General features: G+C 43.7%; 1 protein-coding gene across 1 annotated transcript; it reads left to right on the top strand.

Moving 5' to 3' along the window:
- The first annotated feature begins 28,577 nt into the window (after nucleotides 1–28,577).
- PDGFRA (platelet derived growth factor receptor alpha) lies at nucleotides 28,578–63,203 on the top strand. Its single transcript, XM_063157265.1, has 23 exons — nucleotides 28,578–28,801; nucleotides 36,102–36,162; nucleotides 37,556–37,870; nucleotides 40,640–40,903; nucleotides 41,588–41,718; nucleotides 43,033–43,204; nucleotides 43,307–43,496; nucleotides 43,997–44,112; nucleotides 44,585–44,711; nucleotides 45,213–45,406; nucleotides 45,864–45,958; nucleotides 46,068–46,200; nucleotides 50,248–50,352; nucleotides 51,018–51,128; nucleotides 51,869–52,022; nucleotides 53,032–53,198; nucleotides 54,383–54,498; nucleotides 55,053–55,175; nucleotides 55,775–55,886; nucleotides 57,474–57,573; nucleotides 57,695–57,800; nucleotides 58,510–58,745; nucleotides 59,809–63,203. Exons 2-23 carry the CDS (start codon nucleotides 36,114–36,116, stop codon nucleotides 59,954–59,956), a joined length of 3,264 nt encoding a protein of 1,087 aa, XP_063013335.1. The 5' UTR covers nucleotides 28,578–28,801; nucleotides 36,102–36,113; the 3' UTR covers nucleotides 59,957–63,203.
- The last annotated feature ends 8,653 nt before the right edge of the window (nucleotides 63,204–71,856 follow it).

Below are 71,856 nucleotides of genomic sequence, written 5' to 3'. Positions count from 1 at the left end.
ATGAAAAGCCATAAGGAGGGGTTGTTTTCTTTTGTTTGTCAGCGTGACCTGCCAATTTCATATTACCAGTTTAAAATCATTATTGAAAGGCTGCTGCCATTAAGAAAAGATCAGAAGAGGTTTGGGGTGGTTTGGTGTTGTCTATTTTCTCTTGCTAAATCATTTATCAAGATCTGATTTGTCTTTTGTAATTAACGCAGGACAGAGCAGGTTTAGGCAATGTACAATTTAATAGATTGTGGCAATTCAATGCACTGGATTTTTAGCAAAAGTTGTTGAACTGTAGTAAAGTTGTAAATTTTTTTCTCTTTTCAAATTGCTATTAATTAAAAGTGCTTGCATGCACAGAAGGTAGCTCTCAAGCTTTTTTATTTTTTCTTTTTTACACAAAGGTGAAATGTACTGAGTTCCCAATGTATATTACTCCACACCAGTCTGCCTTAGCAATGGATTGCTTCTTGGGGCAGTCTCCCAGATAGTGATAAAATGAGCAGACCTTTTCGTCTTCAGAACTAATTATCAGAATGAGCTTAAGCTAGAAATTTGATTTAGGGATGGAATTCAGACCTTGCAGGTGAGCTGCCATTATAGATGAGCTTGAGAAGAAAGAAACTCCCAGCTAAAGATTTTTTCCAAAAGAAAAGAGGCACTGAGTCCTTCAAACACCTTGATTTGTGGAAACATTCAGGAACAAGACCCTCATACTTGGAGGGGGTCATTATTGTCTGTACTATCAGCACAGATAACAGGGCCAGCAGTTATTGGAGGTGTCTCCATGGGGTGGGAGGACGTGTCCCCTGCCACAGTGCTGACCTGAGCCATTTGATGCTGCTGAGTGGCAGTGCTGGAGCTCGCCATCCTGAGGATACAGGCATTTGCCCATCAGACAAGCAAAGGGGGTGATGCTGCTTTTGGCATTGAGGGAAATCCTGTACAAGTGAATGAAAGTGAATCCTGAGAAGTGCAGGCTGCCAGAACGATGTGTGTCAGCCTTGTTTATGCTGGAATCTCATGACAGAGGACAGTGTTGTTGCTGAAAAAATGGCCTTTTCCTCTGGTCATTCACAGTTCTCTGGACTGTCCCATATTTTGCTCTTTTTTCTTTTCTGTGAAAACTTCTGCCCTTGCCTTCATTCCATTTCTTGAGAAATATACAAAATCAGAGGATGTGATCAGGCCATCCTGTTTACAGCCCTGCACCTACATGGGAGGAGAGAGCATCAGTACATCTGTATGACATCTACACTTTTCTAATTGACATTGGCTAATAGATCCCAAAATTACAGGGGGCTGAGTGGGTGGGATGAACTTGAGAGACAGACAGATGAAGGTTCAGACAGATCACTGTCATAAATTTAGACTCTTTAGAATATGAGATTTACAGTGTCATCTGCTGCCAGAACCTGTACTCCCATAGCTGCTGGGTCAAAGTTGAGATGGTTTAAATAGAATCCTCAGTGTAAATGCAGGCTTTGAAAGAGTTTTTTCCAGAGGAAGACTTCTGCAGTGTTTGAGATACAGGAATATCAGCAGGAACCATGGTCTGCCTGAAGCCATAAAGATGACATACTTTGGTGGTCCTTTGCCTATAAGAACTAGGGAGTTTTGACTTAAAAAGAAAAGACTTGCATAAAATTACAGGAAGAGGAGAGAGTAAACATAGTGCATATTTAGAGCAAAGGACAGCACTGATCTGTTGTTGTTTTCATAACTGTTTTTTTCCTCTTGTTAGTCTTGTGTTTAATTCTTCCCATATTCTAAGGAGAAATGGAAGAGATTCACTAGTTTTCCCTTCACATTAGTGTTCTCTCCAATGCCCTTCCCACCAAACCCTGGGGCATTTAAAGAAATTTGACATTTGAAATTAAAGACTATATTTTTTGTGTAAAAGGTAAACAGGAGATAGAGATGTTTGAAAACTATTTCTGTCTTACCCTAATTTAGAAGGGCCAGCTTCAACTTCCCCAGCCTCTGAAGCAAGCTGCAGTCCCCAGCCAGAATGTCTTTCCCTGTATCTTCACCTTGGTTTTCCCATTTGATCTTATTCAGGTTTCAACTTATCTTGAGGGAACATGTGAATCTTCTAGGTCCAATTTTGCAGTAATAATGTTTTAAAAATTTTCATAGGAAAGCAGGGTGTATTATACCCCAGCCTGTCTAGTATATAATGCTGTCTTCCACAGAATTAACAACACACAAACAACTGGTTTTGCTGGATTTGTTTTTATTCCCCTCTTCTTTTTTTGAGGTTATTTAGGAATGAGATAAGGAAATGTTTCTCTTTCACCTTTTAAGATCTTTACTCTTTGGAAACCAAGGGAATAATGTTGGGCAATGGTTTATTGCTCTTTTGTTGGTTTTATACACATATGTTCTATTACACACATGCATGCACAGTTCTTTCTACATACTGAAAATACTATAGAAACTAACAGGAAATTTTGTATTTGAAAAGATTATTTATTAATCAAAATGGTATACATTTGCAAAGACATTTTTTGGCAGGGGACGCCGGCAAACCTACAGAATTAACAGCTCTACAGATGGGCAACATCCAGCTCTGAAACAAGGAGAGAAAGAAGACATGGTCCAGCCAACTCGGAGAAAGTCTTTAATGGGACCAATTTGCTCCAAGATAGAACTTGAACTAATGCCACCTAATGGAGAGTGGGAATCACTGCGGCAGAGGAAAGGGTGGAAGTTTAGGGTCGGTTCAGGGGAGCTGGGTAGTTCCCCCCTGGGCTCTCTTTGGAAGGTATGGTGAAAGCAAAAGGTGAAAGTTGAAAAAAAAGTGGAGAACAAAAGTTTTCCCAAAGAAAAGGAGTATTTTGATTCATTGGTGATTTTACTGTTCAGGCTGCCAGACTGTATAAAAGAGGGAGCAGGAATGACCATCAAATCAAAGAGGGAATGGGGATTTGAAAACTTCATTGTTATTGTAGCTAGAAGAGAAAATGGCACAACATGAATCCATTCTAGGGGCAATGATTGTAAATGAGAAAGGGAATGGCACAAAGGTAACCCTTTCCAGTCCTAACAAGGTACACTTGTGTGGTCCTAACACCCTTTGGCTCCCTATTTTGTGCAATTCGCTGGTTTCTTTGCTACAATGACTGCATGCTTGTAGTCGTGCAGCAGTGAATTAGCAAATAACATTTTCATCTTTAGAAAACAGAAGTTGCCATTGTAATTACATTAATGCTAATCAAGAAATATGTTTTAACTGTTCTACAGCATCATGAAAGAGATGATACAGGGATTAAAGCAATACTTTCAGTATCAGTCTACTCCATCCACTTAGAGCACTCCAGAAATGGGATGTTTTTGCTAAGATGAATGTATTCTCAGCAAAAAAGGTCAAGGGACAAGCACTTCAAACCCTGAGCCTGGCTCAGATATGTGCAAACACAACAGGAGTTACAAACAAACCTTGAAGTGTCCATGCAAACATAAGTTTGTGCAAGCAAAGCAGGATGCCCATGTGAATGGGACTTTGGTCACATACACTAACTAGCTGGAGCAGAAAGCAGCAGGAAAGTTTTGCTTTCATCATTTTAGAAAGTGAAGCAGGAGGGTGATATTTGCCTGGGCCACTTCACGCTGTTGGCCATTTCCCACCCTCTGGGGAAAGTGCTGAGAAGGCTTTGCTGGTTTGTAGGCACAGCTTGGTGGGTTTGTATGCAGCTGGAAGAAAAGTGGGGCAGGAATTCAGAGGTGAATTACAGTGAGGGTCAAACACATCTTTATGGAAAGTCTCCTGGGGACTGTTAGAGAGCTGTTGACTGTTAGAGGGCTGCTAAATCTTAAAGCCAGATTTGGAGCGGGACAGAGTTTGCAACAGGACAGAGTTAAGTGTGGGCCAAGGTGAAAATCAAGTCTCTCAAGTTAGGTGGTTCTCTAAATTTCATGGTGTATTTTTTATAGACCATTTGAATTTGTTAACAGAATTTGTTAAGAACTGATTAAAAGATTTTGTGGCTACTACAGATATTTATGTATCTCTCTGTGTATCTCTCTATAAACACTTTAGCATATTATCAGAACACTCAGAAATCCCAGCATTATACATCTTTTAGCAAATAAATGACAATTTTAAGGGCTACTTATGGGGGAAATATACCTGGGTTAAGTCTATAATGTAAATTGCATTTTTAAAAGAAAGATGTACTACAGATAAGGAGATGGGATGGGTCATGACTTCACTTTTAGGCCTCAGTTAGGTCTTCCATCTAACACAGAAAGTATACTTCTTTGTATATTTCTATTTTAATTATCCATGCCACAGGAATTAACTATTTTTCCTAATTTGCATTTTCCAATACTTCCTGGTACTTAATAATCTAAAAATTCTCCTTTTTAGGACCCTATTGCCCTTCTGCTTTTTTGGTGTTTGGAAGTTTCCCACCATGTGTATGTAGCCACTGATCTCATGTTAAATTGATTATCAGTATTCTGAGTCAAAGGAATAAATTTTGAAGCACAAGAAAAGACTGGAGGTGCTATGTACTGAAATAAGTGCAAGTGTTTATTTGAATGGATCACAAAGCATTTGTGCATCTCAGCAACATGAGGACAAAATAATTTTCCAGACATGCAGAATATGAAATAGCAGGAGTGGCCAATGTGTTGTCTAAGTGAAATGTATTCTCTCTGAAGGTTTATATTCAAATGCAAACCTGAAGAGATTGATGTTTGTATTGTAGGTATCCACAGGAAAAGGAACTAATGCTTTGATGCAGCAATGGCATTGTCAGCAGTGCTGTTGGCAGCCCAGAAATAACAGCAGTGCAGGATAATTTCTATCAGCTTTTTTTTCTATCAGCTTTTTTTTCTATCAGCTTCTTTTTCTATTCTTCTAAGGTTTCATTAGTCCAATATTAAGCCTCAAGGAACCAAACTACTTTGCTGCACTTGCTATGCAGAGCAAACTTTCCCTTGATTCAAAACAGATCTCTGCTAAAATTGTACGGAAATCTGTTTTTACACTGCTGTAGTTGATTTTATTTATTCATTTATTTAAGTTTCTCACTTTCTTGCAGGAAGTATTGTTTGTTGGAGCTTCCCCCACTCTGTGTCTCAGAGAACACTTGCTGACATTTCTTGTTCTTATGCTGAGTGAGGAGGATGGAAAGAAAGCATCACCAAGTACAGATGATGAGAGACAAGACCAGAGACCAATTTCTGCAAATGCTGTTGTCTGTGCTGCTCACTGCTCAAGACCAGCCCGGTATGAAGGAGTGCTGGTGGCTGCTGATGCACTTGTTTGTCCCCTTGAGCCACCCGCCCTTTTGCATTCAACAACAGATTGTCATTCCAGTATTCTATGTCTTCCTATAGGTTACTCTAAAGTTTTGGAATAAGTGTTTCACTTTGGGGAATGCCTGCTCTCCTAGAGCATGTTCCTCTGAAATCAGTGACAAAGTACTCTTTGATTTCATTGACTGCAGGGTCAGTTTCTAAGATAATACTGACTGTGTAAGAACTCTGAGAACTTTGAGCATACAAACCCCAAATTGTGATGTCACACAGGACAGCTGTTGCTATGATATTCTTCAATGCACTCTCATACACTACTCCTCCAACCCCTACATTTTCAAACAACAACAACAACAAAAAAGAATGTGCTTTACTAAATGCTCATGGACAGAATTTTTACATTGAGTTATTGTGCACACTAGATTTTACTATCATTTTTTGGGCAACACTGTTGACTTTGAGATCCAGGTATCCTACTAAGCTTTACGGCAAATTTTTGGGAGATATGTGTATTTCTGGCATTCAGTGTGAAAACTTGCAGCCTTTGCTCTGAAGCTGGTGAGACACTATAACAAGTGCCCATTCATCCAAAAACCCTCAGAAAATACAAATACAAAATCATTTTACATACAGTAACACACCTTTGGTGGAAATACAATTTTTTTCTGGTTTTGTTTTTTTCTTTCAAGTGGAAATGTGTACACAGGTTATTTTCTGTTAATACATGAATGGTAACAATTTATTGGTAACAATTTAAGTACACACCTGAAACCAATTTTCTCTTAAGCACAATAACCCAAGAAAAAATAAAATAACATGTAAAAAGCATAGGTTTGGTTCACTTCAGCATGCTTATTTTCCTTCCTGGAGTGTATTCAAGCCTGCTTGAATAAACTCTTAGACTGGATGCTTGAAGTGAGACAAAATGAACCCTCACTGGCAGGAAGAAAAAAACAAAATGCAAGAATTGGTGATTCTATATATTTTACAGGGTGTCAGAGCTGACTGTTATTCCACATTCCCCAGACTGCAAAAATGTGAGAACTGTCAAAACTAAGACAACCACCCACCCTCTGCTGTAAGTAATGATTATAAAATATTGTAACTATGCCTCAGCATTTGCACACATACTTCCTTTCCTTTTTTTTTTTAAATTGGTGAAATAGAGTATACAACATTGTCAAGGGGAATATTTTTACTTTTAACATGCCTTAAATATTCAGCAGTGCATTCAAATTCTTTGGAAAGCAGTCATTATATTGCATAGAGGATTTCAGCTTGAAATACTGAAAGAGAGACACACACACACTTCACTGTAAGCAAACATTTCTGTCACTGGGAACACAAAGGCTGTCTTGTTTATAGTGCTCCAAGTGAACCATTTTAGAGGTGCTGTAGTGGATTTACAAGATGAGTTGACAGTGCTCTTGTTAATCCCACTCATCAGTGTAAGTGCAAAGAGATTTCCCCTTGGGAACCAAGTCCAACAGGCCTTTGAATCAGAATACTTTCTCATTTGGTGATTTCTTTACTGACCTGGTCCTGCTTCTACTTCTGCAGTAGATCAGCTAAAGCATGGGCTCTAAAGAGAAATCCTGAGAGTAGTTTCTAACTAGAGGGAGCAGGGGATTGATGCTCTTATCATTTAATGTCCTTTGCATTTCTTATCACTACCGCTATACACTGGAAACATTCTCTTTTAATTAGAGAATTCAATATTGTGTGAGCACACTTCAGAGGTTAAGTATGTGATTAAGTGCTTTCCTGAATCACTCTCTGGAGACACCTCTCTCTCTCTTTCCATGAATGCAGAGGCAGCCAGCTCAGCTTGGGTACCTGCATACAGAAGGCCAGAGCTGGCTACTCTGAAGTTCCTTCTTGGTGGATATGACTGTAAAAGGAGGCCAGACAGTTTTTCATTTCCAGATCACACACAACAAGTTCCATCAGTCAGTGTCTTCCTCTCCAGGTCTATCTGGTGTCATAAAAACCTTATTCAAATTGGCTTCGCCCTCCCTTGGGCAAATTCTGCTGCTCATGATGCTATAGCTCTGAAGGCTGCAGCAGTGGGGGTCTTCTGCTCACAAGCTTGTCTGACCCTCCCACTTGCTTTCTTACTACTGAATGTTAACCCTTAATGTTTGGGAGAAAAGTAATTGTGGATGTATTCCTTGCCAGCTCAGAAATTATGATGAGATTTTCCTACATTTTTCCCATTTTTTTGGGCACAGAGTAGTGATGTTGAAAGAGCTGGATTTTTCAGGTGTGGGGTTTTTTTAGTGGGTGGGAGGTCTATTTTCCAGTCCTGCCCTGTCTGCATTCCCTATATTCATCTTCACCTCTGTGAACTTCTAATGCATCTTCCTGGGGGAGGTTTAGAGCGAGTAGTAGCATCTCAAAGGGGTTCTGTTTTGGATCAGGCAGTCTCACAGTGGAAATCTGGAATAATTTGACTTAGAATTAGCAGTTATGGGCAGATGCATAGTCAGTCTGGTGTAGTGATTAGACATTAGTCATTTGGTAGGCAAGAAATTAAACCCACTGGCCAGAAAATGTGGAATAAGGGAGGTCAAGCTGCTCACTCCTCCCAATTCCTCCCTCCCCATCCAACCTGTACAGTGACTGTCAGAGTGTGGGGTGTGCTTCAGAGGGAGCTCATCAGAGCACTACACACTTGGCTGCTGTATGGCATGCATGTCAGAAAAGAACAGGGATTGGGGTCATCGTGAAGTCAAGAGCTATTGAGCCAACGCTGCTCATACAGTCTTGGCAAAGAGGCAAAGACTGGGAAAAAGCCTGAGAGGGCTGACTGGCATCTACTGTGCTGTTTTGACAACTTCATAAGAAAAAAAAAAAAAGAGAAGGTAGTACCATATTTATCTAATACATTAACTTCTGTGAAGTTTTGGTTAGAAGCACCTTTGCACATTGTATAGAGTAGTTACAGATGGAGAGAACACATACAGGATACAATATTACATTTGCTTTTATTAATGACATTGCTTCTTCATTTTCATGTTGACCTCAGTTTCAGGTCATCTTTGTAAGGTTTTGTATTGGGCCCTAGATTTACACTGCATGCATATTGTCCAGACTGGGAGGATTTCTTGGTACTCTCTGCTTCCTTTTCTTAGACACTGCTAATTCATGAAGCACTTCTGCAATACTACAAATTGGGGAAACCCATGTTGTACACCAGTAATTGGATCTGGCATGTTGAAAGAAACTTTCTTGTGATGGGCAAGAAAGAATGACACCTTTTTAATGGAAAAAAAAAAATCTATATTTTAAAATACAAACACGCGTGTATAAAGATTTCTTTTTCAACTACACATAATACAAATAAATAAGAGTTTTAACAGGTGCTTAGTTTGGGAACTCTCTCAGGTGATTTCCCAGAGTATTTTATATAAAGTGATAGGTAATGTACACCTGCTTTATTCTCTTACCTGATTCTCCTTTCATATATCAGGGGTGCAGCAGTAGTGTTATTTCAATGGAATTCCTCCTGATTTGGACCACATAGGCAAGAGTGGGATCTTTTTATGCTGAGCTGATGAACATTTTGTTGAACTGCTCAGGAAGATATTTTGACTGATGAGAGAAAATGCCTGTAATACAGCACTCAATATGTTCAGTTGGCATTGCTGTCATTTAAAATAGTCAGCTGAGCTTTGACAACATGAATGTTTGTTATCTTTTTCCAGGAAAGTAAAATTCTTTCTTCATTTCAGTGGTGCCAAACCTGGCCTATCAAGAAAGTATTGTCATTTCCAGAAGACAATTTTCAGATTTATGGGGTTAACTCCCTTACAGTTTTATTTAAAATATAGTTATATTGAACTGTGAGAAGGTTTCAAATGATGCATTAGAGCAATATTGCTTTTTGCAGTAAATGACCAAATGTTATTTCCATTCCTCTAGAGTTCATAAATTATAGCCTCTTCCTGGAATTTGGAAAACAGTGCTGATTCACTCCACTTTAAAAGCTACTTCATAGCACAGTGGGAAAACATTGCATACCACAACTCCTTTGAGCAAAATTGCCACTGCTGCCTTTTTAATATTTAGAATGTGCAACACCAGTGAGGAACCTGCAATCATAGACTTTATTCTCACATAGAAACATAATCAACAGTCTCAGGAAGGAATATGACTTGACAAAACCAAAGTTGGGGAAGAAATATATACCCTATAAATACATAAACAATAGGAATATATGCACCCTAACATGTTGGTGTTGGTGTGTTTAAGATGGCAGGATTTTTTTCTGCTTAGAAACCCATAGCAGATGGAGCACTTTTACACTTGCCTTCTCTCCTGTAAGAATTGAAATGTGACAAAAGAAGTCAGTAAAGGCTTTTCCAAGTTTTATTTTTAATTGCTCTACTTGTATTTGATGCCTTTTTTATCAGTATGAAGTTGAATCCCAAATTCCTGACCACAAGATGAGCTACAGATTTGCTTCAGAGCAAAGCAGTTATACCAGTGCAGAAGGCTGCAAACATTGCCCGGGATAAGAAGTTTATGACTTGCTGCCCTGTTTTTAAAGGAGAAAAAGACACAAAGACTTTTATGTGACAGACCAAGGCAACATTTCTGGAGTAAACTCCTGGGTGGCAGCTGGGTGACAGATGTTCTGACACAGCCAGTTTACACTCTAAGCATCTCCACCCCACTTGCATCTGCCCATGGAGCACCTCCCATAAAGCCATTCCTTTTTTCATAGTCAACAGAGATGGACCAGGTAAACTTAATCGGCTCAAAGAGGTGATTTTGGCTAACCTGAGCCATTTTAGGAGAAACCTATCAGGGAGCAATCCCTGAGCAGCTGTGGACAGGACAGACTGGTGGAGTTTCCTGTGGGGATGGGTGCCAGGAGCAGGGAAGCTCCAAGGGCCAGGCTGCTGTGATGTTCACAAACAATGTCCCCCAGCAGGTTCCATTAGCCTGGGCACAGTGCCACGCAGCTGAGGGGACTATGTGCAGCCAGCAGAGGCTCTGGGGTCTCTGCAGAATGCCCTGCTGTGTAGCGTAGGCATCTACTTTGTGTTTCCTTCAGACCATTCATGCTACAGCTGTTTCTAAGAGGCTAAAAATACCTCAGACTTGACAAGATGCATGGAGTCGATGCCCAAAATGAGATTATTGGTTTGTCTGAAGTGGGCTCACGTATATCTCAGGTTATTAAATTTCACCTACTTTTTTTTTGGAGTCTGGAACTGATCCAAAGCCTACTGCAGCCTCTGGAATTACTCCAGAAAGTTCAATGGGTTGTGATTCAGGCTTTGAGTCAAGCCTCAACTTTATACATTTTTAATTATTGAAAGGATTCTAATCCCCTTCTGCCTTCATGTGTGCTGATACAGAGACCTCATTTTCCAATGGTTAATGCTGGAATTTGTCACTTTTTGTAGGAAACATGCAGCATTTTCATTCAATGCAATCAAACTGTGTATTTTTCTAAGAGATATTGTGGGTATGTTAATGGAGTTGTGGCACAGACTCAGGATGGGTCTGACACCAATTATTCCTGAAACTCAATGAGTTGTGAGCATAGAAACAGGAGTATTGTCCTTCAGCTTCAAATTACAGATCTCCGCTCCCTGAGCTGCAGGTGATGGTCCCCAGAGGTGAAGGGTGAGTCACACCCACAGAGGTGTATCAGCACCCCTGTTCAACTAAGTATTCCCAAAGCTTTGGAAAAAAGAAAAAAATCTGGCTGGTTTCTAGAGTAATGAAAAGCAGGTATTTGCCTCACATCAGTCACAAAAATAGCAAGTGGAATGCAGAAAATTTATTTCAAGACAAACTATTTCTGCCTCTGGAAGCAGAAGAGAAGAAAGGGAGACAGAGAAATTACAAGGAAATTCACAAAGTAAAGGTGGCATTTGCCATGTGAACCTGAGCAAGCAGAACGTGGGAAAATCTCAGTTTTCTGTCTGTCAGCAACAAAGAGGCAACAAGTGTAAGCAAATGAGAAGAGGTTGGCCCAGCACCAGCCCATATATAAAATTATTTGAAGAAACTTAGATGGTGAGTGCTGAAAAGGAGAAAGAAATCCTTGAGACCACACTGATAGCAGCTGTGTTCAGAGTTACTTAAGAAATAACCACAAACTAATTCCCTTTATCATTTCAAAAAGAAGATAGAATTGAGTGTTGAAAGAAGAGTGCAAGGGCTAATTGTTTTACAGATATAAATAACATGAGGTCCAGATCATTCTGCAAATGCAGCTTCCAGTTTTGCCTGATTTAATAGCATTCCTTTACTCATGGTGGTGTAACAAGATGATTCAGCGCATGGCTGAGGTATATTTAGTGAAATGCTGGCCCATCCACACTGCTTTTGAAGGGCTGTGTGCTGAGAAGGAGCCTCCACCAGCTGATGCACTGGCCATGTGCTGAGCTGCCCTCAGAGGAGAGCACCAGCTACCAGTGAGGTTAGCAGGTTGCAGCTTTGGTTCCATTCCTGGTCTTTTTCTTGCCTGCTGTTCCAGCAGTTTAATTCAATACTGAGCACTAACCCTAGCTAGCAGCTAATTCCTGCAAGCTTCAGAAAGGTGTAACCTTCCTGCCCAATATTCTAGGAAATCATGAGCAAATACTGAACTTCCAACAAGCCAATCAATGAACCATCAGTGCAATTAATGATTTCCTTTTTTTTTAGGACCTTTAAAAATCCTGATAAAGAGATATGTACCTCTCTGCACTGCAGGGGTTGTGAAGTGTCATAATTCAGCACTAACTCTAAGCATGAACAAATCTCTGCCTCTTTTTAAAGCTCTGGAAAAATCAGACTGCAGCTACTGCAGCCTCCAGCAAGGGATGAATTGGTGCATAAATAGCAGAGGGTATGGGTGAGGGAGATGCCTCCTCCCTGTAAGAGAAGCCATTGCTTCATAGCTTGGTTCTCCAAGCTGGGAAAGGGATACAAGAGCTTTGACGCTCACTTACCTTTGTTGTCCCTTCCTTCTGGCAAAACAGATGCTCTCCAGGATTACATGGAGTCTGAGACTTGGGCTATGAGAGATCTTCCACCTCTCAGGCTGCTGCAGTGCTCCTGGTGACCAGCCCACCACTTTAGAGGACAAAATTGAAGCACTTTATTTATTATCTTAAACATGTGCATCATCAATATTTACTTCATTACTGATGTTTTATTCACCAGTATATTTAAGCACACTTTTATTTTGCCATTTTTTTAAAAAGAGCATTCTCCCTTCTGGTATTTACTCTTGTGTTTTTCAAGACATTTATACTTCTCCATTTTTCAGTTTGACAGACTGATGTAGCCAAGCTCCCCAGGTGCCCTCCCACTTTCATGGTAGCTCTTCTCCTGTACCTAGGATTTCCCTTTCATGGGTGTTCTTGAATAAAGCTGAACAAAGTGAACTCAGTTCCTTGTAGAATAGCATTTGTTCTTCCATCTCTCCGATGATAATTTCTATCCTGATATACCTTGTTATCTGTTTTTGCTTATTTATTTTGACCATTATGTTTGTAGGAGATCAAAATGATCCCATCAGTCTACAAGCCTTTCTTATATCCACAGCAAAAGCTGCTCATATCCAATTGGTGGATGATCTTGCACGTTCTTATGCCAGATTTCATCTTTCTCTCACTTCAGTCCAGAACTTCTTTTTTGCCACTGTCCTGGTCCTTTTGCCTCCCAGTGATTCTTCCCAGCTCGATGCCAATAGACTATATTGGCTGACTTTTCCCTGCTGTACTGCACTAGAATGGCTTTTGAAGAGCAGCTGTGGCCTTTGCAGTCCTTGGCCTCCTGGAAGAGCCACCATAGATACAGCATGTTGTTACTGGCTGCTCACCAAATCCAGCCTTGAGCTTCAGCACAACCTTCACATATATACAACATCTGGGACTGGAAACTTACTGCACTGTAAATTCTGTTTCTGACTTTTCCATCTACAGGATGGCCTGATGGTTCTTAAAGGAAGTGGTCAACTTCAGTGCAGACACCTTTCCATATTCCTGATGTCTTATAGTGCAAGAGTTCAATTGTCTTTACATTATAAGGGTTCTATATTGCTGGAGCTTTGTACCTCCTTGATGTTCCCCGTAGGCAGCTCCTGTAGGCCCTGCCTCTTCCTTGTCCTCACAGCAGCCACTGACTCCTGTTCCCCTCAACTAACCAATCCACTCTTTTATAACGCTCCTCTCATTGACTGCAGCTGTGGCCTGTTAACATCAGGCCTGCCCCTAATCCTTAGGAATTGGCTCAGATGCAACTCTTTAGGGGGTAAGATTATTTTCTATACTACCTTTATTTACTTATGTTCTATCCCACTACATATTTCTGATGACAAATATAAATGAAATTAAATCACCTAGCTTCTTGACAATTGTGTCTATTTTAAGTTTTGCCTTTTATCCTTAGTGACCCAGAAAACCCCATGTTCTTTCTTCAAAATCTTCCTTCCAACACAGGTAAGGAATAGCTTACTGTTTGTTTCAAACATTTGCATGCTTTTCTTTATGAAATTTATGATGAAAATTCCTATTAATTTTCTGCCTAATATTCACTGGCTGTAATTTATGTTTTCTTTACTAGGCTCTCAAAAAACTGATTTCACATTTTGACTTTGAGTCTTTCCAACCCTGCCAATTTCTGTATTGTTGTGTGGTACTCACCTCTCCTGAGCCTCTCATGATGCTTCTTTCCAAGGAACCCCTTGATGCTGGATATGCAGGGCTAAGACTCTGAGGCGGGGGGGGGGGGGGGGGGGTAAAAAGTGCAACTGAAAAAATCGATGGACATTGGGTATTATTAAACATAAAATATTAAATGTCTCCTTTTGCATTTGCCTCTATTTCTGTGTTACTATTGACTATGGGCCTGTGGTCTGGCTCAGTATAGCTGTTCTTGTGGACAGTCTTGTCCATAAATCCTGGACTTTTCTGATTTCCTTTAAACTTTAGCAATGTGAGCAGCTTTGTGTTTAACTGAAATGTCCCCTGGTGAGCCCCAGGGTGTCTGGAGGATGCAGCACCAGCATCACCTCCTGCACAGAGCCCCGATGCCCACAGAGCAGCAGCCCCCACTGCTCCACAGCATCTCCCTCTCACCTGGGGCCAGGCCAGAGCAGCTGCAGGGCTGCACGGCTCCTCAGCTCTGCAGACTGGCACTGCCACCACTGGGACACAGGAGCTTGGGACTGTCACGCTTGGCCTCTCAGCCATGTCACTGCAGACTCCGGGACAGGGTCGTCTATATTTATATGTATCCATTTATAGATATTCATGTGTATAAGAAGCATCTTTTATGGCAGGATACTAATCTTGATTGATTACTTTCTGCAAAAAAAAACCTCCCAAACAAGCCACTGCTGGAAACAACCCAGGTGTGAAGGGAAAACATAGACAAATTAGGAAAGTTGATGGATAAAAGTATGCTTGCATATATAAGCACATGGAAGGCTACAATAATAAATTGCTTCTGTATATGGCTTATTCATATGGTTCCCTGTTGTCTTATGGTGCAAGAGCTCTTTTGTCATTACATTGCAAGGGTTCCATATTGCTAGAGTTTTGTACCTCCTTGATGTTTGTTGTAGGCAGCTCCTCCAGGCACTGACTCTTCCTTGTCCTCACAGCAGCCACTGACTCCAGTTCCCACCAATCCACTCTTTTATAACACTCTCCTTATTGGCTGCAGCTGTGGCCTGTTAACATCAGGCCTGCTCCTAATCTTTAGTAATTGGTTCAGCTGCAACTCTTTAGGGGATAAGATTACATTCTATACCACCTTTATTTACCCATCCTGTATTCCCTTACAGTTCCCTGGTTTTTTTTTTTCAGTTCTTCCCTCTACACAGTAGTGAAGCTGGTTTTGGCAGTTTCTGTGTTTGTTAGAATATCAAATAATAGATTTTTTTCTAATCTTTCTCTGGAAGAGATGACTTATGAAGTTATCTACATTGATCCAGAAATGGTGCAATATCCTGCTCTTCTGAAACTTACAGATCTGTGCTAAGAGATGAAAACACAGGAGAAGAATTGCACAACTTTGCTAGTTTATGGAAATATGTCAGGTCATGTAAATAAAACTGCATTCTTGAATTCAAAATATAAGGTAACACTACCAACTTGAAAATATGCCCATGTCTGCATATTAGGTAACTATCAAAGTGGCAAGTAATATACAATATACTTAGCAACCTTGGCATATCTTTTTCTTTTATGAGGGAGTGATTAATTTTTTTTTTGATAAAAGATTCCTTGTGAAAATATAAAATACAAATATTAGAAAAAAAAAACTAGTATGAACAAATAACGTGACAAAAATGTTTCAAAGGAATTTCAAAAGAGATGCTTGAGATAGCATTTCAAAACTGTGCTAGTGGGACTTGATTTTTTCAAAGGGTTTCTCCAATAAGAATCATAACAACCCAATAGTGATCAAAGTTTGTAATGAAGCAAATTTAATGCCACAATATCACTTTTTGATCTGTCACCACGCCCTTCAGAAAAAATGAGTGACCTTTGCACCTCAAAATCCTTTTAATATGAGTATAAGAATTGAAAAATCTTTCTAAAATGCTATTTTCTGTTCAAAGCAGTTGTCAAATAAATAATAGCTCAAATGTCATATGCAGTCATATTTCCTAATTTTTCCTTGTATTAGTATTACCTGCATTGCTGAAAATGCTGCATATCTCATACCAAACACTTATCAATATTTTCATAAAACCCTGCATTTTTTCAAAATTTCCCGTATTTTTGTGTATCATAGGAACATTTAGGATTGCAATCACCCTGCCTGTTCCCTGCCTGTTCCAGCCATAGCGAGCCACATCAACTCCAACCAGATGATACTGGAGGCAGAAGAGCCTGGAAAGGAAATGTGTGCATTTTTTTTTTGATCCTGTTCCTGTTTTTCGCCACTCTCTGTTCTCAAAATTGTTTAGAGAAGCCTTGCATCCCCAGGCTGGCCAAATCCACCAGAACCTCCTTCCCTCTCAGGTGTCTCTCTGCTGCCTCTGTCCCCAACTGCAGCAATAATCTCCTCTGCCCGTGCCTTGGCGCTGGCTTTGCCACAGGAGCCAGCACTGACCTGTCCTGCTCCTGACCCAGTTTTTCCTCTGTCCCTGGTGCAATAAGTGGGAATGTGCTACAGTCTGAAGACAGACAGATGGAGGAAGAGTCTCAGGATGTGGCTGTTGCAAGAGCTTGAAAGTGAGCCAGCAAAACTTCATCATTGCACAAAGGAGTAAACAAGCTCAACTGGAGTATGGAGCTGAGATAACCCCAATGTTCAGTGTCAGCTCTCAAGCTGGGGAGAGTCACCATGTCACAGGGATGTTTCCCATTCTTGTCTCTCTTTCTTTCTCTGTTTTTTTCTATATTCTGTGAGAGAAAAAAAAAAAGGAAACTCAAAGAAATATGGAAGATGGGAACCTGGTAGTGTTTTAAATGAGGTTGTTTTTTTTTCCCTAGGCTATGATTTGGATCTTTTTAATTTTGTCTAAAATGAAGAGATTTCTCAGAGAAAAAGAAAAAACTTCCACGAGAGTCATTTAAAAATTTCCCGCAAAAAGCAGTGATCTGCTTTGGCTTATTGAAGCTTTTTAATTTATGTTAACTGCCAGAAGCCCATTTGGAGGAGTGATTTTGCACTGTTTGCCAGAGAGGGATTTAGGATGGAAGACATCCTACTTGATGGTAGAATATCTATCCTGACCTGACAAGCTACATTCAATGTTCTGAGTTTCTTCCATACTGATGCTGAAAAAGAGTCACTGACATGAGATGTACATATTGGTACAGCTTGTTGAGATTTTTTAACCACCTTATAGTAAGTTTTAGGAACTCTGACCTTAAGTCAGGCTTCATGAAGTATGACCAAGCAGAAAGACTGTTTACATATGATATGCAGAAGTATGGGTTATGGAGTCCCTGACTGGTTCTTATGTAGTTATTATAACAATATATTTTTTATGTTAGAGAAAGAGCAATGCTTGCAAAAATATTCTGTTGTATCTAATAAATTACATTTCAAGATGAAAAGCTACTATACTACCTCTGAGTAATGTTGCTCATTACTTAAATCCCTTGGCAACTTCAGGAAGTATTTAGTAAAATATTCAGTATGCTACAGTACTTTTTTCACATTTTTTTAAACTACTTTATACCAGAGTGGGCACTACTTTGTGAGAGGAGAGGGAAGCAGGAGGGTGGTGGTTTACCTGTCTGTAGCAGGCATAGGCATCCCAACAAATTTAAGACTTTTATTGACCGTGTTTTCCTCAGGACCAGGACCTCTAAATTTTAATAGCTGTCTGGTGGCTACAGAAGCCTCTTTGTCTGCATCCTTCCTCTCCATGATAGCAGCAGATCCAGTGACTCCACCAGATGCAGTGCACAGCCTCTTTGAAGAGTGTCAGATGTTGCTAGCACAGTGCACTTCAAACCCAGAGAGCACCAGCCCAGTTGATCTGCAGGGAGTGAAGACTGGCTTGGAAATATCTGCCAGGTCAGAAGCCAGAGCCAGAGAATTTCTGCACATTTTTGGGAGTATGTGTGCAAAGCAAGTAGGATGCCTGCTGCTTGTGAACAGAAAGGAGAGTAATGAAAGATGCTATGAAAAGGAAGAAAAGAAGCAAAATCTGAAAGCAGCCCTTACAGGGCTATGGAATGATTAAAAAACCCCCTCTGAATCTGCTTCATGAAATCCACTTCCCTGCAGGGTCATGAGCTGTTTTGTTGGTCAGGCTGCAGATAGGAAAGGATCTCGTGGCCCCATCACTCTGTGCACTGCCACCAGAGGCCTTGGGGGCCCTTCTGTCCCACCAGCTCTGCACACACTGGAATCCTGTTGTGCTTCTTCCAGAGGCGCCTCCAAATCCCCAGGGGCAGGAGTCAATGTTGGATGGCATGCAGAGCGCCTGCAACGCCTGTGCACAGCCTGCTCCTCTCCTGTGCTCTGAGAGCCTGAGGAATCCAAGTGAACGGTCAGCTTCTGGAGATTTAGGAAACAGTCTGGTATTTAGGCTAGAGTAAAAACAAATGTTGCCTGCAAGAGCAGATGAGGATGCTGTGTCTCACTTCCTGGAATTTAGGGCTGGCAAAGGCAGAATCCTTTTAATTCATATCATATCAAGGTCTTCTGCACATTCCTTCTGAATGGGAGATGCTGGAAGTGGAAAGTTGGCTCTGGTTTTTATTGTTTCCAAAACAAAGTCCTTTTGGTGATATTCCTGACAGAAACACTAAAAACTTTTCTTAGGACCCCACCTCCAATATACTGATTTTTCTGAGAGACGTCTAACAGATCCCTGTAGGTACAGCCTGTTACATAAAATGTTGTCCTTACAGATTTTCTGATTTACAATTTCAGTGAAAAACATCGTGGAGGATCACTATGAATTCAAAGAAAGAAGACATCCTCTTGGTCCCATTCTTTTCTCAATGTAACTTTGGTGGATTTCAACCATTATCCCTCTGTTACATTAGTGAAGTTACTGTAATCAATGTGAAGTGATTGGTCTTTCTCCCTGTACAGCTGGCACTAACATGAGCTGATCCATTCCATTTACTTGGTTGAACCCAGTCTCTGGACCATAACTCCAAAGGGTATTTCATGTGTTGGTACACATGGGCCCAAAGTTCTCTGAGCTAATATGAACAGAAATAGTGGGTGGTCTGAACTTTCACCTTGGTAGCCTTGAACCTGCTTTAGTGCATGCTAAGTGGATAATTAACATAAATGCCAGCATGAGGGCACAAGCCTCTGCCTATGCTTTCTCCACAGGCCTAGCTGCTCTGTCTGCCCTGGATTTCCCTGCTGGAGACATACTCGTGCCACCAATGTGGACCTAATCATCCAATCATCAGCAAAACCACTCTCCATCCAAATGGAGGATTTGAGAAGTGGCAGCAACGCATTTCAATATGCCTGGAGATCACCACCTTAAAGACCAGGAGGTACCCTGCCTGTACCCTCTTGCACTGTGGTCCAGTTCTGATTCCAGGTCTCAGCAGAATCCCTGACCTCAGGAGACCACAGACTGCATCCAGGTCTTTTCCAACAGAAAGCCTGCCCTCCAATGTGTTACTCTCCTGTCCCTCTGGCCACATCTATGGGCTCAGATGTGGTGGGATGGATCCTTGGGTCTCCCCAGCAAATGCAGAGACAGGTCCACAGGAGTTACTCATTACATTGCCATACCAATGAGACACATCCAAACTGACATCAGGATGACATCCTATTTCTCAGCACTGACTCCTTACCAAAGCCACAGTGCTGCCATATTTTGGATTCATTACCTGCTCTCATAATGAAAGGGCTATTTTTTAATCCAAACAGGTTCAAAACCATCACCCCTGGCACTTTTTAACCTCTGTAGAGATCTGAAAGGTTTTCTCCTGAAAGGAACACCTCACCACAAGACTACTTTTGGGATTGACTTTTGTGGTGTGTCCTTTCTGTTGTGGTTTCTGGAGATGCTGCAGGACTTGCAGAGCTGGCGAAGCCATGGAGCTGGGTGGAGGCAGCCCATGGTGCCTGTGCTTACAGACTATGCTAATTTTATTTTTGCTTCTGGGTGGGAAGCCAGCAGTTGGTTTCAATCCCAATTTGAATGTGTCTTTCTCAGAGTCTGGCTCTCTTCTTGTGTAACACTGTGACGCTGAGATATTCTGGGACACTTTTACTAACCATGGCAGAGATGCATTCCTGGGGACTGGAGCGAGGGTGTTTTTCAGGGCAGGGCCACATGTTTGAGTGATTCCAGCTGGGAAACCCACTCTCTCTGGTGGTCTGATGGAGCAGAGTTTTACTGACCTTCATAAAACTGTGCCACCCACTGCAGCATGACTGCCTCCCCCTGTCACACACATTCACCTTCTCGCTGCACACCCCTGTGACCTGGGGCTTCAGCCTTGCTTCTCCTGGCTTGGGCAGGCAGAGCAGTTCAGAAACAATGATGGCAGAGAGAAGGGAGGAAACAAAGCTACCCAAGAATGACAGCAGGTTTTACTCAGGCTCCAGTGGATGCTTTGAGGGATCCAACGTGGTTTTTTGAAAGACGGTTTGTTACATCCCTAATTCCAAATAATCCTCACTGCTGAAATGGGAAGCAAACATCCTCCACTGTGATCCTGCTTCTCTCCTGCTCTTCAAAATAATTGAGGAGTGATACTTACACAAGGTGACTGCCTACCCTAGCTCCCCTCGTCCCTTTATCTTCATTCAGATGCTAATGATGGTTTAAACCAATGTTTGTGATTCACTGGCCTAAAGCAAAGCTAGGCAGAAGGTCTGTAGACAGTAGGGGAGCCAGCTATTTTAGCTCTCCTCCTTCTCTAAGTCAATATTAGTACAAGCAGCAATGAAAAAGGCCAACACACGGAGAAAGAATTTGAAGCCAGGAGAGCTGCAGAAGCTGTCAGAACAAGCAGCCTCACAGGGCAAAGGGCAGCAGAGGGACACTGGCAGGTGCTAAGTGGGCTGGGGGACCATTTGTCTCCCACAAAAAAAAAGCACTAGACTGCTCAGATATTTACAATGGCTTCTGTCCACTCCAACTGTCCAACTACCTATACATTTTAACCTCCCCTAAGCAGAGCTGCCTCCAGCATCCCTGTTAATGCAGAGGCTCTGGTTATGCTTCTGAGCGCTGTTCTGATCAGCCCCCAGCTGTACAGCTGCTAATGTTTCTGGAGTAAAACATTTCCTCAACCCTTCATCTTGTCAAGTTGACCAAATCCTACAATGTTTTGGAAAGGGATAATCTGAACAGGCTTCATAGATTCTTTCAGCCTACCAGAGATTCTGCTTGAAGCTTGCTTAGCAAGAGATTCCCAACCAAGTTTCATGGAGGTGTAGATTTCAATAATACCTTTTTCCTGCAGTAGTATGTGATGCATTGGGAGAAAAATAACTAAGAAAATAAAAATATAAGTTTAGTGATGGAAATGATGGAAAGGAATTGCAAGAATTTATTTGGATTTATGTTGGCTTTAAAAATGCTTTCTGCTATTGCAAAGAGAGGGAGAGAATATTCTGTACTCTCTTGACAATAAGAGGAACATGCTCATATTTCCTTTGACTGTGAAATAAAAAACAGAAATGAAGTGACCTGTGCCTATTCCTTCTTCTTGGTGTCCATGACTGATGGACAAAGAGAACTGTTCTGAACTGGGCATTGCTTTGTATCCTTACTGCTATTCCTTCAGCACTTAGCCTGTTAACAGGGGACAAAGGAAGAAAAACGTGGATGGGAATAGGGGCCAGGTTGGTGAGGGGTTACCCCACACTTCCCTTTCTCTGAAAGAAATCTCAAATGTGTAAAATCAGAATGGGCTCCATCTTCCTGGCTCTTTCAGTACATGTTCTTTCAAAGCTGCAGCCTGGTTTCTCCTCCTGTGTTTGCTCCCTGCAGCCTCCCAAGGCACCCATGCAGGGCAGAGAAAGGATGGTGGATAAGCTCACTGCCACAGGAGATTGTGTGATGTGATGTTTTAGGGTGCTTCCTAATTCTACAAACCTGCTCAACAGGGAGATTAAAAGATTGCTCTGTGAAAGAGTCAGCTTCACCATGGTGTCTTTGTTCACTGATTGAGCAAGGAGTCAAAAAAAGAAGGCTGACAAGGCCTGACACTCAGGTACTTTTGAAATAACAAAATAGATTTGACTCCTTCTACATGCCAAACCCATTTAAAAAGAGCAAAATACATTTTCCAAATACATATTCTTCATACCCCACAAGAAGGAATCAAAGATAAATTACTCTTTCCCCTTCACCCCTTCTTTTCCTACACACCCTAAAGAGAGATATGATTAATCCATGATTAAAATCTGGGGCCAGTCAAGAGAATGACAAATATCCTTGTGATTTCATTGGGGCTGAAAGGCAGACCTAACAGAAATAGATCAGCACCTTCTCACCAATTGCAATCAAATTATGGTGACATATTTTCTACGATGGGCATGGACCTAACAAATAGAGTGACAGTGGACATAGAAACTGTTAAATGTCATCTCATTTTCTTACAGAAAATTGGGTAGCAATTTATAATATTTCAGCATTCCTCTAGGAACTCCTTGCAGAGGTAGCTTTCCAAGGATACTAAGGAACTAGACAATTGCTCCTTCTCAATGTGTTGTGTTTAGCAGTCAGATAACAAGGTTTGCACCATAAAAAACCCATGTTGATTAAAGTATAAATTCAGAATTATTTCAGTGCTTGTGCTGTGGCTAGAGCAGTGAAATTCATTACTTCAGCAGCAAGCAGAAGCTTGCAACTGCCACAGCAGCATTTGTATCCTTTTAATGGAATTTGGTTTTTGTTTGGACAATATCCTGCAAAATTAAAAGTTTCTGTACATAACATTTTAAGCACAGTTGGTTGTCAAGGGTTAACTTGGTCAGTGGAACCTAAGTGAAAGTTTTAAAATACTGCTGTCATAGAGAACAAATGCCTTCAAAGTGTCTATAGCATATGTTATTTAAAAGAGTGCTGAAATAAAGTCCTGGTTTTAATTATTTTTCTTTGCAGAACTTCTCTAACTTTATTGCCAAAGAAAAGACTTCCAGAGCCAATTTTTAATCTTAATTATACCAGATTCAATCTGGAATATTTCCCTTGAAGTTAGAGTTACACCAGGTTTACACAAAGCAGAATCTGGCCCAGTTTCCACATTAGACTCTTTCTCAAAAGATAATGTAGATTAAAAAGCAAAATATCTGACTAAAAAGAAAGCCAGAAGTCTAAGGATCATAATGCAACTAAAATGCTGCTGTATCCTCTGTTCTTGAGCCACTTCAGAGCTTTCCTGTCAAAGCCTGAAGTGTACTTCTCATGCATGGTTACGGGAACCTTTAGCTGCATTTTCCTCTCATCTCACTCTCTCATTTCTCTCTCCACAACCACCTTGCTCAAGAGAAGTTTATATAACTGAGTTCTCTGGAGTATTGTCAACAACAAACAGGCAAGTGATCATGTAACTGAGGCAGAAAGTGCTCTCTGCAGAATTACATGAGGTGCAGACTAAAACAAGGGGATCTCGGAGAAAAAGGCCAAACAGTCTGTTAGAGAAGTAAAAAAAGAGAGGAACTGCTTCCCTTGACATTTCAATGTTTCAGTCTCTCCTGTGCCTGAACCTAATAAAAAAAGGAAAATGAGGACGTGGGCATTGGCCACTTCTTTGGATGGCTTGAGGTGTGATTGCTGCCTGCTTGATTTCTTCCATCACTGGTTAGGGCCGTAGAACCTTGAGTACAGGAGACATGCAGGGCTGCAAGGAGAATGAACATGATTTGTGCCTCCTGCTGGCATACCTCCAGCACGATCTCGGTAAATACGAGTAAGAGGAGTGAACTAATTCAATGACTAAGAGGAATGGCTGCTTTCATTTCCAGGTCTGGAACATTTTGCTGACTGTGACAACTCCTTGCAGCTCTTGCAACTCCTAGTGGTGGCTCCACACAAACTCCAATTCTGCAAGCTCTTAGGAAGCATTAATGCATTTCCATCTTCTCAAGTCCTTGGGATGGGGCAGATCCAAGTTCAGAAACACTCCATGCCACAGAATAAGAGGGACAATGTTTTGTTTGCAGGGGTATTTTGGAGCATGAAAGATCGGGTGAGGAGAAGGATCCTTTTAGAAACCTAATTGCAATTAATAAACCTTGGCTGTTGCTCCAGCATTTCCACAGGAAATCACCCCAAAGGTGTGTGTTAATCACTAAGTGTCAGAAGAAAATCTGTTGTGGGATGAAGCAGAAAAATGTCATCCCTTGCCTGGAGCATGGGCAACTCTGGGTACTCGATAAACAGAGACCTTTCTCTCCTGAGTCTGACTCTTTGTGATGCTCAGCCTGTCTTGGGTCTTCCATGGTAGGAATGTATGGTGGGCATGATCAGCCCAGGAGCACGTGGGGACGGACACTGACACAGATGTTGGCACATGCCCACCGTGTCACAGCGAGCACGGCAGCGACATCCAGGGTGGCCCGCACACCATCCAGCCCCCCGTGCGGAACTCAGGGCTGGGCTCCCAAGCACAGTAGCCCGAGGGGAGCAAAGCTGGTACTAATAGCGAATAGCTGCAGAACGAAAGCAGCTTGGTCTGGCTGTGGTTTTGTCCTGCTGTAATCCATTAATTGCTGCAGCTCGAAAGAACAAAGGCAGGGATAATGGTCTCGGGAGTTACGAACCGAAGGCAAACCTGGGCTGAATCAGCAGACGATCCTTTGATTTCAGAGGGAAAACTTATCATTTGCGGCACGGGAGGAATTTATCTCTCTGCTTTGCTCGCAACACTCCACATCCCCCGAGCTGCTGAGCCGGGTGCGGGCTGGACCTGCGGGGCAGGAGTCATTCGGTTCCCGGACGGCCCCTCTGGGCCGCATTCTCCGGTCTCTGGGCCCCTGCCGGGCTCGGCGGCTGCTCCCGCGGGCTGCGGTGCCCTCTAGTGTCGCGGGGCGGTGGCACTGCCCGGCGGCGGTGCCCCGGTGTGGCTGCGATGCCTCCCGCCCGTCGGTGCCGCCGTGGGGCCGGGGCTCCCCGCACGGGCCCGGAGCGCAGCGCGGAGCCAGGCGGCGGCGAGGGGCCGGGCGGGGAACAGCCCCTTCCCCCTGGCTTTGCCTCGCCCCTAAACTGCGTTCAGCCTGCTTCTGGACCAGAGCGACGTGTTTATTCTGTCGCAGTCAAAAAAGTCAGGGCGGGAGCAAAAGGAAAAACAAAGTCTGTTTTCCAAAGAGTAAGGCTTCCACGGCTGTTCTGGCATCTTGTAATGTCGAGAGCCAAACGCAACAATGAAAGCAAAACAGCTCGACGTCGTGGCAGCAGCGGCCTCGGTGGGAAAACGACGGGCATGGGGAAGGAAAACGACGGGCGCGGGGAACTACCTCAAACAGCCATGTGGCGAACAAAAATAAAGGCTAGGGAGGGCAGGCTGGGCAAAGTTAATTTCTTTTGTCTGGCTGCCTGTCCTCCCAGTGACACGGGATCCCTGCCATTCAGAGCCAAATTCTGTTGAACAAACAAAATGAGGGAATCTGTACTCGTGGAAAGATGGAAAGAAATAAAAATCTAAAAATCTGGTAGGACTGTAAATGTACACAAGACCCTGCCGCCTCCAGAACACTTTTCCAGAGGGGCTCGGGCCCTTGAGTTCCCGTGCTTAGCTCTCCTTCCAGGTGGGGCAGCCCTCGCCGTTGGATTCCCTCCCTAGGCGGTGGATGTGAGCACAGATGTGAGGCCGCTGTGTTTTCTCCGTCTCTCAGGGGTTTGAGGGGTCTCTGCTCCGGGCTGTAGCTGCTCCTCACGCAGGGGTTCCTGCTCTAAAAGGTAAAAAGGGTGACTACTGCTCCGTGCATCGCAGAACGTGGGTAACGATAATGAAACCCAGACGAGCCTTCCCATCCAGTCAGAAGGCTGCGGCCCCTCAGCGGGGCTGCCTCGGAGCCCGGGCCGGGGCACCCCCTCTCCCGGGCCTGTCCGGTCCCGCCGGTGGCCACACAAGCCACCTATTAGCTCGTTCAATAGGCTTATCCAGTTAAGCGCTCCCCGGCTCACCCTTGGGAGAGAGCCGCAGGAAAGGATTTATTACTTGAAACAAATTGTGATTTCCCCAGGGAGGGGGATGCTGAGCGGGGGAGGTTGGGGGGTGTGAAGGGGCCTCGAAGGCTCCCAGCCCCCCTGGAAGGGCCTGAGAGCCGAGAGCCCGCCCCGCAATAACGCGGGCCGTCGGTGCTCCCGCTGCCCGGGGAGGGGGACACACACACCCCGCCCGGCCCGGGGACAGGCTGGGAGCGCAAACAGCCCAGAGCGGCTCTAGCCCGGGCGCCGCGCTCTGTTTGAGACGCACAGCTTCCATCTGTTACCGCATAAACACAGCTAACGGGATGCTGTACGCTGCAGCCCTTCAGGGGAGGGGAAGGCGGGAGGACAGGGAGAGGTAAAAAATCCCCCCACCCCCAGCCTGTCCTCTCGCTAACCCCACGGCCCCCTCGCCTCCCTGGACGGGACCCCCTGCACCACTCGGGGCGGGAGGCAGAGCTCAGCAGCCGTCCTGGAGGGTTTATTTTAACTACCACCGCCTCTGCGCGGGACCAATCCATAGGCACAGCGCAGAGGGATCGGCCCAGAGCGGGCAGAGCCCAGCTCCCGCCGGCCCCGTGCTCGGGCCCTTAGTGTGGGCAAGGGAAAGCTACGTCGGGGAAAGCGCCACCATTCCCACAAGGGTCCCTGAGCCACGGAGCACCTCCGTCCCTGTCTCCACAGAGCCGTCGGGCCCCCGCCAGAAGGGCCAGACTGGCCTAGCAGGCAGCCTCGCCAGTCGCCCAGTTCACAATTTTTAGTTTTGGCTGGGTCTTGTGAGATCCCACGTGGAAGCCGTTAACGACCTCTCGATAATGATCGTGACAAAGGCATTATTCAAATAAGGCAGGTAATTGCAACCAGAAGGCACCTCCTCCCCTTTCCTTTCGCTCCTTTCTTTTGGAAAGAGTAACTCTCGCATTACATCCCATCCTGATGGTGTTTCGCCAGGAATCACCCCGCACGTCGAAGCACACACGCTCACGCCGGTACAGCGCGGCCCGAGCCCTGCAGGATCGCCCCGGCGCTCAGGCAGCTGATGCTCATCTTCGAGGGGTTTAAATTTGCCAGAGCCCGCAGCTCTGATCCAAGTAATGATAAAGCTTTTCCCTCCTCAAATTAAGGGGTTCAGGGTGCTGGGTGCGCTCGCCTTCTCAGATGGAGAGTTCCAGGGTGCGGTGTGGGGTTTTTTTCTCCTGTGTTGTTTGTTTGTTTGGTTTAGCTTTTTTCTTTTTTTCTTTTTTTTTTTCTCCATGTTTTTTTGACTCTCTGGGAGCCTGTTGTTTATTCACAAGCATTACGGTATCCTGTTAGCATTCCGACCAGGGGCTGCTCATAGATGTGACTCCGATGATTTCCTGAAGGAACATGTGGAAGCAATAGCGGGGTTGTGCTCTCGCCCGAGCCGAGGACGCGCTAGTGGAGGGCGTGCAAAGGGCCGGGAGCCCCGAGAGCCCAGGCAGGGGCACCTCAGCCCTGAGCGCGCATCCTTGGGACGTGGTTCTCGTTTCTGCCTCTGTTCTCTCCGGGGCATCTTCGTTTCAGAGGCTGAACTCTCCCTCGCTTAGGAAAGAGAGAAGCCACTGGGTCCTGGCTCTTGACTTCGAGAACAAACTTTTGTTTAATACTAAATGGGAGAAAAAGGTGCGGGTGGTGTGGTGCTGGACTGGGGAAGGAAGGAAAAGGGAGAAGCCCCGGCCCAGGGGTATCTGGGGGCCCGTGCCCTGCCCAGAAGGCAGGCGGCGGGCAGGGACCCGCTCGGCTCCGTTCCTGGGGCTGCAGTGCCCCCTCTCCCGCGGCCGCCGCATCGCCGCGCTCCGCACGAAGCCTGCAGCCAAAGGGCGGCGAGGGCAGCTCCCCGGCAGCCCCTCGGCCACCCCTTATCGCCAGCGATAGCGACGGCCAGCAAGGCAGAGATAGCCAGCGCTGCTCCCCGGCGGGGATCAAAGCTCCGTCGGGAGCTGCTCAAACGGGACGGGCTCGGACGTGCGCTGCCCGCGCCTCCGCCGGCACCTCCGGCCCCGGCCGGGTCCCTGCCTTGGTCATTACTGGGCTCTGTTCGAGCAGGGCAAAGCGAAGGCAGAGACGAAGAGAAGAGTGCTCTCGGTCCCGTCGGAGCTGAGGGTTTTGGGGATGCTCTCTCCTGGCGAAGGTTACCTTTCGTTGTGTCTTTCATTCATAAATGTTAGTGATTCGTCTCTCCCCCCGTCTCTCCGTGCCTCCTGTCCCGGCTGGCTCACGGCCGTCCGTCCAGCTTTCTAGCCTGACCCCGAGCGCAGCGGTGTACAAAGGACACGAGGAAGCCGCGAATTCGTTTCCAAATCAAACTCCCCATCCATAAACTCACACTGTAAGCGTGGACATCGAGCCCGGCGCCCGAGCCACCATCCTGGAGGGTCTGAGGAGGGAAGACTCATTCATGAAATTTGGGAGCACTCTGAGTTTTCATGAAAGTTTTTTGGGTCTTTTTTTTTTTTTCTTTCCTTTCTTTCCTTTTTTTTTTTTTTTTTTTTTTTTTTATTTTCTCCCCCTGCAGTGCAAAACTCCCCGCTTCCCCCTTTCCTCCCCCTCGCCCCTGCCATATGGCCAGCCTCCCCCTCCCCTGCGAGGCTCCTGAAATCTGGAGGCAGAGACTGGCCCCCCTGCCTGCGTAAGAGCCTCCCGCCGGCGCGCCCGCCTCCGCCCGCGGGGCTGGGGGCGCCGGGCGAGCCAGCAGCTCTTATTCTGAAGGGAACGGAGGGGGGCTTCGTTTCCTGACAGCTATTTACTTAAAGCAAATGATTAGTTTTGGAAGGATGGTCTATAACATTGAATCAATTACGGGACGCGGTTTCTGAGACCATTACAGTCGGATCGGGAGAGAGGGCGAGCGAGAGGGAAAGAGCGCGGCTGAGCAGGGAAAGTCACAAAAGACGTGGACATATTTTGGATGTTTTACAATCTGCAGGATTGGGGCTGCGGGTTGTAAAGGAGAAGGTAAGAGGTGCGGGGCATTTTCCCCACCTTTTTCTCTTTTTTTTTTTTGCATCTTTTCTCCCGCGGTTTTTTCCTCGTTTATTTTATCAGGTTTTCTTTATTTATTTGTTGGGGGTTTTCTTATGTTGATTTTTTTTCTTTTTTTTTCCCTTTTCTTTTTTTTTTTTTTCTTTTCCCCCGATGTCCTGAGCCGAGCGGAGGGGTTCCTCTCTCGGGGTGCAGGCGGCGGGCGCTGGTGACCCCGCGGAGGGAGCGGGGGAGCAGCGGCGGCCGTCGGGGTGCGGCGGCAGCAGCGCGGGCAGCGCTAATGACAAACACATTGGGACGGCGGCGGCCACCGCGCCGCATTCCTGCCGCGGGGGCGGGAGCGACCCGCCGGGGCTCCGCGGGCAGCGGCAGCGCCCGCCCCGGGGGGGAGAGCGGGGACGCGCACCGACCGAGTAAGCGGCTCCGTCTCTTCTCGCACCCCTCTCTCCCTTCACCCCGCTGCTCTCCCGTCCCTTCCCCCACCCTTTGTTTTAAACCACCTTCCCTCCTTTAGATCCCCGTTCTCACCTCGCTCCCCCTGACCCGGTAGCCTAAAATGCCCCGAGATCCCGAGCGGAGGCACGCACACAGCCCCCGAAAGGGGACCCGACCTCCATCCCTGCGCGCCCCGTCTTTTCTTTTTATTTGAGTGTCTCAGTGAAAGGGAAGATGCTGAATTTAGACAGGGCTGGTACCTGGAGCCTTTCCAGCCTGCAGCCCCTCTCTCGACGGGAATGCCAGCCCTGCCGTATGCCCTGCCGGACTGCTGGACACCACTGCCTCCTACCCCGGGAAGGGCAAAGTCTTCGCGGCCACCTTTTGGATTTTGTCAAGCGCAGAGTTGCAAACCTGCCAGCCTCTGCCAGGCTGGAGTCCCCTGGAAAAGTCCTAGGAGCAAGTAGGAAATGGCTTTTTGGCTGTCCGCGGCATTGCTCAACATTTTTGGACGCGGATCCCATAGCTCAGGAACCGTTCCAGAGAACAGGACTTGGACAGCTTTTTCTGGAGCCAGCAGCGGCAGATCTAGCAAGGCAGCAGCAGCAGTCCCAGGGCACAGCCGCCAGCCCCCGGGGCCGTCCGCACCCCGGCGGGGAGGCGGCTGCGGACCGGAGGCGGGAGCGATGCCCTGGCCCCCACCAGTGCCGGGGGCACGCTCCCAGCGCCCCTCGACGGCATTCCCGGCGCGTCTCTCGCCGGTGTTCGAGCTCCCTAGCGCTCCTGCGGGGCCCAAGTCTGCACGGCCGGAGAAGGCAGCGCATCGCCTCGCCCTGATGGGAACCCACGAGCCCGTTCCCGGGGCTGTGGGCGCGTGGCTCCCTCTTGGTCCCACAGCTCCCGGGGACACAGCCTCTGTCCCCCGCCGGGACCCCCGCCCCTCTCCAGACCCCGCGCCCCGGGGCTCCGTGCTTCGCCCGACGGAGAGGGCTGGAGGAGAAGCGTCGGGTCGTAGCACCAGCTCCGCAGGGAAACACGTCTGGGCTCCGCTCCTGTCCGTCTCCCCTGTCCCGCTTTTTCTTTTCCCCGGCCACCCCGCATTAAGAAAAAAAAAAAAAAAAAAAAAGTGGTCTCTCCAGCTTGGCAAAGGCTTTCCCATTGTTTCCCAGACAAACAGTGGAGGGGCTGGGGGCTGCCGTCTCCGCTAGGTTTGCTCGGTGTCCCGGGCAGCCTTTGATGTGCAGCGGCCGTCGGGCAGCGCCGGCCGTGGGCGGGCCGAGGGCAGCCGCGGCAGCGCCGCTGTCCCGCTCCCCGGGGGCTGCGCCCGGCTCCCCGCGGGCCCGCAGGGTCTGCCGGGCTCCTGCAGCCCGATGGGGGCCGGAGGGTGCGAACGGAACGTCCCAGCGCCATCCGCACCCCAATCCGGCCGGCTGCAGGCCGCTGTCCCCCCGACGGGACGCACCGGGGAGAGCGGGATGGCTTGTTGCGCTCTCGGCGTCTCCAGGGCGGGTGTAGAGCCCAGCTGGAGCCCCAGCTCCGCTGACTAAGCTCTGTGTCCTTAGGTGGGACAAGACACGGGATCAAAGCAAGGAGACAGGCATCAAAGTTCTCTGTGTCATCGTCTTATCAAAATCTGAGCTGTGGAGATCCGACTTTTAACTCTGCTAGGAAAAGATCTCCCAGCAAGGGACTTTGGTTTTAGCTTCTAGTTAACAATGAGTGTTTTAGAACGGCCCGCAGCTAAACAGCGGTGTAGCCAACCTCAAAGCTTGGGGGGAAAAAAGTTTGCAGAAAAATGAGACCTCACAAAACACTGGGATTTAGGAGTCCACGAGCAAAGCAGCTCTCTCAGCCTGCAGGCACTCTGCTGCTGCTTTTAAATGAGAGCCCTTGTTGCGGTCCTGCTCTTCAGGCACTGAGGGGCAGGAGGTGTGCTAGTCCAGCTGCCGTCGGGTGCTGGGGACATCTTTGCTGTTACTAGTTTGTTGATGTATGGGAAATCTTCATGTGGCTCGTGGCTCTGAGGGTAATACATAGGTATTAGGTTTCAAGAAAGCAGGAAGTAACAAATATTTTAATAAAATACTTCTCTACTACAGCATTGGGCTAGGATTGAAGTACAGTATATCTAGACAGAAAGTCTTGCATAGCCCAGACCTCACAGATCATTTCCAGCTATACCCTTTGGTCTAAAAAGGAGGCTGAAATCTATAACTTCATATAATCCTTGCCTTGCTTGCTTCTTCATTTCATCGTGACTACAATCGTACCTACTTTTGTACATGAACTCTAAAATTTTTAATAGGAGATGTTTCCTTTTTTACCTTTGAAGACATAAAGACAAAGGAATGACTTCTGAGAGGTGATTTTTCCTGGTGGTGATGAGAATTGCTGGTAATTTAAAGAAAAACAAACAAGAAAGCAAATGATCCTTTCTCTCCCTTATGCCTTGCTCTCCTGCTTGACTCATCTCTTTCAAGCCTACGAAGCTTTGTGTGGGTGCCCAAGGGAAAAGTTTGCAATAGCTAGGCTTCCTAGCTCTTGTGGTCAACTGAGATGGATATTTTTTTCCGCACAGTGCTTCTCAGCACTTGAGTCGGGATCTGAGGTGTTTTTTGATTTGATTCTGAGAACCTAAGGAAGATAGGAAGATATATTACTTGGAAGTGCTAGCTGGTTTGTTTGTTTGTTTGTTTGTTTTTCCTCCTGTTTTCTGAGACAGTCTGGAAAACTCTCCTTGGATCAAGTGGGAAAATTTAGGCTTTGCAATTCCCCCACCACCCTTAGCTCCTAGACTCTGATGGACTCTGTCCTGGAGGGTTAGGCTGAAGAATTGGGACTGACTAGAAGGCTCCTTGGGAGGCAGCCTCACTGTGTCCTGCAGGGCACAAAGTACTCAGCAGGAGACCAGCACTGGGCTACCATTGATGCATGGCTGTTCCTTGGGTTTTTCTTGCTGCATAGTTTTTCTGTGTACAGGCTATGCTGGATTCAAGTATTTGTTAAGGGCCATGGAGCAAGCCTCATTTTGGGAGAATATTTATGCTAGTCTTTTTCATTGAAGAGCTTCGAGCCTTTCCCCAGCAAAACCATCAGACCCACATGTTAGCGCTGCAGGGCAGCGCTGCTCTTGTGGAGAGTTGAGTTTGCACTTTGGGAACTGAGGACCAAGAAATGTTTCAGAAGGTCCTGTCTGAACATTTACATTCAGCTGGTGACATATACCACAAGAAAGAAATGTCTTTTCTTGGGCTGGCCTTAGCTCTTCCGGGAAAAGATCAGCTTTCCCAGAAGGACAGACTGCCACTCTGACAAAATCACTGCTGAAATTACCCAGCCCTCTCACAACAAGGATAATCATATCATTACGTGCCAAGATTTACAATCCAAATACTCTCCTATCACTTATGTAAATACAGAGAAAATGGGACCAGGGTAGCTGTGTTGTTGGGATTTCGATTTTTTGTTGGTTTTTTTTTTTTTGTTTGTTTGTTTGGGGTTTTGGTTGGGTTTTTTGTTTTTAGTTGTTGTTGTTGGATTTTTTGTTTTGTTGGTTTTGTTTCGTTTCGTTTCTTTAATCACATGAAATTCAAAATGCAGGAATTTTGAATTTTGAGTTGATCCGGAGACCCAGTTTAGGCGGCTCCGTTGGAGGCCCGCGCAGCCCTTTGCAGGCAGGGGCTGTGCCTGGTTAGTGCGGATCAACATTGCCATCCTGCGGCCGCCGCTGCGAACTTCAGCGGGAACCAGCCCAGCATCTCGGCAGATGGGCGGCTCTCGGCCTTGGAAGGGGTCTTCGGTGGATTCACAGCAGTGTGAAAATAGCATTTACCCTTGGCTCTTCTCGGTCCCCCTCCGCTCTTTCTCTTTAGGTCACGTAGAGCACTCGCCTAGGAATATCGTAATTTTCTAAGTGTGAATTTCTGTTGAGTTTCTGAACATTGATTTTACTTTGTCTTTTGTGGCACAGTCAATGAAATCTTTCTTTATAGGAAGCCAGTGCTTGGCAGTTAGTGTTTGGAAAATTGAATACTGACTGATAACAGCTCTTTAGAATTACCTTTCTGACTTTTTTTTTTTTTTTTTTTTTTTTTTTTTTTTTTTTTTTTTTTTTTTTTTAAACCATAAAAGTGCACAAGGGAGATACCAGGATTTCGGTCAGAACCTTTCAAAATCTTTGGCAAATCTGCCAGTGCATTACCTTGCTTTTACTATACACACCCACACTTCTATTTTAGCCAGCAATGTCCTAAGTATGCAAGAAAACAAGGTTTGCTCAAACTCACATTGTATATGTCATGCTAATACTGGGTTTCAACTCGCATAAGCCTACTGGCTTCAGCAAGTGGCTTCACCAAGTTATGGATTGATAGGCCAGTGTTAGGAACTGAACCTGAGGTATTTATCCAGGGCTGAGATTCGGATAGCTGGGGACAAAGACGACTGGTCTGCCATTAGGAAGGTAAAGGAGCTAAAAACGTAAATATAGAAACCCAGGATAGATGTGCCTGCTTGGTGTTGTAGGAATGAGTAAAATCTCATGCACATGAGTGTGAAATGGTGCCTGTGTTAAACCTCGAGCCCGGCGTGGATGTGTGAGGGTATGCTGGTGCATTCTTAAGTAAGATGCGTGATGTAACTGAATTCAGACAGGTTTTGAACACGAATGATGTGAATCCTTAGTACATTGTCCGGTCTTTCACAGCGAAGAAGTGTTGCTCTGGGTCTTGATGAGATTAACGGGTCATTGGGGAAAGATCAAAGCTCTGGGTTGCGAAAGAAGAGCCAGATGGAGAAAGCAAGTTTAGTTAAGTCCTTGTGTTTTTAAACTGCAATGCTACATTGAGACACTCATTGATTTCAGCGTCAGCCCAGCCAAGACAGCAAGTTCAAAGCAGCACTTTGGAAATGCCATCACCTGCATTTCCATCGTTGGGTTTCAGTCCTCACTTACACACACAGCTCTGCAACAAGTCCCCCTCAGCACAGCTTCTGGTGTGCAGGAGATGAACTAGCTTTGTTTTTTCTCCTCCTTTGTTGCATCACTTGCACTGAATAGTCTGACAAAACAACACAGGAGGGGGAGAGAGTTGCCTTTTCAGTCAGAAAAGGGAGGGAACTTGGCAGAAGTGGGATAACATTGTCTTGTGGATCTTGGGAGTTCAGGAGTCAGATCAATAAAGCAGACCATGGTAAGTCTGTAAAGAGTTACAGAGGGTTACTTTATTAGAAAAAAGTGCAGGGCATAAATGTGATTAAAATGAGTAAAGAGGCTGAAAGTGAGGGAACTATTTGATATGCAAGAGTCTGTTATTGGTGGGAGACAGACACATAAACACATGGCAATTATTGCTAATTGAAGAAGCAGGCAAGATGCCTTGTCTCTGCTGGAGCTTTGTTGGCTAGATTTCTGATGGTGTTTGCACACGTTTTTGAGGAAGGTAGTCTTCTAATCCTTCTCTTGAGACCTTTATGTTTGACTATAAAGTTCTTCTGCTCTGCAAAGGGGTGCTGTCTGCTCCACCCATTGCAGGAGAAAAGCAGGACTAGATCAGAAACATTCCTTGGCATGCTGTAAGCATTTAGTTCCCATATGGCACTGCCACAGTTGTAATAAGTAGATGCACCTAGGTGCTTTCATATCTCAGCATCAGGAACTGAATACCAGAGGATGAATAGAAACTCTCCAGAACCTTTGAAAAAAAGTCCCTGTCTTGGCACATCATCCTTTATTTTACTCCTTGGTCAATGTTTCAAATTAGGGACTCTTCTGTGCTTATTTAATCTCTTTTGGATTTGGGCCAAATCCAGTTGCTGTTAAAAGTCACCAACAAAGCATCTGTTGGTTTCAATGGGAGCAGGGATTGCAGGGTCTTCTCCTTTAGAAATTACCTAGCATGCTGCTAGAGGGTTTTATGTAGAAATGTCATTACAAGGGACAAAAATTACATAGATACTGATTGCTATTGTTGCCTCTATAAGACAGATGCTTTAGGATTATATGTTTGAAAGCTGAAATAATTGCATGTGATCTATGACTCTCTGCACTGTTGGGGAGAATAGATGCTCTATGAATGGCACTGCTGGCCTAGAGTCTGTAATGGATTTATTTCATTAGAAAATTTCAGCATGTGTTTTAAATAGCGTGTCTCTCGATCAAGGGAATTCCTGCTAAATAAGCAATAAGCACTATTGTGTTACATTGTATTCTGTAAGCTATATATACACACATGTACAATGGCAAAACAAAAATATCACTCAGGGTTGTACTATTTGTAATAAGAGTGGCTTTAAAAATGTACTTTTTCTCCCATAAAAGCTGCTTGCAGCTGAAAGGTCAGAACGTATTGCATGAATATGTTGCATCTTCATTGATGCCTGTGAGGGTGCTGCCTCTGTGCAGGGGCATTTCTGTGGGTTCAGTCCCAGAGGCTACAGTGGGAGCAGAGCTGCCTGCAGGCTGTTGGAGAGGGGATGCACCAGGACTTGGCACCTCACACCAGGACTTGGCACCTTACACCAGGACTTGGTTCCTTACACGAGGATTTGGCACCTCCCACCAGGACTTGGTTCCTTACAGTGCCAGTGTGCAGAAGGAGTCGTGGTGTCTCATCTGGCTGTGATCAGTCTGTGGCCACACACATCTTGTGGCAGTAGGTGGCATGGGTCTCACTGGGCTGTGGCTGTGAATTGGGGTCCCTGGGCCACTCCTCTTGGTGGCACTGTGTGTAATGATGGGAAGCTGCACTTGGGCGCTGCAGAAGAGGGGTCCTGCTAAGCCTTATGCACTTGTCAGTCCATTAATTGTCTCACTCCTGCCTTCTCCTTTCTGTTTCAGCTGTTGGCAGCTATGGGTACTTACCCACAGGCGTTCCTGATCCTGGGATGTTTTCTCACAGGTAATGTTCCTCAATCCTCTAAGCTTCCCTATCCCAGTTCTTCATAAACCCATGCTTAAACTTGCTTTCATTCTGCCCACAATAACAAATGCCACATGCTTGCCAGCTGGTTTTTTCTGCTTTTCCCCCCCGGCAGGCTATGACAAGCCCTACTGAGAACACAAGTACTTTCACCGGCCCCTATCTGCCACTCTGTCCCTCCTGAGCTGCCACAGCCTCCCACCGAGCGGGAATGTGCGGCACAGTGCTCTGCCCACCTGCCGCCGTGCCCAGGGATCCCGGCCGGGCTGGCTCTGCCTCGGTGGGCTCCCTGCATCCTCCCCGTCCAGCATCCCGGCTTTGCTGTGCCATGGGGATGGCAGGGATGGCAGGGCTGGCTCTGCCTCGGTGGGCTCCCTGCATCCTCCCCGCCCAGCATCCCGGCTTTGCTGTGCCATGGGGATGGCAGGGATGGCAGGGCTGGCTGGGCCACAGCGTGCCAAATATAGAAAGGGCCCCTAGAGCAAGGTAACTCTGGGCAGGAGTGGAAAATTATTTCAAAGAGTCTGGATTCCTGGTGCGGGTTTATTGCAGAGAGTGCCAAGTCCACTCAGTGGGCCTAGGTGCTTGTTTATTGTACAGGTCATTTTGTAGACTGGAACCACAAACATATTTCCTTGATGAGTTCCTCGTTTTGTAGGGTTTGGATCCTCTAATTTTCCTTCTGAGAGTTGGACCTGCACCAACCCACCTGCAAATTACCTAGACTTGCAAATCTGAGCCTGTAACTGGAGATTACATCTGAAAACCAGTTCCATCTACAACATCTAGTTCAGTGAATTGCAGTTTTATCTGGCTACAAGCCTTCTGTACATTTTGGCTAGAGGTAGGCCTGATGTACAAGCTCCTGCTCCAGCCCTTTGCAGAAACCAATGTCAGATGTAAAACGCAGGTTTTAGTCTTGGGAAGTGGTTTCCAAATTTCAGCTGTGAGCTTGCTTGAAAGCTGACAGGACTGCTGGTTTTGTGACCAGGGCTGTAAGAGGGTGTGAAATGCCTGTGACCCAGCAGCCGGGGTGTGGAATTCACTGGTCTGCAGTAGAGCTGTGTACAGCTTAGGGCTGGCAAACTGCGGTGAGGATTGGGAGCTATCTCTAACTTCAGCTCTGTCTGTCTTTCACCTCTTGATTTAACAAACAGAAGTCAGCAAGCAAACACTTAACATTTCAAAGGAAAGCCATTTGCTATTCCTCGGGCAAAGCTTTGGCTTTTAACAAGGGCAAATTTCCTGGGACATCAGCAGGTCTGATGCAGTCAGGAAAGAAAGCTGCTCTGACCCTCTCCCCTTCCTTTCACATCCCTGTGCTGAAGCTGTTTTGTGTATTGACGTGCTGTTTATTTGTGTCTTTTTGCAGGACCATTCCTAACATTTTGCCAGCTTCCTCTGCCAAATATTGTTCCCAATAGGAATGAAATGGTGGTACAGCTCTATTCCAATTTCACACTCAAATGCTCTGGAGACAGCGAAGTGAGCTGGCAGTACCCGGTGACCGAGGGGAGCCACAGGATAGACCTCAGACACGAAGAGAACAACAGCGGCCTCTTCGTGACAGTGCTCGAGGTGGGGAACGCCTCGGCCGCGCACACGGGCCTGTATGTCTGCTACTACAACCACACACAGGTGGAGGACGGCGAGGTGGAAGGCAAGGACATCTACATCTATGTGCCTGGTGAGTGGGGATGCCACAGCTGTGCAGGGGGCTTGGGGTGGGAGAGGTGAGCCAGGGATGTTCAGAAGAGGTGTAAATTGCTGGTGGCAGTTTACTGTCCGAGGAAGAGAAATAACTGCAGGGTTAAATCATGTGTAAACCAAGGCCAGCCCCTGTAATTCTATGGATATGTTCTTCTTTCTTTCTGTTGGTTTTCACTTTTTGAGAAGAGTTTGGGTTCTCGAGAAGAGTGATGAACTCAGAACTTTAGAGCTGAGGTCTTCTGACCACCCGGGGGCTGGAAGGCAGAGCTTGGTGGCCAGCTCAGCTCATCTGTGGGAGCATGTCCAGCCTTCAGGTTTGCCTGGCTGCCAGGTGGGGATTAACAGAAATTCCAGGCTTTTCAGGGGGCACTTGGGTGGCTATCTTGGGATGTGTACTGACAAACCCAATGTGTGTACTGACCAAACCATACTAAAGCTGCTGCCAGGTGAGGAAGGCCATGTCCTGTTCTTAACCTGAATTAGGCTTTAACTGAGAACTGGAAAAAGCTCATGGGTGGACAGGGCCTGGGAAGCGTAAAGCATTGGAGATGTCCTAGGGGTGACTGTCAGAGGGAGGGGAAAGAAGTGTTCTTGCTGGCCAGTCTGACACAAGATTAAACACATGGTGCTACTGTGCAGTGCCCTGTAATTTTCAAGGCAAACACAGCCTTTCCAGGCCCTGCATTGTGTTCCTCTTTAGTGGTGGAAAACTGTTGGACTCAGAAGAAATGGCATCCCTTCTTTTGGGAAGTGTCTATTTCCAGCTTTGCCCTCCCACCCCCTTGTTCTGACTGGAAATCAGCTTAAAGGCTTTCCACAATCTCTCTGGGATGAGAATCTTTATTGTCATAGCTGAGATAGGCACCAGAGGCTGAGACACGACTGACTGCTCCTGTAAAGCCCTGTCTGGATGTTTCCTCAGCACTGGCAGGGCTTCAGGGGGTGAGGGTCACAACTGCAGGGCCAGAAGAGATCAAGCCACTGGATTTGCAGCAAACACATTGAACAGGGAACAAAAGAGTGGAGAAGAGATTGCAAATCATCCTGCGAAACTGCAGCGTGTTCTGAAGGAATGACGTCTGCAATGGCAAGGAAGATTCTGGAAGAGCAAAAAGCCAGGAGGCAATAACAGGACATGTTTAAAGGCTATTTTGCAGTGGCATTAAGTTTTTGCTGTCAACAGTGTGTGATTCAAGGACAGTGATTCTTCCAAGACTTTCCATTTGCCACAACAAATGTAATATGTTTGCCTTCGTTCTTGAAGCAAGATGTTTCAGCAGAGGAGTATACTGCCAGCTTTGGCACATATATCTCAATATCCAAGCAGCTCTAACCAAATTGCCAGAAGATGTTGTTTATGTTAAGCAGTCATGCAACAAGTGGAGGAATATAAAGGCAGGAGCTGGAAGATTTCTTCAAGAGGACTTTTTGGTTTGGTTTTCGAAAGCCTCTAGACATCAGCCTACCAGATTCGCAGGAAGAGACACCCTGTAATTTTTTCCACTTGCTAACCATCAAGATGTCATAAAGGCAGAAACATATCCTTTTCTCCAAATTACAGAGAATGTCTCTGTTTCCTCTGTTTCCACTATAAACTTTGTCGTTACAATTGTTTTTCCTGCAATGAATTAGGAGGGCAATGGGTGGCAGCAACCCACTTTAGCCAGGGAGGATTACGTTGGGACTTCACACAATATCCTATTTTCACTAACAGCACATAGAAAACCAAACTAGGTGAATCTTGTTTCTGTTTTAAATTACAGTGGGAAAATGAATACATGGAGTTGGCAGCATTTTTGAGATGGAGTGCTGTGTTTGGAATATTGCTACAAAGAGCCTGCCAGTGCAGCAGAATGTCTATTGTTGGAGGGATTTGGATTGCTATTTAATAAATTTTATTATAAAGCTTTGCACAGAAGCTTCAGGCTAGCAGGGATTATTTGTTTATTCTGAATGGCCAAATGGAGACGATTTGAGGGCTATGCTTTTTATGCATAATGTTATGCAATTATGTTTTAAACTCAGACTTTGGATTGGCTGGATAGCAAAGTTGGCATGTGTTTTGTTGACTTTAAAAGAAATAAAACTACCAGGTCCTTGTTTGCTTTTTTTCCTACTTGAATACTGTATTTTGAAAACCACATGCTGTGACCATAATTAACTATGTCTCATAACTGTAATGTTGGACATGTTAGAAATACATGAAGATAAGTACCTTGAACTATTTTAGATGAAATGTGGCTTTAGTGGTGTTCAACATAAACAACATGAGACTGACTTCAACTTGTTTTTTTTTTTACTTGGAAAGTGTTTGGAATTTTTATTTTATTTTATCTTATTTTATTTTTATTTTACCCCCTGCTTATATATTGGTTAGCAGACAGCTACTAATTAAAAAAGGTGAAAAAAATCTAACTTAAAGTCATGTGAGTTGTGGATAATAACATTTAACATTTTGGGGAGGGGATCTTTCGTCTTTTTCGTTTTGCATCCTGAATTGTCACAAAGGAACTTTGTCACAAAGCCCTTTCCTGTTTTGTCCTTAGGAGAAAGGTTTCATTACACATCACATCAAGTAGCTAAAATGAGATACCACATGAAATTAGCAAACCTTACCTGCAATATCTGAAACAGAGGGAGAATGAACTGTGCAAGTTTCACTTACAAGTGGTCATTGATATGCAATGCTTGTACATGGACTTGCTGCAAACAAGACAGTGTAAGATTGCCTCTTGTTTTTTTACAGACCCAGACATGCCTTTTGTTCCTTCTATACCCGAAGACCAGTTCATCCTGGTGGAAGAAGGTGATCCTGCAGTTATCCCTTGTCGGACAAGTGACCCAGAGGCCCAAGTGACTTTAGTTAACAGCTTAGACAAGGCTGTGCATGCTTTATATGACACCAAACAAGGCTTCATAGGGAATTTTCCTGCGGGCTCATACACATGCAAAACAATGGTAAAAGGCGTGGAGTTCAAGTCTGATGAGTTCCTCATCTATATTATAAGAGGTATTTCTTTCTATTCATTTTTTAAAAAATAAAAAGTGCTTGTGTTCTTTCTTCACACTGTAAGAGCACCAGCATCATGGGGTTATATAGGATATTTCATATTTCTGCAATGATGAGCTCCTTGCTCCTCTGGCAGTACTGACACTTAATTGCAAGTTTACTTACAATTTTGATGAGAATAACATGTCTTTATCTTCTCCCCAAAATTATTGCAAGAAAAATGTTTTGTAGTCCATATATTTTCAATCTATTTGCTGAAACACAACTTAAAAGGCTGGTGTTTACCAGTGGCTTTGAACTGTAGAACTCTGGGTAGCCTGAAAATCATATTGATTTAATTATTTTGAAAACGTTTTTCCTGGCCGTCAAGGAATCCTCAAAGACAGTCACTAATTCGCAAAATGGGACATTGTTTTTATTCCCAATACCTTTTTACAGGGGGATTTGAGATAGGAACCTCTAATTGAAATTTTATTTGTGGAACATTTCTTTGTGGGATTGAACTGCAGTTCATGCTTTAAATACAAATTGTTTATATCAGTATAGATCAGCAGTACTTTTAATGAATTTCCAAGGTGATTCTTCAGTAGAGGAATTGAAAGGGAAGTCTTCCTCTCAAACTGCACCATGTGAAAATTGTACTCTTTTAAAAATTAAATGAGATGTCTCTCTCTCTTCTCTTAGCTACTTCACAGCTGCCTGTTGAAATTGAAGCTCTTAAAACTGTCTACAAAACAGGCGAGACCATCGTAGTGACTTGTGTGGTCTTTGACAATGAGGTGGTTAATTTACAGTGGAATTACCCAGGGAAAGTGGTAAATATCTCGTTTTCTTTCTTTTTTTTTTTTTTTCCCCACAACATTTGTAATTATTTATTTGGCAAGCAAGTGAGATTGTAAAACATTCTTCTCTTATCTGAATGAGGGCTGCTGAGGAGAGAAAACCAAGTAAGTTCTTTCAATTTTAGGTTACCATATAAGAAAGTCAGTCCCAAAAGGTAAATTTTCTGTTAGTAACTAAGCAAAGCATGAGAAGAAGGTGAGGTATGGCTGAGGAAATAATGCTGTCTCTCAGGTCTCGTGCTGCTGCCAGAAAAAGGAATCTTGTGAAAATTGAAAGACCTAGGTATGTTGGGCATCTGAGTAGAGTTCAGCTGCTGAAGGTCTGAGCCTCTAAAACAGCTCTCTTAAATCCTGGTTCTTGGGAATAATAAAGGACAATGAAGAATCAAGTCTATAATCTTAAGTGCTCTTCATTATGCAGATGTAAACTGAAATAATTCTTACAGTCACTGAATTTACTAGTGAGAAACATCTAGTAAGAAAATCTTGTAGAACCCTGATTTTTTTTTTAACTGGTTTAACATCCTTTTGCAGTGAAAACTTTTATTCAGTGGAACTTGACTAGGGCCAGTCCCAGGCAATTTCAGAGTATCCAGTGTAAAAAGTCTGGTTGTTGAAGGAATGATGCAATTGAAGTGTACTTAGTTGTTACTCCAAATCCAACTTTTTATTTAAGTAAGTTAAGAACCCAAGAGGAAAAATTATTTGAACAAGTTTTGTCTTGTTTTCCATTTTACACATCAGTATAGTCTCTGCTACATGCCACCTTTCAAAACTAGCCCCAGCATATTTTTGTACCAGCCCCTCATGATAACATGTTGTGTCATTTTCACCATCCCTTTACTCTCAGGAGTTTCCTCCTTGTCAATAAATAATTCTTATTTTGAGAGTAGGCAGCACATAGCATCTATTAACTGGTTATTGTTTGTCTGATGAAGGGGATAAAAATTGATCTTACTTCATGGACATTGAACAAAGGGGACTCAAGGGGCTTTTACATCTGAGGAAAAGGTAGTGCATAAAGAGTAAATTTCTCTGTCAAGCTGCTTACCCAAATTTTCAAAGGTATTTTGGTTTTTGTGTTTTTTCAAAACACAAAAGGGTGTATTTTCACAGGCACAGTTTTTCTGTTGTGGCTGAAAGAGGCATCCTTGTCTGAGTAAACAAGTCTTTTGCCACACAGAATTTAGATGTTTGCTCTCACTTCAGGGATATCAAAGATCCTTGGTGATGTGCTTTCAACTCAGTTACTTAAGCAAGGTTTTTTTTTCCTTCTCCAAACTACAGAAAGAAAAAGGTCTGATAAAGCTTGATGATATCAAAGTGCCATCGCAGAAGCTGGTTTACACCTTGACCATTCCTGAGGCATCGGTGAAAGACACAGGGGATTATGAATGTACTGCTCGGCATGCAACCAAGGAGGTTAAGGAAAATAAGAAAGTAGCCATTACAGTTCATGGTATGGTCTGATTTCAGTGTCTAAAATTATCAACACATTGGAAAACATCATTCTTGAAAAATGTTGCATAGTGTTGTTTACACAAGGCTTTTTCATTTGCAGACAAAGGCTTTGTTCACCTGGAGCCTCAGTTCAGACCTCTGGAAGCTGTCAACCTGCATGAAGTAAAAAACTTTGTTGTTGATGTGCAGGCTTACCCAGCACCAAAAATGTACTGGTTGAAGGATAATGTGACTCTGATTGAAAATCTTACAGAGATTGTTACTACTTCAGGAAGAGTCCAGGAAACAAGGTAAAAACCTTCTGACCCTTACCTTGCCATGCTGACTTGAGCTCCTTCCCCAGGAAACTGGGCACTACTCCTGCTCACTTTTTACACCACAGTTTGTTGCTTCTTCCTCAGTGGCATTTAAAAATAGTTTAGTTGTTTTTTGTTCTAAAGGGCAATGCCTAATTTACTTCTTCTTACTACCTTCATAACATCAACCTCTTCAAGGTTCTTGAGCAAGAAACTTCATCACTCCCTTTAGCACGTCCCACACCAAGAATTTCTGGCTGTTTCCAGTAAAATCAGGGCTTTGTCAGGTCCTTGCAGAAAGTAACTAAGGCCACTTCTTTCTCAGTTATATGTTGATAGTTATTTACCACTTGAGTAATGACTTAGTTAAAGGCATGCTAGAAATGCTAAATGTCACTATGTTATAATTGCAACATACCCAGATTACATGTTGCCCTAAAATGATTTTTTTATGCCTGCTTAAAAAATACAAACAAAAACTTGCATTTCTGCAGGTTTCAGAGTGTTTTAAAATTGATACGGGCCAAGGAGGAAGACAGTGGATACTATACTTTGGTTGCTGAGAATGAAGATGAGATTAAAAGATACACCTTCTCATTGCTGATACAAGGTAAGCAGCCCCAAAGCCTTGCCCACCAGAACTCCTGGCACACAGCAAAGACTTGATCCACTGGCACACTGCATTGCCTGGAATATGGAGCCATGAAAGGCACGAACCAGGCTGAGTAGAGGAGTGTGTGTTAGTCTCTGGAGCTCCTCTAGTCTGATCCTGGCTTTCACTTCTGCACTGGCCTTGAGCCAAAAAGAAACTTTATCCATCCAGCTAAGTAATTCCAGCTGACAGTAGGATGATAGCTCATTTAACATGACATGAAGACGTGGCACAACTGCAGCACTTCCTTCTCATTGCTCTAGCCTAGAATCCACTCTGTGCTACAGGAGATAAGCACCTCCTGCTTGAGTCTGTGTCTGTGGCTCTTGCTAAGGTGTTGGCCAAAGGACACCTGTCCTGCTTTGAAATTTGAAGCTGATTTTTTGTAATCACTGACAAATATTTTAACAAACTCCCGACTCCTTCCCAGTTCCAGCTCTGATCTCAGCCCTCGTGGATGATCACCATGGCTCTGCAGGTGGGCAGACTGTGAGATGCTTGGCAGAGGGGACCCCACTTCCCAATGTGGAATGGCTGGTTTGCAAGGACATTAAAAAGTAAGAGGAGTGGGTGTTTTCTTACCTGAAATATGACCTATATCCTCAATTATATTAACATAATTAGTTACTGTACCATGTTTTCCTCATCAAGAGCTAGTAAGCTTCAGATAATTCTTATTTATTTTTAGAGGCATGTGTTTTGTATTTCAAGAGATGTTGTCAGTGCCCTTCTTTTTACATCCTATAGGACACAAAGCAATGCACCAGTTCAGCTTTCTCTCATAAAAGCTTTATGTTCAGTAAGCTGACTCCAAGGATTTCACAGTCCAGATTTGAGTAAGGATTTTGAAAAGTAGCTGTCTCTCCATTTAGGGAGTATTTTTATTTTGAAGGAAGAAAGGTGCAGGTTTTTCAGAGATGCAATCTGAAGACCCTTCTGGTCCTTAAATGTATTGTTGTCAGAAGAAATTTGCAGGGAAAGGTAATTCTTGTTCTGTTCACTCTTATTCATCCATACGTACACCCAACGCCCATTTCCTCCATTATTCTTCTCTGCAGGTGCAACAATGACACCTCATGGACCCTTTTGACTAACAATATCTCTGATATACACATGGAAGCCCACCTGGATGAGAAAAATATGGTGGAAAGCCGGGTGACCTTCCAGAAGGTGGAGGAAACCCTGGCTGTGCGCTGTGTGGCGAGGAATGACCTTGGTGCCGTTACTCGAGAGCTGAAGCTTGTGGCTCCCAGTGAGTTTGCTTTGTCCTTCTGTGCAATTACAACAGCCAGTTTGGCCTTGCTCTAACCCCCCCCCCAGTTCAGTCCTAATGGTTAAAAATATGAATTGTTGTAGATAATACATTAAAGTGGATTTTTTTTTTTACCCCAGTATTTCTGAAGATGATGCCTTTTACAGGTCTTTATGGTGCATCTGCTTTTTGCTTATTATGTGGTTCCGTAATTAATTTTATCATTTTATTAGTATTGGCTATGGGAAATTCTTCTAGACAATCTGCATTTGGTTTTGGAACACAATGGCAGAGCAGCTCTGGGCATGGAAAAACTTTAAAGTCACCAGCCTCAGGAACTGTTCCTGGCACTTCTGCAGGACACAGGAACTGCAATGAGAGGGGAGGTGGGTGTCTTATGTGTGTGATGTCCCTCATGGCTCATGAAGAAAATGTGGTCTATCTTTTTACTCCACAGCCTTGAGATCAGAGCTAACTGTGGCTGCTGCTGTCTTAGTGCTGTTGGTGATTGTGATAATTTCACTGATTGTCCTGGTCATCATATGGAAACAGGTATGTAGAGAAGTATTTCAGTTTGGGTGCTGAGCTCTGCTGGGTTTTGATCTGCTGTAAAGTCAGGTCCAGGACTAATGCTTGGTTTTGCATTCAATGTGCTCTGCAGAAGCCCAGGTATGAGATCAGATGGAGAGTCATTGAGTCCATCAGCCCTGATGGCCACGAGTACATTTATGTGGACCCAATGCAACTGCCTTATGACTCCAGATGGGAGTTTCCTCGAGATGGGTTAGTGCTTGGTAAGTTTTCTGTGAGGGGCTGGCCCCACCCTTCTTTGGGGGAGAAAGACATTCAGTGACCCTTCTGAGGTGTCTGCAGGATTTGCCATGGAAGTTATGGCCACCAAGTCCAGAGTCTCTGTTTGTCAGTTCTCATCCATTCTCCTTCCTGATCCTCTTCTACAGTGGCATCAGCCCTGAGGTCCCTGTGTTAGTGTCTCCTGTGCCTGCGTTCCTGTTCTCTTCCTGTGTGCAGCATCCACCCCTACATGGCTTAGGGGAGTCTCTCAGTGTTAAACATCCTTTTCAACCCTCATTTCTGCTAAGGCATCCACAAGAAGGACATAATTATTTTTTGTTTGCAAGACATTTATATAGTTATGTGCAGAGACCAAGAAAATCTGCAACTAGTTATGTAGTTTTATTAAAAATATTTTAAAAATTATTAATCCATGCCATGCACATATCAGTGCTGAGTAACTGCATATTTTTGTGGCTACTGTCCATCTTTCTTCTTCCTTCCCCTTCTACTTTCTTGCTTTGCTATTCCTTATTGGAATTCATGCACAATTCAGTTGTAATTATTTCCTCAAGGCTGGCCCAACGTCTCATTTATATCAATTGAAAGTGTAATGACTATAGAAAATTTTAATGCTTTATCAAGATAGTGCTTTAAACATACAAGGCTTCTCTCTCTTGGAGATATCTGTGAACCAAATTGTATTGCAAAACACAGGAGAAGTTGAAATGTGTCTTTTGTTTGATATATTTCAAGAAACATACTCCCCTGGTGTATTTCTTCACCATCACAGAGAAAGAGTTAATTCTTGAAAGAAGCAAGAGAAAAATTTCCAGTTCAGGAACAATATCCTTTAATTAAATTCATGTTGCTAATTGAAGACTAGAGGAGGGTGAATGTTTTATGGAATTATTTTATTACAACCCAGACTTTAATTATATGCCTAAATAGGATTTGTCAGATCTGAGTTGTTAAAGACCACCACTGTGACTTTGTCTCCCTCTGACTCATGAGCACAGCCTGCTTCAAAGCCTTCTTGTTTACAAGTGTATTCAGAATAGTCAGTAACTTTAACACCCAGTGCTCCATATCCTCCTGTCAATCTGGGTTGCACGACTGCTCTTCTAGACACTCTCACCTGCTGGCACTTTTGAGGTATTAAATGCTTTCTGGTGAGGGGGGACCCTCTTTTGTTTCTAGGGATGACAATTCTGATTTGTATGGGTTTTCTCTTATCTAAGTGGGAGATGACAGCGAAGCAATTACACCTTTAGTTCAGGGAGGCTCTGAAGCAGGTCACAAACCCATTTTGGCTCTGCCAAGATGAGCATTTTCCATCCTAGCTGTGTAAGCCAGCTGGCATTTATTTGTTTTTTCTAGTCAGTAGTGCCTGGAGTGCAGTGCTGTGTTAAAGGCCATCTCTGAACATTGGCTGGATGGAGCTTCAATTGATAAATTTGAGTTACACTGCAAATTTCCCTTTGCAATCTCTGATCCACTGTATATGCAGTGCACTGCTCTTTAAAGGGCTCCTGAACCAGTGCAAGTCCAGGAGATGTGTACCAGAAGGAACAATGCAGTAATTCCATGAGCTATTTGAACACCATGGCCTTCTCCTGGCTCTGCTGAGAACTGGTGAGGTCCCGGCAGGACCTGGACCTCCTCATCTGGCTGACAGAGCTGAGAGCAGCTCCTCTTGAGGCGTGGGGTCAGAGTGCTGCTGCTCAGGATACCAGGGTGGCTGGACAGAGACAGCAGAATTGCTCTCATCACTTCGCAGCAAGACACTTATTTGTCCTGGTGACCTTAATTAAATGAAATGCTGGTCTGACACAGAATCTGACCCTTGCCTATTTGAAAAGGCAAGTTAAGATTCAGGTCACACAACAGTCAGAGATGTGGTATCTAATTTAATGAGTCTAGAAACTGGGTGTAGATTATAATGCTTGACACTTGCTTGGCTTTTAATATAGCCCAAGAGACTTATGGTTTCATTTTGGGTGGGTTGATTATCCCAGGCCAATTTTAGAAAAAGAAAGATCCAGCTGAGATGGCTGCATCTGGAGCAGATTCACACACCCCACCCTTGTATCCTCTGAGCAGAAAAGCAGCACCTCTCTGGCAGGCACAGCAGATAAGCTCTGTGGATGGGTACAGAGGCTGAATTAGCTGCTGTTCCTCTGCTAGTTGGAGGAATCTTGAGCTGCTGTTGTGTCTGCACAGTCCCTCTGTGGTGGTGAAGCAGCACTGCTCCCCCAGTGAGCAGATCACAGCCGTGCCTTTATACTGAAGAGTAAACTCTCACTGTAATTTTGAGCCTCAACGAAGCACTCACCAAGAATATGATGGCATTACAGATGCTTCCAGTTCTTGGGCAGTTAGCTCCCACCTGGCTCCCAATTTCAAATGCAAAAGACGTGGGGCTTGAGCTACATCTGCAGAGAGGGTTGGAAAGGGGAAATAGCAGTGGTGGCTCCCTGCCATTCGGGAAGTGCTCTCACTGCCTCCACATGCACCCCAGCCCAGCAGAGGTGATGGAGAGGGAGATGTGTGCCTCGTGCTCAGCTGACAATATGGTTTTGGGGAGGAATTGGCTTGTGAAGACAAGAAGATCAAGGAGCATCAGCAGATGGCATCACATTCTGAAGGGCTGCATCCTGCCATATGGCTCCCAGACCTTCAGCCTGAAGAGTTTCAGGGGCCAAATTTCAAACTCAGGTTGTTTGAATTAGTCTAAAATTTAGTGTGAAGCTTTCTCACATCCTGATTGGGAAGGATAACCTTTGGAGCACAGGAATCTTGAAAAGAAATCACATAGCTTCTGTGTGCATGACAAACTATGCTGTCATAATCTTGGAGAGGTTCGCCAGTGTTAGCTAAGCATTCTTTAACCATTTCTTGTGCTTTTTAATAATGTAGGTATTGTTTGGTTGGAAATTTTCTTTTGAAAGCATGTGCACAATAAAAGTGGGGCAGTAGCTGGAGGGTAACAGAAACATATGGCATTGCATGCCAGATAACACCTTCAGAAGTGTAAAAGGTGACAAGTTCAAACCACAAACGAACGTCAAAGACAAAATGCTGTGTATCTCCATAGCAAAAGTTACTCCTCATTCTTTCTGTGCTTCAAGTTAAAAACTAACATAAAACCAAAGTGACAGCTTGTCAGGCATGTGATTATATTCTGGCATTTGGACCTCATACACAGGTTTGTTCACTAAGTGTTCCCTTGATGAACTTGGTTTTCAATGCAGGAGCTATGAAATACAGCATTTTGGAGAATGTTTGTGTAGTTCATATTTCTCTAAAATCTCAATCTGTACAAAATTATTTTGGAGACTGTATCCATATTAGAAGACAGGATATATTAATCCCAATTTTTTGTCTAAATTGATTTGTGGCAAGAGTAAAGGGTCTATAAACATTAACTGTTTCATTACAGCACTTGGAAATTTGCAGTACAATTTATTCCAGCAGATGAAACACACTTGTACATTAGACTTCAGAGAAATTTCCCCTCATATGTGATCAACATGTATTTCATCTTCTTGCAGATCTGAAATGATGCTGCCTGTCTGAATGGGCTGTTGATGTGCTTTAGTCCATTTTACTGCTGGATGTATCCAGCATTATATAAAAGACCAAAACTACAGCTGAGGGACCCAATTAAGATTTGTAAGTCAGGAACACGCCTGTATTTTAATCAGGTGTTGACTGAGGCAAAGAGGTCAGCTTAAGCCTAGGACAATCCATGTTGTAAGAGGATAAAGTGAAGATGGCAGAGCACAGGAAGGGATGAATTTGAATGAGCTGAGCTTACAGGTGTGCTCTTGATGTTTGCTGGCATCTTATTAAGAATTGCACTTAATGATAGCACTTCATATCAGCTTTTTCTGCTTGAAAACAACAATAATAGCAATAATACTGGTGGTCTGGCTAAGGGAATGTGCCCTTTCCACACAAGAATCAACTTGTAGAGGAATGGAGATAGGAAAGGAGCTGAATTGCTGTTACTTTCTGAAATGAACAATGCTTTCCCTTGTGTTCAGGTCGGATCCTTGGTTCGGGTGCATTTGGAAAAGTGGTTGAAGGGACTGCATATGGATTGAGTCGCTCCCAACCGGTGATGAAAGTAGCTGTGAAAATGCTGAAACGTAAGTTGTCATGGTTCCATTTCCCAAGCCAGGCAGGGCAGGTTCCCAGAGGGTTATTCAAACTTTGCTTGCTATAAATTAATTCATCATATCTGAAGTTGAAAATGAATGGTGAAATGGTGGGATTTTAAAATTATAAGTTAGATTGCTTGATGGCATTTCACGTCTGAAGGCTATTGAAAGCATCCAAAGTTTAGGTTTAGCTGAACAGCTACAATTACTCAACAAATACTGAGAAAGATAAAGTAACCATGAATGCTTGTGAACAAATGAGGGCTCTACAACAAGGGGGAATAGGCAGGTCTTGTATAAGTTCACTGAAGATTTCCTGCTTCATGAGAACTGAGAATCTGATGCAGTGATTCTGAAGGAACCATGGGGAGCTTGCTTGTGTTGAATGAGCAGCTTGTAGAGTGCTTCTGTGCCATGTGGCAATCCACTACACCTCTGGAAAGGGACAGACAGACTCAGTCAGCTACTGAGCTGCATCAAGACAGTCCCTTATTAATCATTTGGGGTTCCTCTCCAAGTCTTAAGAAAAGCATGTATCAAGTAAGGGACATGCTGGCAGCAATGCTTCAATGAGGCAAGCAAGGAGAATTTTTTTGTAAATATGAAAAAGGTAACTGCTCCCACCAGGTGGCTAATATGTTTTTTCTCAACAGCTACAGCTAGATCCAGTGAAAAACAGGCACTCATGTCTGAACTGAAGATAATGACACATCTTGGCCCCCACCTGAATATTGTGAATCTGCTTGGAGCTTGTACAAAATCAGGTGAGTTTGGCTGACAAAATAAAGGTTTGCTGTGGGATCAACATTCAGTATTTAATAAGCACATTGGTGCCTAAAGATTTTTAGATTTTTATGTAATCTTCATGTATTTGTAGCTTTGTAGACTGTTAAATGCCTAGGTATAACTTCTAGTATGTTTCCAGCTTTCTACCCACAATGAACAAATGTTTATTGACGCATTCCTTAAATTTTATCTAGTCTTTCCTGTTAATTTACTGAAGACCTTTTATTTTGCACCATGTCATCAAAGACACATGAATGATAGGGTAGGAGATCGGGGAGAGAGCTCCAGTGGGCAGAACCCAGGGTGGAGGTTTCCTAACCAACTGCTCCTCAAATTGGACAATATTGGCTAGATATTCTAATTTTCTAATTGCCCTGTTTCATAAAACTGTACAAATTTAATTCTGAGCGCTTTTTTTTTTGCCATACTGCGTATTTGAAAGTTTTTATATTATCATTCTTATTTTATTTGGAAAAGTTTGTGTTTTATTTTCAGGCATCAACACAGGTTTCAAGTAGAGGACTTACCAATAAATATAACCAAATACAGTTTTTCAGAAAACCTCTTGATATTTGGTAATAACTGCAGTCATAACTTAGTAGATAGAAATGAATTAACTCGCAACTATATTTTCCAATACTTTTGGAGGCTCTTTGTATTTGTTTCTGTTTTTCAAAACTGCCACTCATCAATGCATAATTTTGCTTTATTTTAACAGGTCCTATTTACATCATTACTGAATACTGTTTTTATGGTGATCTGGTGAACTACCTGCATAAGAATAGGGACAATTTCCTGAACCGACACCCTGAAAAGCCTAAAAAAGACTTGGATATCTTTGGGATGAACCCTGCTGATGAAAGCACAAGAAGGTGGGGAAAAAAATGAAAAAAAGAAATCAGTGACCTGTAACTTAAGGATTTAAGCCATTATAAACCCTTATAGCATTACTCTCATTCATTGGTTTAAACTCCTCCTCAATTTTTCTTGTTAGACTTTTATTTGTCACATTTCATAGGTCTGGGAAGGTTTCAACAGTTTTTATTCAATCTCCCTGACATGTGTCCTAGATCTGTGTTTCCTGCATGTAGACATGCCTGCAGTCTGAGGACCCCTGTGGTTTCTCCATAGATACCCCAGTGTACTTACCTGTCTCCTCATTTCCATGCTTGGGAATTTCCAGTGTCTAAAACTCCTTCCCTCCAAGCAACCTGGTGGGGCTTGTTCTCCAAATCAAGTTCTCTCCTTTATCTACCAATGGCTTAGCCAGTATCAAAAGTGTCCTAATTGCTAATGTTCATCCCAGAACTTTTTCCAGATGATGGTTGAGGAAGCTTGTCATCATATATTCAGCAATAATATAATACCATAAAATGAGCCAGGATTTAAAAGGTGGACAGAGATTCATTCAAAAAAATCACTCAGAGAAGTAGATCAACTGCCTTGGTAGCTGAGTAAAGCCAGTGCCATTCTTCTGGGCATGGGTTTGTTTGGCAGGACTGGATTTGATGCAAACTGTGTGAATAAATTACACCAATCATTTGGAATACCTTGAGCTAAAAGCCCTAGGTAATGATACTTGAGTTCAGTGGGATTTTGGGAAATAAGGCATGGTTACACACCTGACTGCTGGTAAAAGCCTAAATTTGCAGTACTTGTGTTTGACTACAGTAATTCACAGTAACATGTATTAATAAGTGATGATTATGTAATACATATGATATCTGGTAATGATATTTATATATGTGTATTTCCTAACAAGAAGCCAGCTGTTGAATTTCACCTCAATACAATGGTACACATTAAATGAATGGTTAGATATGCACATGCTCTGACAGGGAAGTCACCACCTGATACACTTGTGTTTTTTTTCAATTTCAGTTATGTGATACTATCCTTTGAAAACACTGGAGAATACATGGACATGAAACAAGCTGATACCACTCAGTATGTGCCAATGCTGGAAAGGAAGGAGGGCTCTAAATACTCTGATATCCAGAGATCTGTGTATGATCGGCCCGCTTCCTATAAGAAGAAATCCATGTCAGGTAATGTAACTGTCCCTTCTGCATATATCATTGGTACAAATCGCTCTTGTGTAAACGGGTATCTGAGTTTTGTCCTCTAAATGCACACAAACTGTTTAGCTCTGTTCAGCAAGAGTGTGAGCATAAGCTTTAAGGCAAAATCTTGTGGTTGTGTTCTTCCACCCTGCTCTGGGGGTAGGAGAGCATGTTGCTGGGGCAGAAGGGGTCCCATTGTGTGTCTGTTTCTGTGCTGAAGCACTGGGCAGTTGTGCTCAGCAGTGGGGCTGTAGGCACTCTTTGGAGGCAGAGATTTTATTAGTCTTGTAGTTTGAAGGATTTTGAGCATTAGCAATGACCAATGCTAATAGTAGTTTTTATTGTACTGTTTCCACTTACATTTCACATTAACTGACACTTAGCAAATGCAGAACACTCCCAAATATTTTCCTGGATTATGTAATGAAAATAATGAATGCATCCTATTCCCTGTCCCTGTTCTCAGAACCCAAATATGCTTTTGTTTAAAAACAGACACCGCCACCTCTGCCTCCAGGCCTCAGAAATGGAACCATCTCCAGTCCCAGATTTACATGGCAGACTTATGCACTCATGCTCTAGGACAGTCAGGGAAAATGAATCACTGGATTTTGACTGGATTTTTTCCGGCATTTTTCATAAAATAAATATGTTGCCATGAATTCCTGTTGCCATGAATTCCTGTTGCCATGAATTCCTGACCCTTTTTGCTGGTATTGGATTAGTGCCAGTGGATACTTCCTGGGAAACAGCAGCGTTCAGCAAATGTAAATGGATAAGAATGTACACGCATGCACAAAACCCTAATGAAGGCATCACCTCTAAATAAATATTTTTGTGCCACACAATGAGTAAACAACCTGTGTGACAGCCCAGTAACGTCCAGCAACAATTCTTTCTCTCTTTACTTTTTCCTGCTGTTGACAGGGGAAAAAAATTACAGACAGGAAAAAATTCTAACTTGCTATTTAACACTGACTGTTTTTAAAAATGCAGTATGTGTCAGTGACTGATGCAGACATTAGAAGTGGCAATAGTTACTATGAAAAGACTGTTTTGGTCATGGTACTCTGCTAAAATTATCAGCTCGGAATCATGATAGGTAGGGGAAGATGGATTCTACTTTCACACTCCACAGCAAAATCACGTATTTCTTCTTTTTTCGATAGAATCAGAAGTCAAAAACCTTCTTTCAGATGACAGTTCAGAGGGCCTCAGCCTATTGGATTTGCTGAGCTTCACCTACCAGGTTGCACGGGGAATGGAATTCTTGGCTTCTAAAAATGTAAGTAAATAAAAAAGTAAGCGAAATGGAATAAGGTGCAAAAATGTCTTCTGCAGCTATGGTTTTAAATTTAGATTCTGAGTATGTGACACAATATAGTATTATTTTTGGAGATATGGACAGCTTTCTCACTTACCTGGAAATGGAGATCACCATGGTGGGAAAAAATCAAAGCAGCAGTCACTTGTCTTCCCCTGCTTCATCCTGTGACATTGCTGGAGTCAGGGTACCAGAGATGGTGGAGGGTCAAAGCAGGGTCTGGGTGAAGGGTCCATGCAGTCACAAACCAGCATGGTGAGAAGCACAGGCATATCATTAGTACATGAGGGATGGAATGGGAAAGGGTGATTTCACTTTTGCCTCCTCCCCCCTAAAATGCATCTGTGTGAGACCTTGCTGGTCCTGAGGCCTGGTGCCTCCCTGCCCCTGTCAGCAGGTGCTTGTTCAGTAGAAGGTCTTTTTAGGACTGCACCTAGAAAGCCAACCCTTTTGTAAGGGCAGTGGCCCTCATGGAAAAAGCATGTCCTTGAACAACTCCATTTTTCTCCACACAGTGTGTGCACCGTGACTTGGCCGCTCGTAATGTCCTCCTGGCTCAAGGAAAAATTGTGAAGATCTGTGACTTTGGGCTGGCTAGAGACATCATGCATGATTCCAACTATGTCTCCAAGGGCAGTGTATGTACTTAATCTATGGAGCTCTGCTTTAACTGAAATGAAAATTGTCAGTTTTAAATGCTATTTCATGTTCTTGCCATTCAGTGTTGGTTACAGTAATTGACCATTGGGATGAATGCGCCTCAGAACAATTTATCTTCAAATCACTAATTTCTGTAACTTTTCTAACTCTGTTTTAAAGTGAAAAAGTGCACATTCAGTACTCCACTTCAGTCTGACATTTTTAACAGGCAGGTTTTGTGACTGGATAAATTACTAAGGAACTGTCAAACAATGACATATCAGACCTAGTTCAGCACTGCCAGATTTTGCATCATACTTTCAATCATTTGCTACCTGGTCATTTGCCAGTAATGAAATGAATTCAGCTATGGTTTAACTAGTTTTTGTGGGGAGCAACAAGTAGCATTGCTTATAATCCTGGTACCTCTGTATTAAATGTAATTGAATTGAATTGAATTAAAAATAAACACTAGCAAGGTTAACATAACTTTTCTTATAGAGAGATGTTATTCCTGGCTATCAAACAACAATTGCAATAATAATAATTTATTTAATGACCAATCTGTGTGCCTGGACTTTCTTTCTTTTTATTACAGACTTTCCTCCCAGTAAAATGGATGGCACCTGAAAGTATTTTTGACAACCTGTACACAACATTAAGTGATGTCTGGTCTTATGGCATTCTGCTGTGGGAAATATTTTCTCTTGGTATGTACTGTGAATATTTTCCTATGCGTAGTGATTAGTTTTTTTCAATTCAAACTGTTCTACACAAAGTATTTCAAATTCTGCATATAAAAATATACACATGAAATCCACTGTTAGTTGTTCTTCTGTATGGCATTTCAGATTCCAATGTTAGGTGTGAAGTGAAATGTCCATACTCTCCCAAAGTTCTCTTTAGTTTTGGTATGGATTTTTTTTTGTTCCTTTGTTTGAGGGTTTTGCTTTTTTAGTTTTGTTTATTTGTTTTTGCAATATACGTTTTTTTGCTGTAAAACTAAAAGAACTGTGTGAAAATCTTTTGTGGAAAAGTATTGGTGTGCACAACAGGATTGATTTTCTGTCCAATATGAGAAGGAGCATGTTTCTCCCTTGCAATGGGGTGCCTGGGGCTGCAGCCCAGCTCAGCAGCTGCTTTGGAACAGTCTCTATACACATTTCAAAAGAGCCTGTCTTAGTCCCATTACAGAATGAAAATAAATGTCAATCTTCTGGGACACTGATTTCTCATTTCCAGGTCAACACTGCTCACACAGTTGGTTTATGGCAGTGTAAAGTGGTTATGACAATATATAGCAGTTCCAGACAACGCACAGCTCCCAGCTGGGAGCAGCCTGGCTCTCTCCTCAGCCTCATTAGTTAATTAATTAGCCTCCTGGACGGGTGGATGGCCCGCTCCAGCGAGCCTGCATTGCCCAGATTTACTGCCAGCAGAATTACTCATGCCTCTGTGGTGTCTACTCCTGCCCCACGGCAGCCCCAAGCCTAATGTTATTTGCTAGAACAAGTTGTCACATAACTGCTTCTCAGAAAACAACAGTTGCACCACTATTTATGGTATTGATTCCTGTAATCTCTGGGCATCACAGGCTCCTGTAAATAGCCATTCCCTGATATCCCTGGGAGACATTGGACAGCTCAGGAACTGAAGCACTAAACTTCACTGCTTTACCTGTAAAGAAGGTTCTGAAGCTCATTTTTAGGTGAAAATCCTGCTTTAGAAAGGGCAGAGATTTCTGAAGTAATATTATAGTACGCCTCCTCCATCTGAGAAAATTGTTCCTTTTTGGAAAGCAAAATATATCCTCAGTAGTGTTTGTTAAAAAGGTCAATTATAACATCTTGATACCATGTTGACTTCAGCTTGAATTACTCTTTTACACATCAGCAACAACTGAGCATGAGGGCAATGATGTCTCTGTGCTGCAGCCCCAAATTATCAGTTAGCTGTGTTAGCTAAGACCAAACTTTTTGACAACCCATGCCAAAGCAGGCTGGTGACCTGATCCAGGTATTATCCAATCTCTGTCCCAAATACATTCTATAAACACTGAAAACGTATTTTTTCTAACTAGCATCTACTTCAAACTTTCCTAGCCAGCATTTCACATTGGGGCTTAACGTAGCTATTGTCACCAAGACAATAGCTCTGATGTGAAACGCTGGCTAGGAAAGAATAATTCTGATGCCATGTTAAATTGTAGTGCTAACATCAACAAGAAGACAGTATTTGGGAACTCTGCATGGATATTTAAGTATAAAGTAGTACTTTTGCTTCTCTTTTTTCTGCAGGTGGCACACCTTATCCTGGCATGATGGTTGATTCTACTTTCTACAATAAGATCAAAAGTGGATACCGAATGGCCAAACCTGATCATGCCACCAATGAAGTGTATGTGTGCATTTGGCTTTTCCACACCTGCCCAATCTCCAGAGAATTCTGGCTTCAGTTTCTGTTTGATCAGTTGTGTTCCTCTACCAGCTGGTTAAACTGGTTTCCTTCTTATCTGCAGGTATGAGATTATGGTGAAGTGCTGGAACAGTGAACCGGAGAAAAGACCTTCTTTCTACCATTTGAGTGAAATTGTGGAGAGCTTGCTGCCTGGAGAGTACAAAAAGGTTTGCTCTTTGTAATTTTCTTTGTGTTTTCTGTATATTGCTTCAGAGGGAATTACAAGCATTGTTCCAGCCATGAGAGCCATGAGCACTGAACTGGCACATTCTAAGCTATGAGAATTATGTGATTAGCAGAGGGACATTGCATGTTTGGTTTCCTTAGTCAAACTAGCTGAGAGAAGCAGTTCTGCAGTATTAACTGGGAAACAGAACCCTTTATGTCTAATTAAATCCTAACAACTCAATTTTTCTACTGGAGAACTAGTATATTTTCATGGGATTTTGTAGGCTGTGAAATAATTATATAAAAGGGACTTCTTGGCCCATGAATATAATTTCCCTGTCTCTTCTTCAGATCCTGACACCAGCAAATTTTCCCCTCACATTTCTGATAGCTCTGGACAAATTGTGCCTTCCCCATCATTCAGTGTTTCATTTTTCTGACCTACCTTAACTCCCCTTTCCTTACCCTTCTTCCACATCTACGTGTCTGCTTTGTGCTGCCACAAAGCTTTGCTCCTGCATCATCTAGATGTCACACTTACATGACACTTCTCCCTTCAAAGCAATTGAACATTCTGGACTTCTCTATCCAGTACTGCTGGCTCATAGGGCAGAATATTTGCTAGGCTAATGAATCACAGCTGCCCATCTGAAGAAAGGCAGCCTTAGTGAATAGCATCTAATGAAGGGTTGAAATGAACTTTTTCAGAGCTATGAGAAGATTCATCTGGACTTCCTGAAAAGTGATCACCCAGCTGTCACACGCATGAGAGGGGACTGTGACAATGCTTACATTGGTGTGACTTACAAGAATGAAGACAAGCTAAAGGACAGGGAGAGTGGATTTGACGAGCAGAGACTGAGTGCTGACAGTGGATACATCATTCCCCTGCCTGACATTGACCCTGTTTCTGAAGATGAGCTTGGCAAAAGGAACAGACACAGGTAGGTGCAGTTTACAGATCCCTTAGCCCATAGTCACCACTTGGGGTCATGTTTGGCAATGTCCATTTCCCCTTTCCAGCACAGTACTCTGCAAATGGTTTCCTTAGCTCTGTTCAAACTACTTACTGGGGGAGTCACATATAAATATGGTAATATGACTGCCCACAGTGTTTTCAATGGGAAAAAGTTATTTTTTCCTGTTTTGTGGTTGACAGGGTAAGGTGACTGCTGGTAGGGGGCTTCTGTGTGTTTTTGGGACTCCTTTAATAGCTTGGTCAAGTCACAGTGGTTGTCTTGTGGATCTGTGGGCAGAATTTCCATCACATCTTGCCTCCTTGCAGCTTCATATGAGACCTCAAAGGATTGACTTGTTTGTGTGAGACAAATTCTAAATCTAGGAGAAGTTTTTGATAATATCTTCTATGTTCTATGTCTCTATATCTCCTAGTTTTCTATGAAAGCAGGGTGCCCAGAACTTTTTACTTCTTTCTTGTCAATTTGCATGACCAATGCCACTACAACACAGCACTGCCTGACCCTAATTGTGAATGATGGAGGTTTAATTCAGCCCTTAATTCACAGTGTATAGATTCAGCAACCTAGAAATGCCTTTTTTCATTTTCTTCTTCTTCTTTTATTTTTTTTTTTAATTTTTGTGCTTTATTCAAGTGAAGGAAGAAAGAAGTCCCTAAAAGTACTATCAAAATTAAGACATATTATCTCTGTCTGTTATTCTTATCTTGCTGTTATTGCTATCTTGTTTTCACCTGACCTCCCTAGATTTGACTAAGTGACCTATTGTCACAGTAGTGTCATAAAACTACTTCTCCAACAAGTATCTGGCTGAGAGTGCCAGCATGCTCCTTTGAATTCCAAGGTGGTTCACTACTTTTGATATACTAGGTATGTCATGTCCTAAGAAACTGGTGGTCATAGTCACCTAAGGTTGCACTGGGGGTCAGAAAGCATCTGGGGAGATAGCATTCAGTTCTGCCAGAGACTGTAGTATTTACCCAGCCAGAGTCACCACATACCTTATCTCTGAGATATCTGTCTCTTCCAGTTCACAGACATCTGAAGAAAGTGCCATTGAAACCGGTTCCAGTAGCTCTACCTTCATCAAGAGAGAGGACGAGACCATTGAGGACATTGACATGATGGACGACATTGGCATCGACTCCTCAGACCTGGTGGAGGACAGCTTCCTGTAAGGCACGGCCGCCCGCCAGCTCTGCACACAGGGAACCTTCCCCAGCTCTCCACAGACTTCTGCTCCACACAGAAAACCACTTTATTGCAACGTCAAGGATGTGAAGAGGAGGTGGATTTGTAGAAAGGAACGCCCAGAAATGGGCAGAGGACTCAGCCTGAATATAAATGAAAGAGACATGTTGAAGATGGATATTTTAGTGTTGCTTCTTGCAGTACTTCAGTAGCATCTCAGTGTTGTTTGCCATTCCAACTGGTAGGAGGATGAAGGGAAAGGCCACAAACAGACTGGTTTTGTGTTTCAAGGGCATTCATATGACTTTGATGGATCAATTTTCCACTGCAGCAATACTTCACCATTGTAATTATGTAAATAACTGACTACTCAAGGATCTTTTGAGGTGCACATTGAACAAATGCCATGGATTTTAGAAGAGGTCATTCATGAATTCTGTGTACTTCCTCCCTCAATCTCAATGTCAGCTGCTGTTGAACTATCATGTGAATTGAAGAACATGCAAAAACCACTTTTGGACCAAAAAGGTCTAAAACCACAAGGGACTGACCGGTACTATAAAACATGTTACTTTCCACCATTAATGCAAGTAAAGGGGAATAATAATGATAATAATAATAATAATGATAATTAAAATTCAGTCTATAATAGGTGTTAGAAACCTAGTAAGTCTTTATTAACTATAGAAGGTAGCTGTTTTCAAAATAATACTACTACTGTTTTCAGTAACACTAAATGTATATTTTACAATCCATTGTCCTTCAGTAAAAGCACAATATCAAAACACTTTTTTAAGTGCAGGGGAGAAATTTCCAGCCCAAAAAATTTTATTAATTTTTTTTTAATCTACACCCAATGGTAATTGTTCTGGTTAGCTAAAACTACTTTAACATGGAGAAAAAATTTCAGATTTTTTTCTTTCATGAGCTGAGTAGCTTTTCTAATCAGATGTACTAGAAGCAATTAGTTTTCCTCTGATTAAGTGGGGTCCTAAAAATTTTAATTAAAAAAAATTATACCAGATTTCTAAGATGCTGGAGAATGGAAGATTACGATAAACCACCAGCAATACCTCATTATTAGTGTTTCATGGTACTCAAAAGAAATCTTATCCTGAGGTTAGCTGTCCTGAGGTTAGTGAAGAATTGATTGGATATTTAAACTGTTCAAGAAACAAAGATATTTCTCCTAGTCTGAAATGCAACTTCAAATAAGCAAAAATAAATATGCAGAAAATATTCTTGTCTTAGTTTTCAAGTTTAAACAGGAGCAGAAATTTCTACTATCTTTGCAGACTGTAACTACAAAAGGTAAATGCTTCTAGGAGTGGTTTTTGGAAAAAAGTGCATGAAAATGAATCTGCTCTCAGCCTGCAATTGTTGATTTTTGACACCACTTATATGAACAAGGTATTATGATTACTGCTATCACTGTACAATGTGTTATTGAGATATGACACTTTGGAAGACTTACATGTGAAAAAAATTATATCGCTGCCAAGGGCTCCATCCTTTCTGGTACTCAGCTTTCAAACTTTGCCTTAATTCAGTGCAATGAGCACCTCGTAGGATATGCCCAACCTCTGCTACGATACAACCAATGCAAATGTGGTGCAAACTCATTCCTGTGTTGAAGTATTTTCCTAGAAAGTGTGAAAGAGTGACTGACAGAACATGCTCCCATGTTAAACCACAGTTTACCTTCAAATAGCCCTACAAAGAGCTTTGTAAGTCCCCTTGACTTCACTTGTGGACAGCTACAGATCAAACAAAAGCAAATGCAATTTTGGCAGTGTTACAGTGTGGGACACTGCACAGGCAAATCATTCTGGGTCTGAGTTTCAAGCTGTCACCTGGCTGAGGCCATGCACAAGATCACAGCAAATGTGAAAACAGGACCTGAAGCGAGCCCCCACATTTCCACCCCGATGGAAGCTGACAATCAGGAGGAATGGTGATTGACGGTGCATCCTCTACTTCTTGCATTCGACAGATCAAGAACAAGTGTCTTCCTGGGACCATGCTTTTGCCAAACACGTCACTGAGCTCTGTACGGGGACAACTGTGAAACATAGACTCTTGGTACAGCCAGGACAGATGAGATGGTGTGAAATCTCCCTGCAGTTACGAACCATGAATTGAGGAAACGCAAATTGTCTATGGATATCCCAGATATCTGAATGGCCACTCGAGATGACATGTGCCTTAATTTGCATGTGTGGTCTTTACAACTACAATTCAAATTAGGCAAGATTCACCTGCATTTTTGCACATGGCCTGGTGTTCTTCAGGGTTTGAAAATCAGCCCCAGCATGTTTTATTATATCAGTTACTGGAATCTAAGGACATTTTCGTGCAGCTTTGCCTTCCCCTCACCAACCTCATTCTGCATCTCACAGTGCATCTCAGGCTAGACTCAGCCAATGAACCAGAGCTGGCTCACTTTCTGGTACATGATAATGTTAATTCTCCATCTTGTCATGAGTATTGTACAGATCAATTGCATCCCTGGCAGGGGTCTAGCCAAACCCAGCTCACTGCAGGCTTGGAATCACAAGCTGGCCTGGAAACTGGAATGAGAAGAAGAGGAAGAGAGAGGATTTATTAGAGAGGGAGAAGTGTGAAAGGATGAGAATGAATTGTTTAGTTTCACAATATTATCAGTATTACAGACTTTTTTTTTTTTTATGGCTTACTTTTTGAGAAGCCACTGGAAGAGATTTTCCCAAACCTTTTGCTACAGTAATTGTATAACGACAATCAGTGTTATCCTACAAAATGCAGCTTTTGATTTGGAATGGCCAACCAATTCCTTACAGCGTGGTCTGCGACTTGTACAAAATGGTCCTATTACATGATGAAGGACGTGAGATATGATGATGTTATACATCAATATGTATATAAGTATTTTTATATAGACTTCTAGAATACTGCCAAAACATTTATGACAGCTATATCACTGCCTTTGTTTATATTTTTTTCTACTGTGATATATTCCACAGGCACGTTAACTGTTGCACTTTGAATGTCCAAAAGTTATATTTTAGAATAATAAAAAAGGAAGTGTTTCCAAAATGATGGCTGTTGTGGAATGTTTGAAGAAGGGCAAACTGGCCTGAATGATGGTAGGCACAAAATGTATTTCAAAAATGCCCCTGTTGATATTTTGTCTTTGAAAAAATCTTGTAAATGAAGATCTTTATATTTCAATAAATGATATATAATTTAAGGATATGTGAGGGGTCTATACTCACTTATTGAAAGATGGTTATAAAGAATCAGTCTTGCTCAGGGATTTTTTCCCTCAAGAGGTCTTTGAGCTGTCTGTGAAGCCATCAATCAGTAATGACAACCCTGTCTCCGAGCCCTTCCGTGGGCACAGTGAGGGAGTGCTGGCAGCAAGTGACCAGGATACCAAGTGACATCTGTGGGCAGTCATGTTATCTCCCAAAACACAGCAGGTATGGTGCCCCAGCACTGGGTGGGTGAGTGGGTGGGCACTGTGCTCCCTGCCCAAGATGAGACCCTTGGCCTTGGCACCATGTGTGCTGGGGTTGATGCCTGCTCTCTGCACACACTCACAAAAGGCCCCTGGCTACAGGGTTTTTCACCTTGTGCTGAACTCACCACCATTGTGAATCACACTAAAGTTTTAGTACAGTTCTGTGCTCCCACAGAATCAATTTTACACAGCATATGTAACTGAATGTGAATTTGAGAAGATTTGCAAGATTTCAACCTGAAATCAGAGTTAAACTTGGCAGCTGCACCTCCTGCACGAGAGGCTGTCTTGGTTTTCCAGTGGGAGCCAGGCAAGGCTGGCTGTGGGAATGCCCTGTGAATGGGTAGGTTAGCAACCTTCTGTCCTTGGGGTGGCCGCTGTTTCTGCTGGGAACTTGCTGGGACATGAACTCTCCATCTAACATCCCCTTCTCACTCAAATGGGGTGCAGCATCCTGGGCCCTGGCCTTGGATACGAGTGACAGTAGGTTGTGTCTCCTTTGTGTGTCCTCGCTGAAAGGAGCCTTTATCCTGTATCCTGCACAGACACACAGCACTTCCTGCCACGACAGGGGCACAGGAAAGAGCCCTGGAAGTGCTTGTGCCCTCACATCCTGCTGGGCTGTGCACCTGCTCTTCTGGCAGCTCAGCAGCTGTGTGAGACACAAGGACGAATGGAATCGTCATTTCTGCTGTGTGGGGTACCAAAATCCCTCTCTATGCAAGAGCCTGGCTACAGAGCATCCTCCCAAGCACAAGGCATGGCTATGTGTGCCTGTGAGCATATCTGCCCATGCTGGGGAGCATGGAGAGTGAGTTTCTCACCTTCTTGCTGAAGCAGACCCATTTTGGGCAAAATTCTAGCTCCTTGCTCCACCAGGCTGGGAGTCCAACATGAGTTCCATGCATCATCTTGCTCCCTGTCTCAAGGCTTCAGCAAGTATTTGGCTGAAAATGTGCTGAGGGCATGCAATGGCACAAGGCAGAGGCAGCCTGCCCAGGAAACAGGAGCTGAGAGAGAGCAGCACTGTGCCAGGAGCTGAGAAGGGCAGGCTTCTGGCCAGGAGGATGGGAAGAGAATTACTACAGGTTATGCAGGTAAAAAGATTTTTGGCTAAGTTGCGTTGCTATGAGTGGAAAAAGCAGCAGGTTCACAAGCCAGGAAGAAGTTATCCAGCCCCCTTGAGATGATCCCCATGGCTCTGGAAACCTGAGGCATGGTGCCTCTGCAACTGTCTCAGCAATTTTGCTGTGTCCCATCAAGTCATCCCCATTGTTAGAGGCTGTGTGGTATGGGAGCTGTGTGCTGGCATAACCCCCAGGAAGAATGAAAGGGAGACAAAGAAAAGACTTTGTAGGCTCAAAAACAAAGAAGAGACAATCCACCTCATGGGTCTGGGCTAGCTCTTGAAGCCAGCAGCTGAAGCAGAGTCCATGCTCTGCTGGAGTCCCATCACTGCTGCCTTCAGCAGGGTGAGGGTGGGCTCAGCACTCATGGGCCTGTCCTCCTGACCCCATCTCCGTCCTGCACCCTTGGCACAGCAGCTCATGTGAGACCAAAACAGAGTGTGCGGCAGAGGAGGCACCAGCCCCTTCCTCTGCTGGCATTGGTGTTCAATGCTTTTCAAAGGGAAAACCTAGCTTCCAACCCCAATTCATTTCCATCCAAACAACTGGAGCTAAGGATTAGAACCACCTCTAAAAATTCCAGTGTTTCCATTCATTTGTTAATAATAATTTAACTGAAATAAACCCCCAATTTTTTCTTTTCCAAGTTGGCCACAAGATGGAAGCAACAGACAAAAATATGTGAAATTGTTCTTTTCCTCATCCTTTCTCTGTTTTTGCTTGCACAGCAGCACAGATGTATTGCCACTGCAGAGGCAGAACAGTTGGAGCTCTTAAAGCAATAGGAGGAACCCACAGTGTCCATCAGCTCCACCTTTTTATTTGGAAGAACTTTGAACCTCTTGTGATAGCTGTGGTTTTTTGCAGGATGAGACTGGCAACTGCCTTGCTATCCCTGATGGTGCCAAAGGGCACTCTGCCTTTGCCTCAAAAAATGTACCTCTTGTGGAGAGAGAGGGAGGGATTTAAAATAAAATATTATTTAAAATGAGGCAAGAAGTGATACCTTAGATATCCTAATATCACCTGAGATGATGTCTTTTTCTCTGCATTCATTCTTTTGTTGCTTCAGTGCTGTGCTGGTGCTCGATGGGGAGCTAAAAGCACTGCTGAGCTGAGGGCCAGGTTCACGTGCCTTTGTGAGACTCAAAAAAATAGTTGGGACCAGCCTGAGGTCCCAACGTACCAAGACCCCCAAAATGTAACCCCTAGAGAGCATGGGGGGTGGAGGTTAGCTCCAGTTTGCGAGCTATTCCCTGCAGCAATCTGATGTATCCACTGTGCTGTACCACCCTGCTGTACCACCTGCTGGCCTCTCCCACAGGAGCATTGTCTGCTTCAGCATTTCTCCATAAAAGTGATCCAGGCTTTGTAAGAAGGGGGATGTAATTTATTAGACCACCTGATAAATCTGAAAAAAAAATGAGGAGAAACTCACATCAGGTACTCGAGCCCTTGAGGTGGGGCTTGGGTAGCCAAACCTGGGTTGGGTTTTCCAGCTCTACTAATTGGCCTCATAAAAGCCTTCTTTTGCATACTACTGCTGGGTAGCTGAGACAACAGCCCTTGTGTTGCCAGCAGAAGCACGTGCCAGCTCACACCCAAGTCTAAGAAAGCCATTTAAAGGCAGCTCTAAGCTTTGAAATTGCAGCCACCTTGTCTAAGGTAAGCCAAGCAAGTGTGGGTTCCCAGAGACAGCTCTGCACAAAATCACATATAGGTGTAATCGTATTTATACCAAGTGCATTTGTGATCTTGTTGATTGAGTGCTTTTAAAGGTAGAGTTCTGCTTTTTTCACAATCTATTTGACATGCAAAATGATGGGTGCTTTGGTAGGCAAAAATGCTACTATATTGATGTGGGAACAATGTCAATACTCTAAAGCTAATCTTCAATTACACAAAAAATAGAGTCTACTCTAGTCATTTAACCTGGCATGCTGTATGATACAAACCAGAGGGTTTTCCCAAATTAATTCCCGTTTGAATCAGAGCCTGCCATCTAGAAAAAAAATACGCAGGCTTTTCTCATCTCTGTGAATCCTTGTGTAAATATCAGGTTTTGCAGCTGCTTACATATGAGACAAGTGTTCTTAGTTCAACACTCTGGGCATGCACCAAACCAAGACTTATATTTTCACACTGTTTGCTCAGAGGAGCTCAGAAACCCTATCATTTCTAGTCTGATGGGCTGGATGAACAGGAAAGTGGGATTTCATCAGCATATTTTAGTTGTTTTTAGTGTAGTTCCTGGTGTCTGCCTGCAGCAGTCCTGGTTACATGTGTGCAACACTGATGGTCTGTGTATGAAGTGGGAACTCCTTTGGCTAGAAGTTAGTCGAGGTGGACTGCCCTGAAGGAGAAAAGATGCCTGTAGGGAAAAAAAATAGCACAATACTTCTATTCAGTAAAAACATGCAGGTGAATTTAGTTAAATGTGTTTTCCCACTCTATCGTATGACCTTTCCATGCTTCTTTGAGCTGTGTCTCCCTGTTGTTGGCTCAGAGAGATTGCTTAGTGAAGAGCAGGAGGGGTGCCACTGCCAACCCCTCCTGGGCTGAGTCAGAGCTGCTTGCACTTGGCTTTTATGAATGCAAAAGCAGGAATGTATAGAGGACCCTCCATAGCGTTTCCAGCTACAGCAACACGGAGGCTTTGACACTGCCTTTGGCTGCAAGTACAGGGACAGCTGTGGGCAGGTCAGGAGATGCTCTCTCCTGACTGCAAGGCTTGGCACAAATAGTGAGACAGTGCTGGGACATGACACAGTCTGTTTTTCCTGCTGTCTTGCTAAGACTGCACCATTTGATCAAGGGTGCATTTGACTTGTCCCTTTTCTCCTGTGCTACCCTTTTCAGCTTCCCCTGGATGAGGGCTGGGAGCTCTGCTGCATCTCTGCTCCACTTCCAACTTGGACAACACCAGCTGCTGCCAAGGGCCAGAGCTGGAGGGGTCCAGTGCCACTTTGAGCTGCTCTTGAGAGCTGCCATTGCTAATGCATTTCCACGGCTCCTCCCTGGATCCTCGGCTGTTCCCCTGGCAGTGAGAAACCCTGAGAATTAAATACCGTGAAAAAGCGTTGTTGAAAATGTTCAAGAGAAAAATGCATTTCAAGAGAAAATGCATTTGAAAATGTCAGCATACTGTAAAAGAAGACGAAAAAAATGGTGCGAATATATGTTGCTTTACTGTCAAAAACTGAGCAGCCCAAACCTGTCCTGAGCTGCCAAAAATTAAAAACTTTATTTTTTGGCTTGAATATTTTGGTATTCAGATTTTTTTCCTGAAAATTCCTTTTTTGCTGTGGACTAAAAAGCAAGATATTGGGTTTTTTTGACCTGGTTGAAATCCACTTTTACCGCCTTCCTCCTGAGGTTCCAAATAAATGCTGGGAAAGGATAGAGGATAGAAGATAGAGAACTTTGTCTGCTGGGTTTCTGCTCAAACTGTGGATAAGGGATACCCAGGCATGAAAGATGCCTTTTTTCCCCCTGCTGTGCCCTGTGGTAGTCAGCTCTGGGAGCCAGTGGGAGCCTCCTTTTCCAAGGGGGTCCCCAACACAAGGGCTCAAATGTGTGAGCAGAATGCAGTGGCATGTGTATTTGGGCACATGTCTGCCTGCTGGCTGCTCCCCGCCCACAGGAACCTCACCTTTATGGCTCAGGAGTAATGATAAAGAGGGCTCTGAGCCCCACCACAGCCTTACAACTTCACACTGGTCAGAGACACCGCCAGTGCTGCCTGGGTTTTGCCAGCCGTGTGGATGGGGCTCATAAAAGACATTTCCAACCTGACAGCATATTAATTCTGAGACCATCTTAGCCACGGAGCTCTGCTGTGCCACACTGAATTTTGGCACAATACTGCTCAGGTTATCTTCTTCTCCCTCACCAGGGAGAGAGCAGGAGGCAAGAATTTTCTTACACGTCTGCTGAGCAGCGGCGATGGAGCTCACGGCAAACCTGCCTCCCTGTCTTCTCCTCTCTCCAATACTTTATATCTGATTCCAGCAGCCTTCTATCATGCTGCCCCCCAGCTCCTGATGAGGTCTCTCAGCCACACACATACTGCTGGCCCTACTGCTGAGACCTGTTTCACTCATGGTGTGGGAGGAACAGCAGCTCTGTTCCAGGAGACCTCTCCAATAACAGGATCTGCTGCTGGTGAGGGAGGTAGAAGGACCCCTGCACAGTTGTAGATGGTGGGAGGGGGAGCCATAGCATGTAAGCACTAGACAGGATAAACACCATAATATGGCACATCCTAGAGTGCTAGCAGGGATTAAACCCTGTCACCTTGCCCAGGACATGGCAGCTCTGTTCTCACTCCCGCAGGAGCATTGGCCAAGACTCTAGCCAAGACCAGTAAGTCAAAAGTGTGACACTCGTGGACCACCAAGAGGGACTATTAAGGATTTAGCCTTGAGGTTATCACCAGGACACCTTCCAAAACTTTAAAAGAAACTAAGGAGGCTCCTTTAGGGCTCAGAGAATGTTGTGATTCTGGCATGAAGCTTTTAACTTCTAGATGTGCCTTACCATCACTCGAGACATCCTTGCTGAGTTTTGTGCATTGACATCTCTCTCCTTGGGAGTAGTCTGAGAGATTTTTGGCCCTGTCAGGAGAACAGAGGCATGGGTAACCTAAAACAAAGGGAGTAGGGCACTGTCCCTTTTTACTGCAGCCAAACAGCTGCCAGAAGGTGAGGGCAGTGATGGTTCCATTACTGCCCTGCTGCTAAGGGCAGCCTGGGCTGGATTTGAACAGCTGACATCTGACCCTCCTGTCAACTCCTCAAATCACCCATTCCTCATTTTACCTTGAGTTTTATGTCCAGTAGCCATGCAGCAGCTAAAATACTGTCAGATTATTATTTTTATGTCATTATATTGTTGAATCTGATCTGATGTAATGAGATTGGATTGTTTATATTTATATATACTTGACTATACCTTCTCTCTCTTTGAATAGACAAGCACTCCAAATATTGGGAGTGTTTACAAGTTCCCAATTTTTAAATGAATCTGCAAAAAAGAAGATATTAAAAATAGCTTAAAAATTTAAACAATTTTTAAAATAGTAATAAATAAAGTAAATAAAAAAACCAATTATTATCTATCTCACATTACCCACAGCCTAGGCTGAGATAAAATCTTTTTAGTACAGCAGGCACATCTTGAAGAAATACCATTTTTGCTAACCACCTGAATTCTGGCTTTAGTAGCTCTATGATTGGAAGCACTCAAAGTCTAGACACAAGTACTAATACTTCAGAACAAAAGTGAATGTTCATTTATTACAGAAATTGCACATCTTTCAAACTTTTCATTACATTGTCATGACTACATCAAAAACAGCTTGTTGAAATGCAGTTTTAGCTTATCAACCTTTGCATGTGATCTTACTTGTCAGGAATTCTGTATAATAAATTCTGCTAATTATGTGAATGTACAGCTATATATCTTCACAAAAGGGCCACATTTTCTCAGCAGAGAACATTTTTCATGAAAATGCAGTTATTGTTTTGGACAGAGCAATGAAAGCAGAGGATGTTAGGTAATGAGAAGGTTCTGGGAGAGCTGGAGGAGCTGGGCAGTGGCTGGGCTTGCTTATATCCCATCCCAATATAATCCCCCCACTTTAAGTTTCAGCAAGCTCACCTCTTTTAGCAAAGAAATTGTCAGAAATATTCCTTTGCATGCAACAAGCAGAAAGTGGCAACTGATAAATACTTGTCTTTCCTGCTTCCCTCCCTCCCTTCTAATTCTGCAAACATACAATTATGGAAGTCACAAACTAACAGCACTGTTGTCCTTTCCTGTCCTTCCTCTCCCTTAAGGCCACATCACCCCCCTGATATGTCTGTGGTCAGTACCCTGGAAAATCAGTTTGACTCCTCCTTCCCTCCCTGCAGGTGCTGTGAGTCATTTGCCTGAGCCTTGCTCTGGAGGACACAAATGCTTTGCTCACTGCTCACTGAGGTACTTTGCTCCATGCTCACTGCAATACTTTGAATCACATATTGGCCTTGGGTTTAAAACCTACAGGTTTTGAAGGGCCATCCATGTGAGTAACTGTGCAGGAACTCACTGGGATTGCATCTTTAAAAATATGTATTTTGATGCAAAATGTGCCAAATGGAGAAGCAGAGAAAAGCAGAGAAACCGAATTATCAAAATGATAAATGGACAATGTGCATCAGTGTCCCAATATCCTCTCCAGTTCCTGAATTCATGACTCTATAATCCTTTGTAAATTAAGGCACATTTTCATCTCTGCTTCCAAAATATTATCGAAGGGTTATTAAAAAAGTCCTCATATGCCGTTTCATCCCTATTCATATTCTAGTACAAGTCTGGAAATATTCCTACTGGCATAGAAAGATTTTGACTCAAAGTCTGTCTTGACTACATAGTGGGCAATCTGCTCCTTTCTGGCTGACCTTATTAACCCTGATTGGTGCCTAGGAGGCAAAATGATTATGGTGCTCAAGAAAATACCTGAAGCACTGCTGCACCAAATAACAGGAGCCATAAGCTGATTCTCCAAGGCAGGATTTAAAATCAAGACAAAACATGCTGGTTTCTTTCAGTTCCACTTGATGGACTTTCAGGTTTGTGCTTGTTTTATCTTTAACGATTAGCAATGCACAAATGAAAGTGAAAAATCTGTGATTCCAGCAGGTGGGACTTCACCATCCATCTCAAAGACATGGCAAAGGAATCTGGTACAGCCCATCACCAGTCTCACTCTCCTCCCAGAAGTCCACAGGAGCTCACAGATTACAGGGCTTCTCCAGAAATTCTCTCTGTGGGAAAACCACCAGCATTCAGCTGATTAAGTAGAGTTGTATACTTGGTTAAATGGTTTGTCAGGGAAAAAAAAATCCTTTCTCTTGTCTTTTTCAATTTGCAAGTAACTTAAACAATGAGAATCCTGGAATCTGCTCAATAGTTCTAGAATTTGTCTGTTGAGCTTTAATAACTAGCAGCAGTCTGAATAAAACTGTAAGAAAGTTCAGGAGCTATACTGAATAGGATATTCAGGCACTGCCTTCAGTCTCAGATATTCACACCCATAAAGCAGAACTGTAAGAATGCCATGATTAATTTCTATTTATCTCTCCCATTTCCTAAAAAGTCAGGTTTATACTGTGTCCTGTGCAGTCATTAGCATGTAATAACATAGATAGCTAAATTCCCTTATCAAAGGGAGTTGTTGGTCTGCTTTTCATCTTCTGCAGGTTGAGATGGCTGT

Source organism: Melospiza melodia, chromosome 5 (assembly GCF_035770615.1).
Source record: "Melospiza melodia melodia isolate bMelMel2 chromosome 5, bMelMel2.pri, whole genome shotgun sequence".
Taxonomy (NCBI): Eukaryota; Metazoa; Chordata; class Aves; order Passeriformes; family Passerellidae; genus Melospiza; species Melospiza melodia.
Note: the sequence above shows the minus strand (reverse complement) of the source record. Positions and strands in the feature narration are given on the sequence as shown.

Coding starts and splice junctions, on each gene's coding strand:
- PDGFRA (XM_063157265.1), top strand. CDS start 36,114: ATGGGTACTTACCCACAGGCGTTCCTGATCCTGGGATGTTTTCTCACA. Junction 43,205..43,306: donor AGTAGCCATTACAGTTCATG/GTATGGTCTGAT, acceptor TTTCATTTGCAG/ACAAAGGCTTTGTTCACCTG. Junction 45,959..46,067: donor TGGTCATCATATGGAAACAG/GTATGTAGAGAA, acceptor TGTGCTCTGCAG/AAGCCCAGGTATGAGATCAG.